Raw genomic sequence first — 50,520 nt, 5'->3', positions numbered from 1 at the left:
GGAAAACTTCTGCATTTCCACTCTCCCTGCCCAGAGGCCTTCTAGGCTAAGCATGGCTGAGCGGAAGCCCAGCCTCAGAGATGCACCCTACTTTTCAGTAGGAAAAGAGTTCCCAGAGGAAAAGGAGAAAAGTCAAGGCCCAGGGCAAATAGCTTCAAAGATACTCAGTGACTTTTTTTTCAGAATGATATGTGGTGATTGGGGGTGAAGATTGGGCTTCAAATCAGCTCAAATGGGGATTATAATTCTGCCATGCAGCAGAAATATATTTCAAATCCCTATTGCTCTCCATTTTTTATCTTTCTCACATTCTACTTGTATTATAGATATTTAGGTGACTTTTGTCTCTTGCATTGTAGCTTTTTGAGGGTGGAATACATGTCTCAATTTATCTTTGTAGCCACAGTCCCTAGCCTGCAGATTAGTTTGAGATAGGTGTCCAAAGGGACTGGGAAATGCTGCTTAGCTGATGGTCCTCAGAATGCAGAGTCCAGGCCTTCTACCCTTCAGTAACTGTCAGGGGCAGTGTACAGCATCATTTATGAGCAAGATCTTAGAGGATGTGGTCCTGAGTTCAAGGTCTGCCACTAGAAGTTTTGCATTTCTGGAAAAGTTATCCAGCTTCTCTATGTCCTAGTATTCTCTGCAATCTGAGACTAGCATGATACCTTAACATGGTACCTACATCACAGAGTTGTTTGTGAAGATTGAATGATATAATATGAACGAAGCAATTATTACCTGGCAGATAGGAGGCAGTTATTACAGAACAGTGGATACTATATTCTTTGTAATCAGCTCCTCTATGGCTGTGATTGGCACATTTTAAAAATCATAAACACCATAATACAAACATCTTGAGCAGACATATTCAATAAATGTATGTTAATCTTACAAGATTATATATTAAATATATGTATATATTAAATATATTATGTATTACAATATAATATAATGTATTATAATATGTTTATGTATAATATATTATACATAATATATTAAATATATTATGTATTACTTTTTTGGATTAAACCGAAGCCTTTTGATTAAACATATTAGAAAGCATAGGTCCCAGCCATTCCAGAGGACCATGCGGAGATAATCACAGACAGGAGAAAAAGTTTCATAAGGAGGTTGGTTAGTGGGGCCATAGTTCACACGGGAGAGGGAGCTAATGGTCATCTGCACCTTATCCAGGTGGTGGCTTCTCTCTCTGGGGTAAAGGGGAAGTAGTTAGGTAGTGAGTAGTAGTGGCTCATTAGGTATGCGTGGATCTGGGGGCTAGTGGGAGGAGCGGAGGACCTGAGGCTAGGGAAATGCTAACAATATTAAAACAAAGTGTATGACAGCAAAAACAAGCCCAAAGAAAAGTATTTAAACTTCTGACATTTTCCTGCCACACCAAAACAGACTGTCTTGCTCACTTGCCAGAGTAAATGCCGCCTCTGGAGACACGTACCCAACAACAGACACCTTTGGTTGTCAGTTAATAATGCTGAGTTACTGTCTGTACTGGCTCTCAACAGTTGGTAAAGACAAGGGAATTTTTGTTGTTGTTGTTGATTGTGGGTCTTACTGTAAGGCCTGAGCACTGTCCCTGAGCTCTTTTGCTCAAGGCTAGCATTCTACTACTTGAGCCACAGCACCACTTCCAATGTTATGGTGGTTAATTGGAGATAAGTGTCTCACAGACTTTTCTGGCTGGGCTGGCATCACACCATGATTCTCAGATCTCAGGTATTCAGGTAAGATTACAGGCATGACACACCAGTGCTTAGTTAGGAACTATTTTTAATATATGGCATGTGACAAGTGCATAAAAAGAGATAACTAAGGGGGAAGGATTGACAAACAGAGAAGATGAAGTGATAGAGAGTGTATATTGGGAAAATTAAAAGGAATGACCAGAACATAACCAAACCAAAATATTTTAAAAATGTATTTGGTGATTAAAATTTGTTGAAAAAAGTTCCAAAATAGTTTAAGTTTTATATTTCATCTTTACAATAAAAAAGAGCCACAACTGAATAAAAGGCAATCAAGTAATTTTTCTGGTAGTCTGAGATATAATTATTCCTAATCTACTTCTCTAAGATAAGCCAAAAAAATGGGTACACTGTCATTTAATTACCTGGTATTCCTACATAGGCCTCTAGCAGAGAAGAAATCCAGAGAAATGTTAAATGTTGAGCAGAGAAATGAAAGAGTTGATGGATTTCTATTTGCATGGCTACCTAGCCATCTACTTATGCTTTCTGTAAGAAAACGGCAACTCAAAATTTTTACTCTTAGATTTCTAAGAAACAATAAGTTCATGAACCATCCATTAGTACTGTTTTGATCTCTCTTTTGGGACATATAAAGTAAGAGATAACTTAATCAGGAGAAGTTATCACCCTGATAGAAAAATCATATGACTTAGAATCTGAAGCTCTGTCTGTGACCTTGAGCATGACATTTGGCTTTGTGTTTCTGCATCTGTAAGAGAACAAACATTTCTATATATCTCATGAACTTATTGGGAGGTAGAAAACATGTGTATTCTCCAAAAGCACCTGGCAGAAATAACGCCTGGCTTTTGTCTGGCAATTCTGATCCAGAAGAATACTAGAGCAACCCTGTCTACCACTTAAAACCTGGAAGTAATGCTTTCAAGGTGATGTGGCCTTTAAGGTGAGGAACTAGAGTGAACAACACCCAAATGACCCAATTGGAATCGATAGATGTGATTATTAGAAAGTCTAACAGACAACTACAAGTCCTCTGAGATCTATCACACACACTTAGTTTATGTCAAGCCAGTCACAATGAGAAAACCCCAGCTGTGCCACTTAAGAGGAAACCAAAAAACAGATTTACCACATGGGTTTAAAGCAAAAGAAGTATAAACTCATGCTATTCATTGGAAAGGATAAATCTGATGTTTATTTTCCCTGCCTTTTTATTTTTGCCTGCAGACAATCTAACAGGTTTTGTTTAACTTTGGGCAAGTTTCAACTCACATAGAATAAACTAATGTCCCAGAGGTAGCCTGGAGGATAAGAGAGGCCTCCTAAGAATTCTCTTCCTTCTAATGCATTCTTATACAGTTCTTCTTTGTGGATGGTCAACATGAAAATAACAGATGTGCATGTTCCTTTAGCAAGCCTAGCAGAACTTCAGTTGTCTGAGAGTGGTTCTCCCCTTGGGGATGGGGAAGATGCCAGATTTGTGTGGGGAGTTCTCAGCTTCAGCTGTTTCCTTAGCTAAGGAAACATGGTATCCATGAGTCTAGAATCCCTTGAAATCTTACAGACTATGGGAATCTGACAAGCTATCAAATCCCACATTCTCTGAAATTTAGTAAATTTCTATTTCTTTTTTTTAAATCAAAATATAATTTGCAAGTTTCTAACTGTTGAACTGCTTATGCAATGGAAACACATTTGTGTTAATAACAACAGAAAGTAGTCAGTTTACTTCATTTGCTCATGATTGGTAAGAAGAACTAATGCCCCCTGTCTTGGCAGGAGCTTATTTGAAACTTCCAGTTGATCCCAGGTGCACTGGGACTCCTGGGCGGGGGGGGGGGGGGGGGGGTGTGGTTCTACTAAACAGTTCATTCAGGAGACCAGTTCTTCTCAAGGATACCCATAATACCATTAGATTATGTTACTAAGCACCTAATTGTTCCAGGTTTTCGTGGATGTTGCTTTTTCAAAAAAGTACAGATGACTATTCCTTTAATTCCACCAGGGGAATTATTACTTTGTTCCTCAGATGCTGGAGAACATTTCAAAGGCTGAGACCAGCTGGGATCATTGTTATTTTTTTTAGTCAATTATTTCCCAATACTGAACCTGCAGTACAAGATGACAATAAAGACTTTCCTTAGCAGTATGGCCAAGAAATACAAGGGCCAAATGTTTGAACGCCCTTGTTCTCATCCAATTGAGTTCAGAGCATCTGCTGCATCCAAAGGTTAGCACAGAAGGCCATGTTGGAAAGGAACCCTCTGTTTGTTGTGTCCCCTGCAAGTCATGAACATAACTCTATTCCTGAAGGAGAGGTGGAGTTATTGAAACCTGGTGCTTTGATAATTCCTGAATGACTTAATCTTACAAACTAAACAGAAATCAATACTGACTTGTTAAAATTCTTGCTGCATGGAACTAACATATTTAATCTGTCTTTGGCAGATTACAAGTCAGTATGTGTCAAATATGTGTAAAATAAATTTTGGTGGCATTTATCATCTGTTAACAGTGATTGGTAAGAACATTGCATAATCAACATTTTATAACAAGTTGGAAAGTTCAGTGATTCAAAGATTTTAAGATCATAAAAGAATCACAGGAAGCAAATCAGCTTTTAGAGGTCAGGACCCATGTCGTCAATCCAGGACATCCATGTCGTCAAAACAGGATGGATATGGTCCATTCTGGGGGAAGAAGACTGCTAATTGTTAGCATTTCCCACACCTTAGGTCCTCAGCTCCTCCCATTAGCCCCCAGATCTACCTCAACACCCTGTCCTAGAACTATTCACACTCACTCACCATTAAGACCTACCTACTTTCCCTTTAGCTCCAGAGAGAAGCTGCTACCTGGATAAGGTGAAGATGTCATATTGTTCCCTCTCCCGTGGGAGATATGGCCCCACTAATAAGCTTCCTTATAAACCTTCTTCTCCTGTCCATGGCTATCTCCATATGGTCCCCTGGGATGGCTGGGACACATCCTTTCACTAAGGAGGTGGGGAGTACTTGAGACCTTCCAGCCTGAGTATCTGTATAAATGCTCCATGCTAGTTCTAACTCTTTCCATTTTTGAACATGGATAGTCCAAAGTAAAGGACTGGGCGCTGAGTCCTCAGCTCCCATTCAGATTTTCTCTAAAATGGGCTGTCATCTGTAGAACCACTTGACTTGCTGGACAATCCTAGATTAGGCTGCAATGGATGGCGTTCTGCTGATCTCTGGATTATGGTTCACTTCACTATGTGTCCCACATGGCTGCTCTTCCAGTTTCATTTCTTCAGCCCTCCTATCTATCTCTCGAAATTCAGACAAATCTGTTAAACTAATGGTCAAATAAGGAAGAGAAGCAAAAATTTATAATCTGAGAGAATGGCTAAGAGGTTTATACATGATTCATGACTAAAGGAAAGAAGAACAAGTGTCCAAGCAGTTATGGCAAGATGGAAAATCTCAGAAAGAAGTGGTTCTAAGGGACAATGTAAGAAGTAGAGACTGTAGCTTCTCCACTACTGCTAATGTTCCATCAGCAGAAACTAGCAGGTACCTCTGAGGTGATGGCACAACAGAACATCACAGGGGTGGAGAACATCTAACCCATGGGTCAGATGAGGTCCATGGAATCATTTGGTACATGACTGCACAGACATGCTTCTCTCTGCCTTGACTGACAATTTTATATGGGCACGAATGATATTATAAATATCCAAATAGCCTGTGGCAAGTAAAAGCCCCTACCCCTACTAGGTATATCTTTAAAAAGCTGAGGTAGTATCTCGGTGGTAGAGCAAATATTCAGCCTCCAGGACTAAAAACAATGTGTTCAGTTCAGTTACTGAACAAGTATTACCTTTCCACAAAATTAACTAGTTTGAAATAAGACAGTCTGAGTATGATCTTATTTAGAAACATGATATAACCTAAGTTCATTTCAATTTAGCAATTGCATATATATATATATAGTTATATATTTCTCCTCTTGTTGTATATAACCAAAGCACCTGAATTCTGAGATAGCCACAGACCCCTCCTATTAAAAGCAGCCCACCAGCCCTGTAGTAAAGGTAAAGGAATATGCTTAGACAGTCATAGATGAAGTGTTCTCCCACGGGGTGACAGCTCTCTTCTTGGCTCCTGTGCCTTTTCTATCACTGACTTCACTTCTGAGCTCTCAAGATTGGATTTGGAGCTGCCCTCAGATTAGTCATCCCTTTAGAAGGCTACTGATTCAGTCAATATCCATGGATCATTGGGAGTGTTCCAGACTTCTAGTTTCCAGTTTGTCATATAAAGAACTTGGAACTTATCACTCCATCCTCCAAACAAGAAAAAGGCTAAACAAACTAAAAGCAAACACTCTTCCTAGATCTGTTGGATGACTGAGGGCAAAGTACATCCCTGAAAACTGGAGAAACAGAAGAAGACAGAATAAGGATTTAGGAAAAGACCCAGTCCCAGATGGAATGCTTTAGGGTAATTAACTAGCTGCTGGAGACTGAGAATAGATAGGGAATTGTGAAAATGGCAGCGGTCACTTTCTCCTTCCTACTTTTTTCTCCCTTGTGGGATTTAATTGAACTGGAAGAGGCAAAGAGAAAAAAATCACCTCATGGCAAGTGTGAGGCTTGGAGGAAACAAAGCCAATACACACACACACACACACACACACACACACACACACAGAGAGAGAGAGAGAGAGAGAGAGAGAGAGACTTTTTTGAAAAGCAGGGAAGAGGAAATAAAAAGGATGAGAGATGATAAGAAAGAAATATTCTTTTTCATGAGTATGAATACAACAGCTGATCTTGTGCAACTAACAATGAACTATTTCCATGCTCCTTTTTTACACTTTTGTCAGCATCAATTAGTTGTCTACCAGAATTTTTGACAGGTCTGCATGTGTATACCATGTACTTTGATTGGACCCTCCTCCTGTGTCACTCTCCCTCAGCCCCTCCGCACTGTACTTCTATACCACCAGTGTCACTGTTCCATTTTCACAAATGCACATGGAGTGCTTTGATCGTATTTACCACCATCCATCCTCTCTATTTGTCCTCTCCACTCCTACCTGTACCCACACCCCAGATAGGACCTGTCTTCAGATCCTGATATCACTATCTTTCATTTATTTTTTCAGTGTATTGCTAACTGTTCAAAGGGATTTCACTGTGCAAATACAGTATTTTAATCAAATTAGTCCCCTCATTTACTCCATGCCCCCTTAAAATAGCTCTCTTAGATTACTGAAAATAAACATAGTGATTTTTAAGTTGAAAGCTTTAAAAAAAAAAGATATGCCAGAGCAGGGTGCCAGTGGCACACAGTTGAAATCCTAGCTACTCAGAAGAGAGAGATCTGAGGATTGTGGTTTGAAGCCAGCCCAGGCAGATCAATTCAAGAGACATTCTTATCTCTAATTAACAAGCAAGAAGCCAGAAGTAGAGGTGTGCTTCAAGTGGTAGAGTGCTAGTGTAAGGGCTAACCTGACAACTTGAGTGACTATATATGTGTTAGTGTTAAAATTATAAGAGTTTCTAAACCCTGGTGATGACTCCATGCTAGACGGCTGCACCCCCACCCGTGAGACTAGTTTGTTGTAGTTTGACATTTACAAATATAGGGAGCCCTTGTTCCCCTCTGTACCTAGGTAGCAACCATGGTAATGGACAGTAAAAAATGATCATAGTCATAGACTATAGAAATAACCATAATAGTAGTAGAAATGCCATGGTAACTGTTGGGTTGGTTTACTTATGATTGAGTACTGGATTGTTTTAGCCCACTCAAGCTTGCTTAGTGGTAATGGGAAAACATGGTAGCAATTGTTAAAATAAAGTTGGTACTAGGTCAGCCTAACTACAGAATTCTGCTTCTGTAAACGGCTTGCTTAACCCGTTTGTGACTTAGCCCCCTGCATCAGTACTAAGGGACCACCTGCTGTCAGTTCCTGGTACCAAGGCCAGTTCCCATGATCAAAACCAAAATAGATAGCTGAAAGGGTAGGTAGCCAATAGAAACAGGGCAAGACTTGCTTGCTTGCTTGCCATCCAAGCAAGTACAAGCCTCGTTGGAAATAGCTTGTCCCTGTTGTAATTGCAATAAAAACCCTGCCTATCTGAGGGTCGCGTCGGTGACAGTGATGGTTGAGAGTCCAGACTCGAGCTTGCCATAAAGAATCTCATGAGTTTGCATCGGAATCAGCTCCGTGGTGGTCTTTGGGGACCCGAAATCTGGGCATAACACTAGTTATGAGCAAAATAGCTAAGCCAAGAGCAGAAGGCTCATAGTTCAAGATATACCAGAACTCGGCTGTAAAACCAGATAGTTAAAATATGGATAAATACTTCCACTTAATATAAAGGGGCAGCTAAAAAGTAATTTTTAAGCTTCTCTGAGTAAAAACATAGATGCCCAGAACCCATCTTTTTCCTTTGGATAAAGCTTTGTGTAAATGCATGTTTAACTTTTAATTACAGTAGGTAAGTCATAGTTTACCCTGGAAGAGTCTTCTGATTTATCTCTTAATAAGTTACATCCAGGGCTGGGGAATATGGCCTAGTCGCAAGAGTGTTTGCCTCCTACACATGAAGCTCTCGGTTTGATTGCCCAGCACCACATATATGGAAAACTGCCAGAAGGGGCGCTGTGGCTCAGGTGGCAGAGTGCTAGCCTTGAGCTGGAAGAAGCCAGGGACAGTGCTCAGGCCCTGAGTCCAAGGCCCAGGACTGGCCAAAAAATAAATAAATAAAAAATAAGTTACATCCATTTAAATGTTTATCATTTCTATTATGGAGTTATAATCTTGTCCAATATAAAAGCTCCTAATTCTTTCTAGGGGTTCTAAAGCAAAATACTTTTTCTCTTTAACTCTTCACACTAGTAGGTAGATTCCTTAGAATCCTACTAGCACCTTAGTACTCACAGATTAAAACTGGGGAAGGGAGTTGACATTGTTTACCACACACCTTTTAAGAATAGTTCCTAATTGTGTTACACTTTCTCTTTATGTATTATTGCATTGTCCTGATACAGTTGAGATATAGAAAAAACTATTTGGAGCTGGGTGCCAGTGGCTCACATCTGTAATCCTAGCTACTCAAGAGGCTGAGATCTGGAGGACTGGATTCAAAGCCAACCCCAGCAGAAAAGTGTGCAAAACTCTAACTGCAAAATAGCCAGCAAAAAGCAGGGACTTGAACTCAGGGGCTCACTGCTGTCCCATGGCTTCTTCAGCATTGAGCTTTACCACTAGAGAAAGACCACAGCTGAAGACCGCTGGAGATGGGTAAAGATGTACTGAAATGCTGTCTTCCCCTTGTTACCATTGTTCTTCACCACTTCTCTTTGGTATATGGGGCAAGTGTCTATACCTAATATGGGATTCCTGGACTTTGAGCCTGACATCAAACAACCCATTTTTCTTTCACAAGAATGTCCAGATCAGGAAAACAGAATGCAAACAAACAAACAAAACTCCTGTAGTGATTAAAATGAGAAATCCTTGGTTCAAATCTCCACCCTGTAAAGGGCCATTTCTGTGATTTTTTCATATTTACAAAATCTCTCAGTGTCTCAATGTCCTCTTCTGTAAAAATAGACATAGTAATAGATTCCATCTCTTGGGGCCATTGTGAGGATGGCATAAGGTAATCTATGACAAACACTTGGAAACAATGGTTAGGCTAGAGCATGGATTGATAATAGTATTTAGTTGATGCAGAGATAGGACCACCATCTATTCAAAGGATGCACAAAAGTAAATATAAGCTCAGTTCTTGTGTTTAAAAACTGGGTAAGGAGGATGTAGCCAGAATCTATTTGAAAAACTGAATTGAAAAATCCAGTAGGTCAAACAGAACCTTGAAAGACAAATGAAGCCATGTCTCATGGTGCTGTAAACACTGGTTTAGGAGTGTAGGTTCCGGAGTCCCTTGTCTCGTCCTCATTTAGAATGCAAAGAAATGGACTTTTCCTTCTTTACCAAATCCTTTGAAGTATACATTTTACTCTAATCTTTAGCAGAGCTTCAGGGCCTTTGTAATTCATCTGCCCCTTTTATTATACCACAGTATTTGTGATCAAACAGACTTTGAGAAGACAGAATCTATCCTGTCAAACAGTAAACAAAGGAACTCTTATAACAGCCCAGTGTTCTCACAGGGTTTCAGGCCTTCAGTGTCCTGAAATGCTCTCAATCTGTAAAAAGGAACTCAACTGTCCTGAATGTAAAACGGGAGAGTACAGGTCATTTTTGGTGCTAGAGGTATTTGTACCTTTGAGAAGTATGAATATGTTAATAAAATATAAATTGTTGGTCATATTGACATCTTAGTAGTAAAGCTTAGGAGACAAGTCAGCAAACTATTTCTGGAAATAATAAGTATTTTAGACTATCGGGTCATTCTTTTTCTATCTCAACGGTTCAATTATTCCATTACAGGGAAAACTGGCCTTGGACAATTTCGGTGAATGGGTGTGACTGTGTTCCTATGACAAGTTATTTAGAATAGGTCTGGGCACAAGGGCTAATTTGTCAAACACTAGCCTGTGGTCATACTTCTCAGACTTTTGTCATGTCCTTAGCCCCTTCATGGTTTCTACAAAATCTATGCACTTATAAAATATTTTTATGAAATTATTAAAGTTTATTTTTCAATAAATGGATTCAACTTAAAACTAATAATAAAAGGAATATTAATTATAGGAAAAAAGCTAGCCTTAAAAGTACCATTCAATTCCAGGCAGCAATGGTTCACTCCTGCAATCCTAGCTACTCAGGAGGCTGAGACCTGTGGATCATGATTCAAAGTCATCCAGGGCAGGAAAGTCTGTGAGATTCTTCTCTCCAATAAAATATTCGAGAAACCTTAAGTGGTGCTGTGGCTCAATTGGTAGAGCACTAGCCTTGAGCACCGAGAGGCTCAGGGACAGAACCCAGGCCCTGAGTTCAAGCCCCAGGACTGGGGAAAAAAAAAAAAAGGATCATTGGAGCTCAAGAGTTTGAAGTTAACCTGGACAGAATAGTAAAGTCCTGTCTTACTGTGAGAATATATATATACATGTATAATTATATATGCATTATTTTAAAATAAACACACGCTGGTAGCAGCTAGCTAGTCTTGATTGACAGCTGTCAGACTTTGCAATGTACATACTTGCCTTAAGTGGGGATTGTCAACTTAATGACCTTCTTTGTTGATAGGCTGGACTGTCATCATGGCAGACTAGCTGCTTTGAACACTTTATAAGCAGGAAACCTCCACTCAAGCTGTGCAGACCACTGTGACTTTGGCTGAAGCTGAAAACATGATTCTTGCTTTAGGAGGTGTTGCTCCATTCATGACTTTTCCAGACAGCTTGCATCCATGCCAGGTAACTTCACTGATAACATGACTAGTCTCAGCAATCACTAGATGGCTCTGAGTCTCAAACTATAAGCCTATGGGTTTCAAAGCTCAGCCAATAAGCCTATAGAGTTCAGGGCTGCCATCACAAGAGAATTACTGTTTGCATTACATTACGCTCTATTATCTCTAAGAAAGACAGTGTAAATTTGAGTGTCACAATGGATATGAGTTCTTTTACTCTATTTGAATAATAGAGCGAATCAACTAGATGGAGAAAAAAATGGTAAATTACTAAACTGACGTAATTAATTGTATTTTTATGAGACTCTGAAGAAGCGTTATATAAAGAGAAGCCCGGAATCTTGAAAGATTTTTAAATACATTAAACATTTTAATCTTTTAAAAATGTTTAATGACTTTCAATAATCTGACAAACTTAATTATCTTTCTATTACATTTGCTAGCATTTACATTTCAATAATGAGTCCAATTTTCTGTTTTCTTTTTATGGAAGTCCAGTTGTTTGTCTTCAAATGTGCATTTAACTTAGGAAAGGAGTTTGACCTTAAGCATTTCTCTTTCATTTCCTGACAGTTATTCACGGAGACATAAAAGCAAAACAAAAAGCAATTTAAGTTGTTATCTCAAGACTGTGGCAAAAATCCAAGATAATGATCCAATCTTGTGGTGGTCTTTCTTGGTTTGAAGATCATTAAACTTTGTCTTGCAGAATAAGTCTGCATTAGCACAAAAGTTTTTAGAGAAACCTTTTATCACAGATGCAATATGTTTACATAAAATATGTCTATATATCTATATCATCTCTAACTCTTTTTCTATCTATAACTTCTATATTTATATATCTGTATATATTATATCTGTATTTTTGTGTGCATGCATATGTATATATGTAACAGAAAAGAAGTTTTCTTGTCTTTTACTACACTTAGTAATATTTAACTATTAGTTGATAGTTAACTATTAACTTGGTTAGATTAACTAGGGGTTGAAAGTATATAGGTATCAGGTAGATGAATTAGAATGCACAAATAAGATAAAATGAAAATACTTAAAGGGATAAAGAATTACAAAGGATAAAGAATTATAAAAGGATAAGGAATTATAGCAACAAATATTTATAGCTAATATTAGTGCCATTTGTGAGATAATACTCACTTCAGCAGCACATATCCTAAATAAAAAGTACAGAAATGATACTGAAGAGTGATGACCTTACCACTAAATGGTGGTGGTCAATGTAAATATCCATATAAGATAATGGTTTACCTTTTAGTTTGTATTTCAGTTCTGAATATGAGAAGTCAAACAGTCAAACTGATAACCCTAACCATGATGTGGGTAATATTAATGAGTTTGGTCTAAACAAATCTTTCTTTAGCAAGACATAAATATATTACCTATACAGGAAAGCTCAGATAAATCAAGCTACATTGACAATAAGAACTTCTTAGGTGAAAGTGTGTGCTTTGAATGCATACGGCATGCAATAAAAAAAAAATTTTAATGAAAAAAACTGGTAAAAAAATGAAACTTCTGTTCTTCAAAAGAAACACTTCAAAAAAGAGAACTACCTCCCAAGCTAAGAGGAAATTCTTTGAGAAACATTAAGATTGGACTAGTCCTATGATAAGTATCTTTCTTCATCTATTCTCTTCTACTCTGTTCTATGTATATATTTTAGAGATAAAGTCTTGCTAATACAGTTCTCAAACTCATAATCCTCCTATTTCTGCATCCTGAGTTTCTTACTTTCCACTTATCATGTTTCAATGATACAAACTAATTCTGAGCAATTTGATGAATGATAACTTCCATTCAGAGTTAGGCTTTTCCTGGTTAATTTCCTATGACTAAAGTTTTCAATAGCAATTATATTCTGTAGTTTGCTTGGGGCATAAAAATAAAACTTCAATAAATCAAATGTTCAAATATTTAGACAGTCAAAGCCCGCAGAACTTATTTTAAGTCTTATTCTTTTCTGGACAGTATGTGAGTGTTTGTAGTCCTACAAAATTCATAACTCCAAAGGTGATGGTATTATCTGGCAAACCTTTTGGGAGATGATCAGATCATGAGAACATAACCTTCATTAGTGCCTCTAAAAGAGAGACCCCAGGGAACTGACCTGCTACTGACTGCTACTTGTACCACTTGAGAACATACCTGGAAGCTGTCTACACAGAAAGATGCCTTTTACTAGAGTCTGATTCATTGGTACATTTACCTTCCACTTCTCAACCTCCAAACACTCTAGGAAATGAATCTTCTCTGTAAAACCTTCCTGGTTTTATGGTATTAGGACAGCACAAGAAAAAGCAGTCACCAGAGATAAATGTACCCGCAAATTATCACCAAAGATAAATGCACTCCCAAGTTCATTACGGTGTGATTTGCAATAGCCAAGACATGGAAACAAAGCACAGGTTTTCATACACATTGTAAATTTACATTGCCTAGTTCCACAATCTATGCTATCCAGTAGCCCTATGGGAAAAAGTTTAAGAATGTAGAGTTAAATATCTACCTTTTTCTCATTTTTTCCCCATTTTCGATAGTTACCTTTATTTGAGTGACTTATAACATCTTAATAGAGATAGAACGAATTTGGAGTGGTATACTCACTCTTCCAGGTATCATGGTGTGATGCATGCTAATGGGATGTTTAATCTTGGGCAGAGTCTATTTGTGACTGGGAAACTTTGTTGTCCTATCCTAAAAGGTATCATTTTATTTTAGGGCAATACTGAAGATTGCATGCTTGCTAGCCAGATGCTCTACCAGTTGAGCCACAGCTCCAGCCCCCTTTTTCCCTGGTTATTATCAAGGCAGAATTTTACTCTATGCCCACTGTGATCACCCAAACTCCACCTTCCAAATATCTACGATTACACGCTTGAGCTGCCTTCCATACCCAGCTCTTTTCATTTTGTTCTTGTTCCATTTATCATCATAATCTTAATTTGCCCTCACATATTTGCACATTTGGATGAGACTTTTAGAAAATTGTTTCCATACATATGAAATTGATTACCTGTCTACCCATCACTACAATCAAGACTCAAAAGACCTTCATTTTGCCCTCTGTGGTTAATTCCTTCTCCTGATTCCCATCTCTCTACGACCACTAACGTGCTTTTTGTCATTAGAGTTATTTCTTTTCTAAAATTTAGCAGCAATGAGGTCACATTTTAGCACATTTTTATATCTCCCTTCCTCAAAGTAGTATGATTCTTTAGATATTTATTCATATGCATATGGATAGTTTAGTCCTTCTTATTGCTGATGAATGTCCCATTGTATTGGTATACAATAATTTATATGAGTTAATGGACACTTATGGACCATTATATATAATGTTATCATAAGCACATGTCTTTACAGGGACACATATTCTTGTTTTCTCCTGAATTAAATACCTCAATGTAGAATGGAAGGATTGTAGAGTAGGTATCTATGTTTGTAAGAAAGGACTGCACAGTTTTCTATAGTGATGATAACACTTTATATCCCTAAATAGGACCAATGGGAGACCAGGTGTTCACTACCCTAACTACCACCATATATTAATTGTTCTATTGAGTATGCAGTAGTATCTTAATTGTGTTTCACATTTGTATATCTTCCATCAAGCATGGTGAAGAATACACATCATAAGTAGAACTTTACTCTTCCAATAAATATTAGGTACATGCTTTTTTTTTTTTTTGGCCAGTCCTGGGCCTTGGACTCAGGGCGTGAGCACTGTCCCTGGCTTCTTCCCGCTCAAGGCTAGCACTCTGCCACTTGAGCCACAGCGCAGCTTCTGGCCGTTTTCTGTATATGTGGTGCTGGGGAATCGAACCTAGGGCCTCGTGTATCCGAGGCAGGCACTCTTGCCACTAGGCTATATCCCCAGCCCAGGTACACGCTTCTTAAGCTCTCTATGCCCAAGTTTTAAGTTGTAGTTAAAAATACTCCCAACATCATGGGATAGTCATGAGACTTAAATGAGATATGTAGGCAAAATGCTTAATATCACATCTGCAGTTTGATACGAGTTCAGCAAAGTTTAGCTATTTGTTGCTATTGTTATATTAGCTCACAAAAGAGATAACAAATTTGTAATCTTTACAAACCTATGAGGAGCATCACAAATGTTGTAGCATAAGGGAAGGGGATGTAATAAGTAACTATTTGGGATCATGTCCATTTCTTCCACACCCACATGCCCCAATGACAAATCCACTGGCAGGAAGCAAGTAGGGTTTCCATAAGGAGAATGGGTAGGGGCACTCAGTTAAAGGTCCATGGACACTAGCACTGTTGAGACAGAAGTAAAAGCTAAAAGAAACAGGGAATCAGGAGATAGTCATTTCAGCATAGATGTTCCAAGGACAAGATGGTTAGGAAGAGCAAAGAGGTAGCAACAGGTAGCCAGTGTGGATAGGTATCTGAGTTGAGGCCTGTGGCTGCCTAAAGAGGCTTCGTTGACAGTTCAAATGAGTGGAAGACAGATCGAACAGAGAGGATAGGAACTGCGAGGTATGGACTCAACTAAGGTAAAGACTGAGTTAGTGCTGGAAAATCAAACCTGTTTTGAAAAACGGGGAACCTGCTGGTTGATGAATATATAAGCTCCACCAAAATGAAAACTCTCAACTCCATCACACCCTCTCAAACTCCCAACTCCATCACGTTAGCAAACATTGTTATGAATAAAATAACCCAATCCACATGGTAGAGAAAAAAAGCCCATGCCATCAGTTCAGATCTCAGTCACTGACAAATACTTTCCCTCCCCAACACTTTCCATTCTAGTTACTACGCATTATTTCCTGAGTAACCTCAAGCGCCATGCCCACCCACTGTAACCACCCCTCTTCAGTCACTCTGCCTAGATCTGCTGCCCACTTATCTTCCTGTTCTCTCACCATGCCATGACTTTTGTAGTCAGTCATAGATTTATCTGCTCTTGGGCTGAAACTTGGATCCCTACTTTTTCCTCTTGTCTTGCCCTATCTCGTTCTTATCTCACCCATTCTTTGAAGGGCACAGGGCTATGCTTCTAGCCTCTGTATGTCTTGGATCATAAGAATGCTTTGAAAAACATCTACAGCACTGCCATGGCTACCTGTACTCATCGGTTTGCATGCTGAATTAAGAATTTGTCAGGCTCTACTGGAGAGTTGCCAATGGAAAGGGAGAGGGCTAATAAACTAAGTGAATGAAACAAATATGATTAGGGTGGTGTGTTTATAAGTATGTGAACAATATAACCCGTTGAAATTGTTTTAAGAAGGGACAGTGGAATAAGGGAGATTGACAGGAGTTAGGTTAATTGAGTTTATTATATACGTATGTAAAAATATCACAAGAAATCTTCCTTTGAACAACTAACGCATGTTAATTAAAGATATTTTTAAAAGAATAGGAAGGATGTTTGGTTTTATGTCAGACCCAGTTCCCTTATCTGTCTTCTCTCGAACTGTGCCTTTCTGATCTTAGACAAATTGGGGATTTTTCAAGCCAACTATAGTGGTACATGACTGTAATCTTCGTATTGAGAAGGCCTTTGCAAGAAGATGGAAGATCCTGTATCAAACGAGATCCTGTATCAAAAGCAAAAAAAAAAAATACCTTTTTCTCCTTTCCTGGAGGCAGATAGATGTTTTATTTCACAATAGATTTTTGAGGCCTCATTAAGGTCTCCGGAAGTGTTTGAAATCCTGCTTGGTTTTCAGGATTTTTGTTAACATGCTGTGTATTTGTTGTCTTCATGCAGCTGGTGACCAGTTTTCCTCTCTGGGCTTTAGAAACAAGTTTCTGGCTGAAGCGAAACTACAGTGTAACCCACTGGCTGTCATTTCACGTGGACCCATGGAGCAAGAAGTCGTTGGTATTGCATTCTGCTTTGGGTTTCAAAGTGCTTCACATTTGATCTTTCCCTGTTCTGATTCCCCCAGTTTTGGGATATCACATGGGAGACTCAACGATTAGTTTATCCAACAGTGAGTTCTGTAGTATAAGAACTAGCTGCAAGAAATTTCCTGCCAGGTTATTTGGCTGAGTGAAATTGTCTGCTACTTTATATTTGCAAACAGGCATTTGAAAGGACAAACGTAGCTCAAAATACATCACACAGTCCAAATTGGGGGCAGGACACTAGGGGAGCAAATGATGCCACCAGGATTTGTCTGTACAATTTTCAACCTAACTAAAGCAAAAGAAGACACTGCACATGTGCAGAGAGCACGAGACACTGCTTTAGAGTCAGAATCAAGTGTCTAGGTCACATACAGAGCAGTGCATGATAGGCAGCCCACTTCTGAAGAATGATGGTGTAGGCAAGAAGTTGAGATTGGCAAGTCCAAAACGCAACCTTTTGACTTCTGCTCCATTTTATCCTTTCCCATGTGACTTCCCAGAAAAAAAAAAAAACAAAGAAATAAATCTTGCCATAACCTTGAGCTTGCTGGATATAATTTTACAGGAAAAGAAAAAAAAAGGAAAATTGAAAATTGTAAACAACAGTTAAATCAGACCAGATCCCATTTTAAGTATTAGCAGAGGAGGCTCCTCGATTGATTGAAACTTGATAAAATGCCTCAAATGGAATGAAAAGGAATACAGCATGATAGAGAACACAGAGAAGCTCCCTTCCAACATTCCACGAGCAGTTTTTTTAAAAATTTTATTTTTTTATTTAAAATTTTTGTTTTAATATTTGGTGTTTCTTTGTGTTTCTCTTCTCTGTGCTTAATTTTTCTGAGCATTCAAGTGAAACCCAGGGAAATCATCACTTTGTCTTAACTCAATTTCAAGTCACTCATTTTCACACTATTTCAAGGGAGACTGTTTTATTGGGTCTGTCAATAGCTCCCTGTGCTTCCAATTCTGTAGCCTAAACCAAGAGAATCTTGTAGCCCCCAGCCCTCTTTCAATCACAGTAACCATCAAACACAGATCCAGAGATGGGATAAGGGATGTATCTCTCTCTCTTTCTCTCTCTCTCTCTCTCTCTCTCTCACACACACACACAAACACACACACACACACACAGACACACACACACACACACAGCAGTTGCAGGGAGCAGGAAGATCCTCTGAGAAGCCGCTCAAGGGAAGAAGCCAAAGTGAGCAGATCACCAGAAAAGCTTTAGTTGGAGGTGACAGAGAAATTGATCCAAGCATGGAGTTTACTTGACACCGTAGAGCATCAGCCATCCGAGGACATTTTAAGTAGAAGGCTGATTTAACTCCTGGGCCTCTTGCTGAAAGCCATGTTATCTTAGCTATGGTAGCGTAACTTGTCTTAGCCTCAGTTTCCTCATCATGGATATAACAGGTTCCACCTCAATCATAACAAATATGAACTATGATGATGCATAAAAACTGGATAGAATCCCTGGTATAAAGGAGAGGCTCCTTACATTTGATGTCTGGACATTACTACCACTATGGTTATTATCACTATTTACCTATAATGAAGGGGACAGGCACAGAACTTAGTAGGTAGTATTTTGAACAAATGCAAGGTAGGCAGCACAAAGTGACACCCAACTTCTCTATCCTTATCAAAATGAAGAAATTAGGGAGAAACGAGATGAAATAAGGTGTCTGGTGCCACAAAGACAAGAGCAACACAGATGAAATTCAAATTGAAGCATTTAACTTTGTCTTGATAACTTAGCAGTTAGTCCATCTGATCTGAGAGTTTCTTAGATTTATCTAATCTCCCCACATTTCCCAGATTCTGACACCTTCCCTTTTAGTTTCTGTCCGGAATATTGTTGCTCTCTTCTCAGACTCATCACCTTCTATCACCCCAAGAGCTACAGATCAAAGATTTATCAACTGAGTCCTTGTAAGCCCTCTGCCAAGACCACCAGAAAAGTGAGTTTTCCTTTCCCTTCCTTGGGTTCACATTGACAGGTGAATGATTTCCATTTTGATCAAAGCTACTGTCTACTCCTTTACATCTGACCTCTTAACTGTGTGTACACAGAAGGCATCAAAGGGACAGCTGGAAATCAGACATGTCACTGTGTTAGTGTGTACCTATGTGAACATTATGGTTAACACACATACTCACAGAGATATACAAAGTCATAGATTTTGTTTGATTTTTCTAATTGACATATATATATAATAAGCTTTATGTTTCTTGTGAGTTTTTCTTGCACAAAGACATTGTAAACTCATCAGTGCTGTCATTTGTCAGAACAGTTATCCACTGGCAGGAGTAAATGAATGCATATCCTGCCATTATGATGGTAAGTATCTATCTTGGTTTTGCTTCAAGACTGGCTCAAGTTAGGAAATCCAAAGAAATGAATAGGAAGAAATATTATCTTTTGACTTTGCTCTCTGTTTTCTGTGAGAGAATACCAAAACCCCAGTGCTCTTTGCATGATCACATTCTTGCCACAGGAAACCAAATATATGAAAGTAGCATCATACATATTGGGTTCCAAAAGCATAATTGCACAGATTTACTCTTTCAAGAAAAGAAGACTAATTTCACATGGTACGTTGAACATAACAACAATGATAAACCACTTAAACCAGTTATTTCCATAACTTGGAGATCATTTTGCTTAGCCTCATCTTATGTGTTCATATATTCATAGCTATTAAGATATTGTGATCATCTGCTAGGCATATCCTAGACATATACTAATTATTACTAATGAGGGAAACTAGTGTATATTTCACAGATAAAAGTCGAACCAATGCAACAGCAATACTTAGAAGACAATATGCAGTATACCAACTGTACAACTGGGGGAAGGGAGTTTGGGAAAGGGAAGGTGGGACAAAAGTGAGGGAGGAGGTAATAAGTTTGATAAGAAATGTACTCCCTGCCTTATGTATGAAATTGTAACCACTCATTGCATCACTTTGACAATAAATAAAATCATTAATTAAAAAAAAAAGAGAAAGGGAGGCCAAAGTTGAAAAGGCAAATTCTATATCAAATCATGATCTGCCATGCCACACCAGCCTGGTTTTAAAACAGTAACAAGGTAACTTGTGAAAGTCATAAGCCATATTTTCTTTTCTTTTTTTTTTTTTTGGCCAGTCCTGGGGCTTGGACTCAGGGCCTGAGCACTGTCCCTGGCTTCTTTTTGCTCAAAGCTAGCACTCTGCCACTTGAGCCATAGCGCCACTTCTGGCCATTTTCTGTATATGTAGTGCTGGGGAATCGAACCCAGGGCCTCATGTATACGAGGCAAGCACTCTTGCCACTAGGCCATATCCCCAGCCCCATAAGCCATATTTTCTAAACTGGGCACAAAGTACTACTGCTATCTGTTGATGTTATTACACAGATGCAAATGAAATTAGTGTCTCTATAAAATGAACTCACTTATCTATTCCATGATAGTTAACTTTAATAAATATTAGTTTGAAATAGTAATGAAGGAGCTGTTCACTTCCTTATGCTCCCAGGGGTTGCCTTGGAAAGTGAATTCCTAGTTAAGCAGTCCTTTATGAAGTTGCAGACCCATCCACATCTTCAGAATGCTGAAATATTCCTTCAGCAAATCAAACTCCTTGAGCACATGGTGAGTGATAGGAATCTGCTTTGTTCTCATAATTCCACGTTGCTCCCCTCTCAGTCCATTCTTTTTATGTATCCAAAGATCCTATATGAAGAACTTGTCCTTCCCCTCTAGAGCTATTCTATGTATCCAAAAATGGAATATGAAGGACTGACCCCCACCCTAGTAACCCAGGTGCATACAGACTCCAGGAAAAACCTCAGGTATATTCAGACTTGCTTTGATATGCAGGCAGGGCAATTCACCTAGGCCCAACCAAAAGCCCCCCAACTTCCTAGACCTAGTGGCGCTTTCATTAACCACTGCTTCCTTTCTCAGACCCCTTATAAGCCTGGTTCCAAATTCACCCCTTCACACAACTTCCAAACCTGTGGGAAGGTCTGTGCACCTTACTGTTCCTCAATAAGCAGTCCTCACCTCTTGATGATCTAGTCCAGCCTCTTCCTTTTCCATTCTCTGCCTATTGATGATTGAATGGAGCCTATTCCTTTTCAATTCTCCATTTTCCCAACAGTCAGCAAATAGAACACCTGTGGTGCTCAGGAGTGCATCTGAGAGTATCTCGGTTTTAGAGGAAGAAGTTTGTTTATGCAGTATGGTCTGGTCTATGGTCCCTTGTGTTCCTGCTTGATTCTTATAGGAAGACATTTACTACCAGAACCTTAGAATCTCTGTATCCTCAACATGTGTTCTCATGAAGTGAGAGCATTTGGAAGTCTCTTTTACAAATATATAACACACAAAGATGCAGAGTGGGGATGGGGAGAGAGAGCACAGATACAGTGAGACAAAGGATGAACTAAATTCAGCAGTGCTACTCAGTAGACACTATGTTGAAAATAAACTATATGGGCTGGGGATGTGGCCTAGTGGAAAGACTGTTTGCCTCGTATACATGAGGCCCTGGGTTCAATTTCCCAGCACCACATACACAGAAAATGGCCAGAAGTGGCGCTGTGGCTCAAGTGGCAGAGTGCTAGCCTTGAGCAAAACGAAGCCAAGGACAGTGCTCAGGCCCTGAGTCCAAGGCCCAGGACTGGCAAAAAAAAAAAAAAAATGTTTACTCTGGCTATTCTGTCTCCTGTCATTGAAGATTTGATCCTTAAGCATTTGCTGTCACACAGAGGATGGTCCTTACAAGTACTTGTCAAACTTAACTTTTCAAACTTAGTAGATTCCAGGCAAGCCTTGATTAGGAGCTGTTACTACTAATTTCCCTGTTGCTTAAATTTGGCCCAAAAGTATCCTACTTGGAAAAACTGCACAGCATGTCACCTCTGCCAACATGAGATCAGACCAACTGAGTCATTTCATTCCAGCAAGGAGATACCTACTGGGACAAAGCTTATCCTGGCAATGAAGAACCATAAAGAAACAGGGAAAAAAACTTGAGATACCAGGGTGTTTTATCAGATTCCAAATGGAGACAACTTGTTCTCAACTTTTCAGATGTAACTAAGGCAAAGAAGTTAAGAGAAAACAGTTTCTAAGCATGGTTACTTGATGCCCATGCCTTAGACAGTTTCTCATATTGATCTAGGAAAAGCCCTAATGCCTCTGGTTCAGGTTTCTTTTTTTTTTTTTTTTTTTTGGCTAGTCCTGGGCCTTGGACTCAGGGCCTGAGCACTGTCCCTGGCTTCTTCCCGCTCAAGGCTAGCACTCTGCCACTTGAGCCACAGCGCCGCTTCTGGCCGTTTTCTGTATATGTGGTGCTGGGGAATCGAACCTAGGGCCTCGTGTATATGAGGCAGGCACTCTTGCCACTAGGCTATATCCCCAGCCCTGGTTCAGGTTTCTTAAACACATTTTCTCCTCTGACACAATGTATACCTAATAAAATATGACATTAAAGTTATTGACCTATGAGAGCAGGCAGGTTCCTCTGAGGGTGACAGTCACTTTTGTCTTTGTAAGTTCTAATGGGTTGACATGGATCTTTCCTTCCATTTGCTTCCTTTTGCTGTAATTGTCTTGTTAAATTTGTTTCCTCTTGCTTAGAGTTCATCAATTTCCAATGATGCTGTGACTAGTACCACAAACTCTTATCTGCCAGGGCCTTGAGTCAGACCTCTGTGAAGATACCCTAAATGCCATTCCCCTACCATTAACCCTTTCCAGCTTGAAGAAATTAGAGTGGTCGTCATCCATTTCCCTAATGGCAGTTCAGATGACTTCTAAGGAAAGAGATGAAAAAGTAAACAAGAACTCAGGGCCCCTGAGTCCCATCTTGACCTAGCAAGCAGAAACCAGATAGAAAAGAGACATTGTTACAAGACATCTTGCTTTTTCCCCTCCATAGCCTCTTCTAGTACAGATAAAAGAAGAGGATTTCTAGAATGGACTCAACTAGAATGCTGTGGGACCTGACCAATAAAGTGTCAACTTCTGAAACACCTCATTATGAAAATGGCAACAAAATAGAGCATATGCCAGGGTAAAATGTCCCCTGGGTTCAGCCACTGAGACACAGAGTGGACACAGAACATCTGAGGCCTTCTAGTAAGATACTTTCCTTTGCACTCACTCTCCTTTGTCCTGGACTTCCGTTTTTGAACTGCCAAGACAAGAACCTGAGAAGACTCCAGTGTCTGAGGCTCACAGTGGAGCTACAGCACTGGCAGGATCTGCCTATGGCTGAGCTGCACCACAGAGCAGGCATGTCTGCTGCTGAGATGCAACACAACGCAGGTGTTGCCTGCTACAGGGTTGCAGCACTAGGGGCATCTTTGCTGGCCCTGGAGCCAGAAGGAACATGACATCAGAAGGAAGACATGCACATGCAACTTTAGCAAGGTTACATACACAAGACACATCTGTATCCATTTAAATTTATTCCCTCCATCATATTTCATAGTTTTCACAAACTATGCAGATGGTGGTCATGTTTTGTTAAATTTCTATATAAGAGTTTCAGTTTTTTTAACTTTATAAACATACTTCAATTGTTTTGCTATTAAAATCTTAAAGTTTAAATTGCTTATTATAAATGTATCAAAAGGAAATTGCCTAAATACTGGCCTTGTATATGTAATATTGCTAAATTCTTTTATTAAATACAGTATGCTATGCTTCGTGAAAGTAGGATTAGTCTTTTTTTTTTTTTTTTTTTTTTTTTTTTTTTTTTTTTTTTGGGCCAGTCCTGGGCCTTGGACTCAGGGCCTGAGCACTGTCCCTGGCTTCTTCCCGCTCAAGGCTAGCACTCTGCCACTTGAGCCACAGCGCCGCTTCTGGCCGTTTTCTGTATATGTGGTGCTGGGGAATCGAACCTAGGGCCTCCTGTATACGAGGCAGGCACTCTTGCCACTAGGCTATATCCCCAGCCCACAGGATTAGTCTTTTGATTTGCATGCCTTTTCTCTTTTCCATTGCTTCTTGTACTAGCTATAATTTTAGTATGATGCTCAATAGAAGCCATGAAAGCAGACATCTTCAACTTTGTAATAACACTAGAGGTAAATTTAGTTTTTCTATGTTAAGTATTAAGTATAATATCTGTAAATGAAGTGTCAGCAGACAAATCTAAATAAAAATTTTAATTGGCTCTGTCATACTAAGTTCCCTTGTTATTCTTGCTTGGTTGTGAATTTATTAAAATATTAATATTGTAATGAAGAGAAGCAAGGATAATGAAGTGAAAAAAATCCCAAGGTATTGCTGGACACTGATGGCTCCTACCTGCAAATCTACCTATTCAGAAAGCTAAGTTCTGGGGGTCACAGTTGAAAACCAGCCCAAGCCAAGTCTGTGAGACTATTCAATTATGCACACACACATACACACACACACACACACACACACACACCAGAAGTAAAGCTGTGTCTCAAGTGGTAGAATGTTAGCCTGGAGAAAAAATGCACAAGGCCCTGAGTTCACCCCCCAGACTGGGACACACAAAATAATATTTTTTCAATGTATATCCTACAAAATTAAGAAAAGTGAGGGAAAGGAAAAGGAGTTGGTTGGGAGGGATGGATGAAAATGCTGAAAGAGGAGACATTGATCAAGATGAATTTTACTCATCAACTACTTTATTGAATGGCAACTCCTTTGTACAACTATTGAAAAACAACAAAAATATTTTTTAAAAAGTTCTTAACTAGACACTAGTGGCTTATGTTTATAATCTTAGCTAGTCAAGAGGTTGAGATCTGAAAATCCTGGTTCAAAACCAGCCCAGGTAAGGAAAGTCTGTGAAAGTCTTATCTCCAATTAATTACCAAAGAAGCCAAAATTGGAGCTGTGGCTCAAGTAGTAGAGAGCTAGCCTTGAACAAAAAAGCTCAACAGCAGGGCTGGGGATATAGCCTAGCGGCAAGAGTGCCTGCCTCGGATACACGAGGCCCTAGGTTCGATTCCCCAGCACCACATATACAGAAAACGGCCAGAAGCGGCGCTGTGGCTCAAGTGGCAGAGTGCTAGCCTTGAGCGGGAAGAAGCCAGGGACAGTGCTCAGGCCCTGAGTCCAAGGCCCAGGACTGGCAAAAAAAAAAAAAAAAAAAAAAAAAAAAAGCTCAACAGCAGTGCCCAAGCCCTGAGTTCAAGTCCCAGGACTAGCATAAAAGTAAAACAAAGCAAAACATATTGCTAATAATAGCATTGTTTTTATTAAAAGATTCCTTTTTCATCTATTGAAATGATAAATCCATTTATAGAGTGAATTGCACAGGTTGATTTCCTATTGATAAAAAGGATTCATGTGTCCAGTTTAAATTCTTTGTATGGTGTATCAACTTTGGACACATCTTGCCAGATCCAATTTGTCAAGACTTCATTAAAGTCTTATCTCTGATGAATATTTGCCTGTAGTTTGGTAAGCTATAGTTTTTTTTTTAATTCACTTAGTGTTTTTATTCTTAGTGAGCTATTATTTGAAATCAGATCTTGGCAGCTTTTCAAGTTATGGGCTTAAGTAACCCACTTGCTTCAGCTTCCCACAAAGGTTTATTAAAGGCATGGATTACCAAGCTTTAAGATTATTTTTATGGTAAAAATTAGAAATATATAGTCTATATATTTTATGCTTTTCAGCAGTAATGGAGTTAGAACTCAGGGCCTTCTGATTCCCAAACAGATGACCTACCCTGGAGCCACGCTGCTTGCATCCATGGTTTTTCTCTCTAGCGTGACTTCTTTCATGACTCAGAAGGTGATGTAGTTGAGTGAAGGCTTTCTCACAAGCTTATAGCTTATAGCGAAGCCATGGGCAGAGAGGCCAGACTGAGCATATCTGCACTTTGCCCACTGACAGCACTCCTGCGGCCTGAGGAAGACCATCTGCCTCCTGAGGTTTTACTCAGAGTAAACCATCCGCTACGAGGGGGCGTGTCGGTGGGCGGGGCCGGGGCGGAGCTGTCTTCCAGAGGCGGCGCAGCGGCAGGAAGCTCCCGAGCTTCCCACGGAGTCAGCGACCCCGGAGAAAGCTCCCGGGACTGGGCCGGCCGAGTGGCAGGACTCAGCGTTCTGATTCCGGCAACTTCCGGGCGGCGGAGCTCTGCCCCTCCTTTCTTTTCTCTAGGTCAGGTCTCCTTCTGGCTGCGCTGGACCTGCGCACGCGGGGGACTTCTGCGTCCGGCCCTCCAGCCTCCCGCAGCGTCCCGCAGCGCCCTGGCGGGCAGCAGCCTAGGTGGTAGCGGCGCGCTTGGTGCTCGGCGCCAGCACCTGCTACTGCCATCTACAGGCTGAGGCGGGGCCCGCGGCGAGGCGGCCGGGGGCATCGGCTGAGCCCCTCTGGATCTGCAGGTAAGGCGGGGGGTGGGGGGTGAGGGGGGGGCCTGCCCGGCAGGTGTATGGCAACTGACACCAAGGCCTCCCTGGCCAGGGCGGGCCCAGTGGCTCCTCTGAGCTCGCAGTGAAATCAGCGGCCCAGCGGGAGGAGGGCGGGGAGCCCCAGTGGAGAGGGCAATCGCCCCCTGAGAGAGTGGGCAGTCCTGAGCCACCTCCTGGCATCAAAAAGATGGCCCCAAAGTCTTCTGCCTGCTTCAGGCGTCAAAGCAGAGGACTGCCAAAGGCCTGCTGATGGCCTCCTGCTTTAAAGCTTGCTGTGGGTCTTTGTGCTGTGGAAGGGATGCCGGGACTGTGGTGGGGACAGCGGGTGGGAGGGGGTGGGCGGGGGCTAGAGCCAAGGATGAAATTCTACTTGTGCCAGCATGGGGGCTGTTCTGCCTGCAGTTTATCCCGCCTGGGGGGGAGGGGGAGGGAGAGAGATGCTGGAAACTGGAACTATTGAGAGAGAGAGAGACAGAGAGAGACAAAGAGACAGAGACAGAGACTGAGAAGAGAGGGAAGGAGGAGGAAGAAGAGGAGGGGGAGGGGGAGGAGGGGGGAGAGGAAGGAGAGGAAGAGGAGGAGGAAGGGGAGGAGGAGGCTGGAAACTGGAACCTTGCCTGTGAGAGACACTGGATATAGGTCTGTTTACAAGGTTGTCTGCTGGATATGGGTCTGTTTAGAAGGTTTAAATCGTCATGGTTGAGTTTGAGGATATCAATTTTTGCTAGGAAAGCATCCAATTCTTCCAGGTTCTCGATTTTGTTGGTGTCAAAGTTTGCAAAATAGTCCCTTATTGTGTTCTGGATTTTGATTGTTTCTGTGGTGATGTTACCTCTTTCATCTCTGATCTTGTTTATTTGGGTAGTGCTGCCTTTGTTTTTTGGTCAGATTTGCTAGGGGTCTGTCTATCTTGTTAATTTTTTCAAAAAATCAACTCTTCATTTTGTTGATTCTTTCGATGGTTTATTTTTACTCTAAGTCATTTAATTCTTATTTGGTTTTAGTTATTTGCTTCCATCTATTGGCTTGGTGTTTGGCTTGTTGTTCTCTTTCTGGGAGCTTAAGGTGATCCCTTAAGTTTTTGAGTTGCTATTTCTCCAGTTTGTTGATGTAGGTACTCAGAGATATAATTTTTCCTCTGAGTACTGCCTTTGCTGTGTTCCAAAGGAGCTGGTACTTTGTGTGCTCATCTGAGTTTAATCCCATAAACATTTGGATCTGTGTTCTAATTTCTTCAATGACCCACTTATGGTTCAGCAACGTGTTGCTTAGTCTCCATGAATTGTGGGATTTTCTGTGGTGACTGTTTGAGTTGAGCTCTAATTTTATTCCATTGTGGTCTGAGAGAATGTAGGGAATGATTTCGATACTTCTGAGTTTGTACATATTTTCTTTGTGCCCTTTGTGTGATCTATTTTGGAGAAAGTTCCATGAGCTGCTGAAAAGAATGTGTATTCTGGTGTTGCTGGATGGAATATTCTGTAGATCTTGGTTAAGTCTAGTTGGTCCATGCAGTTGTTTAGTTCTGAGGTTTCTTTGCTTCGTTTTTGGTGTGTTGATCTGTCCAGATGTGACAGTGGAGTGTTAAAGTCTCCAACTATCAATGTGTTTGGATCTATGAGTGTTTTTAGAGTCAGTAGTGTTTGTTTGATGAAGTTGGGTGCTCCTGTATTTGGGGTGTAGATATTTAGGATGGTTATATCCTCCTGTAGGAGAGATCCTTTTATTAGTATGTAGTAACCTTCTTTGTCTCTTCTTACCTTTTTTAATTTGAAGTCAATTTTATCTGATACGGGGATTGCAACTCCAGCCTGCCTATGGGGGCAGTTTGCCTGGTAGATTTTATTCCAGCCTTTCACTTTTAGAAGATATTTGCTTTTGCTGGATAGATGTGTCTCTTGGAGGCGGGTTCATTTCTCTATCTTTATTGTAATCTTGATTATTTTCCATGTGTAGTATATTTTCCATGTGTAGGACTTTCTGTAAAGCTGGTGTGATGGAAATATATTGTTTCAGTTTTTCCTTACTGTGGAAGACTTTTATTTGACCATTTGACCTTCAGCTATGAATGAGAGTTTAGCTGGGTACAGTATTCTTGGTTGATAGTTTTTTTTGTTTTGTTTTGTTTTGTTTTTAGTGTGTAGTATACCTCATTCCAGGCTCTCCTTGCTTTCATGGTCTCTGCTGAGAAGTCTCGGGTAATTCTGATTCATTTTCCTTTATATGTGATTATTTTCCTCTCCCTCGAAGCTTTAAGGATTCTTTCCTTGGACTGCATTGATCCTGTTTTGATCAAAATGTGTAGGTGGGATGTCCTATTCTGATCTGGTCTGGTCTGTTTGGGGTTCTAAATGCTTCTTGTATCTGGATAGGCCTATCATTCTGGATATTTGGGAAATTCTCAGCTAATATTCTGTTAAATAAGTTGCCTATTCCATTGACTTCTTTCTCTAGGTTTTCCTTGATACCTCTTAGCCTTAAATTGGGCTTCCTGATTGTATCTTGGAGCTCCTGGAGTGATCTGTTTTGCTGATTGGATTGGTTTTGTATAGTTTTTTGTTCTTTCTCCATAGATTGTAGGGAATCTTCAGTTCCTGAGATTCGATCCTCTGCTTTATCTAGTGTGCTCTGTAGGCTAGCTACTTGATTTTTAATCTCCCTTCCTCTTACTGGTCTTTCTTGATGGCTTCCAGGTCTTAAGTCCTGTATGGACTTCTTTACTTCATTAATTTGGTTCTAAGTGCTGTCTCTCAAATCTTTTAGCTGGGTAGCTCTCTTGGACTCTTGAAGTTCATTTATCTTTCTATTTGTGTTGGCCATGAAATCCTCTATTACTTTATGGACGGATTGATGTATTAATCTTTGGTTCGCCTCCTCATGCTCTAGAATAGCTGTCTGAAGAGATTCAAACTTTTCATTTAACATTTTTATCAGTAGAGTTTGTAGAGCATTTTGAGGGTTCTCTTCTAGGTCTTTGATTGATTGCTCTGCTTCCTTCTTGTTTGGAGTGGGAGATGAGATTCCCTTGTTTGCCATCTTTCTTGTGCTTCTTCTGCCCATTTTGGTTGGAAATGCCAATTTACAAGCACCAGTGAGCACCATTTAAGATCCAAAGCAGACCTTACCAAGCACTGTTGTATAAATCTTAGAAGTTCACAGTTATATACAGATATCTTCCCTCTCTTTTTTGTATATAAAAGCAAATTTGGTGTGCCAGAAGAATACAATTTTTTTTTTTTTTTTTGGCCAGTCCTGGGCCTTGGACTCAGGGCCTGGGCACTGTCCCTGGCTTCTTCCCGCTCAAGGCTAGCACTCTGCCACTTGAGCCACAGCGCCGCTTCTGGCCGTTTTCTGTATATGTGGTGCTGGGGAATCGAACCTAGGGCCTCGTGTATCCGAGGCAGGCACTCTTGCCACTAGGCTATATCCGCAGCCCCAGAAGAATACAATTTTAATGTAACAACCAACCCCGAACCCTGTATTCAGTAGTTATTTATTTACCATTATAACCCTATGAGCAATTTTTATTCTCATATTTAGTTCTTTTTGGACTAGTGGGATTTCTCTATGAACCTCTTTGACTCACTCGTATTGAACAAGGATACCCTCTATCCTATAACCAGGGGTCAATGGAGTCTGGAGGTCCTAGAAGTAAATTTAGGAGGGTAAGTTAGGGGTATTGAAGAGAGTAGAGTAAAATGAATGGGGGATGATGATTTTGGTTTAGTTTCAGTGAAATGGAAAGGTGGAGAAGAGTAGAATCGGTAGAAAGAGCGAGGTTAAAATAATAGACAAAATGGAGAGTCAACAGAAAAGAGTAAAGGTATTAGTCAAAGGAAAGTAATTTTAAAGGGGGTGGATCTACTCTGACCCTCCTCCCCTAATAGTTAAATCCTGGGGCTCTGTGGTTAGCACAGCTTGCAGGTAGGACTTAGATGTCCTCTGTAGTTGGGGGAAGCTGAGCAATCTCCAGAACCGTAGCTCCTCCCATCTGCTGTGGTACTGCTGCCTTTAAAGTCTGGCTCTGAATAGGCTTGGACTCAGCCAGGTGGGGTGCCTGGGTCCTGGTTTACCTGGCTGAGAGCTGCTTGCCCTAGGGGAGGTTCCTCCCTCTTGGGCAGGGTGACCTCCTGGGCAGAGCTGGCTGTGGAATTCAGCTGTTTGCTGGTGAGACTTGGGCTTTTGTAATGGAGCTGTTTATCTGTCTCAGGAACTGTTTAATCTCCTGTCTGTTTGCTCCTTCCTGCCAGTAGCTGCTTGCCACTTTGGGTTTGATTTTAGAAATTCCTGCTGCTGGAGAGTCGGCAGCCACCGAGTCAGCGGGGCACCACTGGCTGAGTTTACCTGAGTCTGTGAGTCTCAGCCCGAGGAGAGATACTCCCAGGTGGGCAGAGGGATCGTCTTCTGAGCAGAGCTAGCTCTCACTGTTCAGTTACTCTTGCCCTTTGCAAAGATGGCCCCTGTAATGGAGTCACCCCCCACAAGGGAGGGGATTCCTGGTTCCTGCTAGAGTCCACCACTCAGTCTCCAGCAAAAAAGATGATAAAAGGATGGATTTATTGGGGAAGTAAAAAGCAAACCGACTGGCCAGAGTCGCAGCCCATACTCGAGACCTGGAACTGCGACCACGTGTTGCCTTTCAGGCCTGGTTATATAGGCAAACATCACATAGTCAAACCTGCCACACGCAGGTGGCCAATGGGGTTACCACCCTTACAGAGCGTGCTATGTCATATGCAGGTGGCCAATGGAGTTACAGTCTGTCTCCCAGTATCTGTTTGAACCAACCTATTATTCTAGTTAGAATTGTATTTGGTAGGGCTCCCAGGATGCAGGTGAATACGCCTACTCATGGGAGGGCACAGGTTTAACCTTGAACATTCCTTGAACCTTCCACATCTCAAGAGGTCAAGTGCTTTACACAATCTTATCACAGCAAAGGGGAACTTCCCTGGATAGGGCGGGGAGATCTTAGTGAAGATGGAATTGGCTTCTGCTCTCTTTAACTAATCTTGAATGGAGTCAATCTGATACCCCTCCAACAGCCAATGATGGCGCTGGCCAGATCTGACCTCCCTATTACAGCTCTTTCATCCTTGCTTTCCCCAGGCCTGCTTTATTTCCAGTCTGCTCTGGCCAGGTCTATGCCAGAGGCAAAGATGGCACTTTGCTCTGGTGATGGGGGAAGGGCTGCCTTCTGTGGATGTGAGTGAGAATGTCTTTCATGGGGTATTCACACTTTCTCTGCTATTTTGGCCCATTTCATTGTGTATATGTACTACATTTTCTTGATCCACTCATCTACTGAGGGGCATTGGGTTGGTTTCATATTTTAGTTGCAGTGCTCAGCCTGCTATTGGCATCTGTCTGCCGCCGTCTGGAGGATTTCTTCATGGTCGCCACTGTGTGCTTTAGGTGCGCGGGGTGTGGGGCGCTGTGCCAGCGCTAGTGTGGCGGCAGGACACCACCTGGAGCTCAAATCTGTGTTTTCAGGCCAGCAAAGTCGATATTTCCTTTCTGGCCAGAATCCCTGTACTGTTATAACTTACTTGGGCTGTCTTTCTAGGAGTAAAAGTTTCTCTGGGATGGGAAAACTGCGATGTCGGAGGGAGCTTAGCTAGGGCTCTGCTGCTCCTCAGCTGTCTTCCTGGAAGTCACTTTTGAGACCTTTACAGTTAAGTCTTTGAAAAATGTTTCTTAAATTCATGATTTTTTACTTTTAAAATTATGGGTGGAAGTAGTGTTGTGCCAAGTCGTGAAACCACCACCAAGAAGACCACCGAGACTCAGACATTCCGAAATGCAAAAGCAAGGCAAGGCTTTATTTAAGCGAGCTGCAACTTGGGCCTCGTCCTACCCACCGACACAGCGGAGGTTAGGAGGAAGCCCCGAGCTGTGATTACACAGGGCTTATAAAGGGAAAGAACAAGGTTACAAGAATCAGGTGTTCAAGCAAGCAAGATTAGGACACAGGTACAAATCTGATTGGCTCAGGGTTCGATTCTAAAATGGGGTTCACGTGGTAAAATGGGGCCGGACTTCAAAGTCTGGCACTTCATTTCCCCCTTTTTCTTTTTGGTACCTTGGGAGCCAATCATGGCTCCATTCTGTCCATTTCAATGGCTTGCATGTCTAGGGGATGATATAGAGGTAAGTCATGGGCCAGTAGGGCCCAATGTAGTAACCAAAGGGCCTGTCACCATTTCTTACAAGTATAGTCTCTGTACCTCTGTTTTGCATTCCTCTAGTTTATCCTGCCTCATCTTCCCAAAAACAACTCTGGTCCCTCGGTTTTAAAGGGGTGCTGATGGGTGAAGATCATCCATCTTCTGTAACTCTTCAGGCTGACTCAGGGGCGTTGAACCTTACCTAGCCAGGAACATATAACCTTAACTTTACCTCTCTCTCTTAACTTTAACTCTCTCTCTCCCGTTCCTGTGTAGGAGCAGACCAGACAACCCCGAATATAGAGTGGACTGGACGGGCGCCCGTTAGAAGGGCCTCCCGGTCCAGTCCTTCAGGTTCAGGGTGGTAGTGGGAAGCCTGAGCCCCCTGTGGAGGGCTTGAGGTGTTCCCCAAGTCCTCCAGGACTGCCCATATGAGCGTGTCCACTCCGGCTGGTCCTTCACTACCTACAGGTTCAGATTCAAGTGGCTGGCATCATACTGCAGTCTTGAACATGTTCATACTCACACATGCACACACACATACCTTTTCAAAAGATCTTAAAGTGCGCTGAATAAGCATCGGCCGTACATTTTAAGGCAAAAACTTTTAACAAATGATTTTAGCATTCTCCAGCCTCATTTTCCAGGGCTTGATAGTTTTAGTAAAACATTTTTAGTCTTAGTAAAACATTTTAGCACACCAAATCATTTTCTGCTTAAGAAGGCTGGGTGGGGGTCCCCCTAGAGTTCTTTGTTTGCGGACACTCTCACTGATTGACTGATTGTGGGTTGTCACCTGTACCTCTTTCCAGTGAGCTAAAGTCAAGTCCAGGGGAGTGGAAGGAACATTCCCCATCATCCGTTTGTCAGTCAGGCACAGCACAAGAAAGAAACACACAAAAATAACCACAGGCACAAAGACCAGACAACATTTACAGACAGACTTAGGGAGCCGCGGCTTACAGGTTTGACTGTGTCTGTCCTGCCCCTGTGAGGAGGCAGACCACACAGTCTCACTGTGCCTCTCCTGCCCCTGTGAGGGGGAAGACCACACAGTCTTGAGGCTCTCTCTCTCCCGTTCCTGTGTAGGAGCAGACCAGACAACCCCAAATATAGAGAGGACTTGACGGGCGCCCGTTAGAAGGGCCTCCCGGTCCAGTCCTTCAGGTTCAGGGTGGTAGTGGGAAGCCTGAGCCCCCTGTGGAGGGCTTGAGGTGTTCTCCAAGTCCTCCAGGACTGCCCATATGAGCGTGTCCACTCCGGCTGGTCCTTCACTACCTACAGGTTCAGATTCAAGCGGCTGGCCTAAACAGAAAACAAAACTACAAATCACACAGACACAGACACACAGAATGAACAGCGCTATTTTCTTACCTTCGGAGTCTGGGGTCTCGGGGGTCTCTGGGGCTATTCCGGACGAAACCCCAGATGTTGTGCCAAGTCGCGAAACCACCACCAAAAAGACCACCAAGACTCAGACATTCTGAAATGCAAAAGCAAGGCAAGGCTTTATTTAAGCGAGCTGCATCTCGGGCCTCGTCCTACCCACCGACACAGCGGAGGTTAGGAGGGAGCCTCAAGCTACAATTACACACGGCTTCTAAAGGCAAAAAACAAAGTTACAACAATCAGGTGTTCAAGCAGGCAAGATTAGGACACAGGTACAAATCTGATTGGCTCAGGGTTCGAGGCACCCCAGGGGTGGTCAGAGTTAAGCATTCCCAGTGGTTAGAGTTCTAGACCGACTGGGCCCTAATGGGTCTGCTCACAGGGCCTGCTTATCTCAGGTTCACGTGGTAAAGTGGGGTTCACGTGGTAAAGTGGGGCCTGACTTCAAAGTCTGGCACTTCAGTAATACTGAAGGTACAGGAGCTCAGGGTGCTAGTTGATTATAATGATCCATGTGGTCACTAGTCTTATATGTAATCAGAAAGTATGGGCTTTGTGCTCATTGAGCTAGACCTGCATTCTGAGCTTAGCTGTCATAGATACTGGAACAAGTTCTTTTTTTTTCCATTAATTTATTGTCAGAGTTATGTACAGAGGGGTTATAGTTTCATATGTGGCGCAGTGCGTACATTTCTTATCCAACATGTTACCTCCTCCCTCATTTCCCCCCCACTTCTACCCTCCCTGTTTCCCTCTCCCCCTTGAGTTGTGCAGTTGGTTTATACCAGATAATTTTGTAGGTATTGCTGTTGCCTTGGTTTGTCTTTTTATCCTTTGTCTCTCGATTTTGCTATTCCCTTTCCCTTCCCTAGTTCCAATACACATATATGCAATATCCAGGGCACCAAAATCACAGTGACATCAGAGGTTAAACCACAGGAAAGAAAGACAAAAGAAAAAGGGCATATTTTCAAATGGTATGTTGAAAATCACAACAGTGTTAAACCACTTGTTTCCATAACTCGGAGTTTATTTCACTTAGCATCATTTTATGTGTTCATATGTACGTAGCTATTGAGCTATTGTGCTCTTCTGCTAGGATAGTCCTAGACGTGTAGTAATTATTCCTGATAAGGGAAACCATAAAGTCTGTGTTTCTTTGGGTCTAGCTCACTTCACTTTGTATGATTTTTTTCCATGTCCTTCCATTTCCTTATGAATGTGGCAGTGTCATTCTTTCTGACAGAGGCATAGAATACCACTGTGTATATGAACCACATTTTCTTGATCCACTCATCTACTGAGGGGCATCTGGCTTGGTTCCATATTTTAGCCATTACAAATTGTGCTATGATGAGCATAATTGTGCTGGTGGCTTTAGTGTGATCTTGTAATCTTTTGAGTAGATGCCCAAAAGTGGGGCTTCTTGGTCTTAGGGGAGCTCTATGTTTACCCATACTGCTTCCCAGAGTGGTTGAACAAGTTTACACCCCCACTCACAGTATAGTAGGGTTCCCTTTTGGCCACATCCTCTCCAGCATCTGTTATTATTAGTTTTCTTGATAATGGCCATTCTTATTGGAGTGAGGTGGAATCTCAATGTTGTTTTGATTTGCATTTATTTTATGGCCAGTGATTTTGAGCACTTCTTCATGTGTCTCTTGGCCATTCTGGTTTCCTCTTCAGAGAAGTCTCTTTTTATGTCTTTAGCCCATTTGCTGAGGGGGCAGTTGGTTCTTTGAGAATTTGTTTTGGAGGAATTTAATTTTTTTGAGTTGTACATAGATATGAGGCCTTCCTCTGTTTGTTGTATGGCCAGTAAAGATCTCCCAATCTGTGGACTTTCTATGTATCTTGCAAGCTATAGCCTTTGCCATGCAGAAGCCCTGCAGTTTGATGCAATCCCATTTGTCCAACCTTTGTTTGATTTGTTGTGTTTCTGGGTCTTTGTTAAGAAACTTTCATCCTGTACCAAGGAGCCCAGGTGTTTCTCCTATTCCTTCTTGTAAAGTTTTCAGGGTATCTGATTATTACCTTAAGGTCTTTGATCCATTTGGAATTGATTCTGGTGCAGGGTGGTATATAAGGATCTAGCTTTAGTTTGTTACAGATGTTGAACCAGTTTTGCCAGCACCGTTTGTTGAAGAGGCTGTCTTTCTTCCATCCTATTTTTTTTTAGCTCCTTTATCAAAGATTAAGTAGGCATAGGTCTGTGGGTTAATTTCTGGGTCTTCAGTTCTGTTCCATTGGTCCTCAGACCTGTTCTTGTGCCAATACCAAGCTGTTTTTATTACTATAGCTTTGTAATACAGCTTGAAGTTTGGTACTGAAATTCCTCCAGCACTGTTCTTTCTGCTTAAAATTCTTTTTGCTATTCAGGGTCTTATTTGGAACAAGTTCTTATCTGTATAATTGGAATCATGATAATACTTCATAAAACTGATATGGGGATTAATTCACCAGCTCTTAGTAAGTGCTCAATTAATAGTATATCTTGTCTGGATACTTGATATGTAGCAAAGTACTCTTTTGTGATACTGCTGAACTGGGTAGGATTATTGACAGAAGTTGTCAGAAGTTAAAAGGAATGTCTCAGGAGTAAGAAAACCTTGACTATCTGGAAGTAAGAAAAGATACCGATGATTAAATAAATCTGCTAAAGAATAAGAACAGAAAACCAAGAGTCATGCTTAGTTTTCAGTCCAGTAAGAATACAGATATGACATTTTGATTTTTTTTTCCATTAATAAGCTCTCCTTTAAATTTATCACAGGCTCTGTTACTGTCAAGGTCCCATCTTCTCCTCAAACCTATTTACAGTTATCAGGAAAAGAGGTTGATATGAACCCAGAAGTCAATGTTCAGGAAGTGGCTGAAGATGATAAAGATGATGGTGTAACAATTATTGGTAAGGAGGCTGCATTTTCCCTTGTATGGACTTGCTACTGTTGGTTTATAAGTAGAAATATGGTATAGTTCACTTCGGTCATAGTCCTTTTGTTCTTTTTCATTCTCACATTTAATGTTGACAGTTATCATAGCATGATATAGACAATTAGTTTGAAAAGACCTGCATAGATTATTTTAGAACCCTCCTTCCTGCTATCCTAGATAAAACTGATTTGAAAAATTGTCTGGAATGGCTGCTTTCTAATTCTTGGACTTAACAGGCAACATGTGATGCAAGATTAAAGATAATGTTACATGATTAAATAGAATTTTATTGAACTTATTGGTTTGCTTTTATAGTACAGCAAACTCTCAGTCCAAAAAGATTCATGTATTTTCCATTACATCCAGCTACACAGATTGTTAATACTATTTTTTTCTTATAGATACAATGTTTTAATAAGCACTATAGTAAATGCTGGTGGATTTTCTATTAAATTGTCACAGAATGGCATCAAGAACACTGAAATTACTCTGTAGGAAGATGCTTATTACTTCATAATTATTATGAAGCTCCTTAAACTACTTGTTTTTATTTATTTGTTATGTCTTGCTGGTTCTGACCAACAAACTCTGCATAAAGAAATGCTCATGCAATAATCTATCATATTTACTATCTCAGTATCAAATAATTAATATTCCAACACCACCTGAAGTGAGAAATGGGTTTATTGACAAGTATTGTTAGTCTGAAGATCTCTTCCCCAACCTCTGCTTTTATAGGCTCATTGTGGCCCAGGGCTTTTTAAAGAGATACATTCTAAGAGATAGATAGCAAGCAATCAGAAATATGAAGATAAGTACCTTCAGGGCTTTATACCTGTCTTTTGACAGGATTACTGCAAAAGGTCAAACACTCAGACAGTATCATTCAAACACCAGCCAGATCTGCAGTCAATTACAGTCTCCATAGTGTTCTAGAGTTTCCACAGGGTCCTGTGCTTGGACCCTTATTTTCTAAACCAGGAAGGGCCAAATTAAAAAGAGGTCTTTTGTACTCAGTGTACTCAGTGTAGCAATCAAGGTTACAGTTGGATATTGTACTTCATGCCTAGGATTTCAGCTACATGGGAGACAGAAATAGGAGGCTCACAGTTCAAGCCAAATCCATAATACTAGCCTAAATCTGGCCTGAACAAAAGCAGGCAACCCTATCTTAAACACTAGCTAAAACTAAAAGATTCCGCTGGGGGTGGGAGGAGAGACATGGCTCAAGTAAGTATAAGACCCCAAGTTCAATTCCCAGTGCTATCAAAAAGAAGGGAAAAATAGATACTGATTAGCAGAGTCTTAGAGTTCTGGAGGGCACTCTGCACAGCTGGACCCCTGGTAGCTCTGGGCATTGTCTCTGAGAGGTATATTAAGGGGTTAGTGTGGAGGGTGCTCATATGAAGAGGCAGCAGTCTTTCTTAGAGCAACTCGTATTTTCTTTTCATCTTTAAACTATTTGGTCCCCAAAAGGCCTCAAGCCTTTATTTATCATGTAGATGAAATAATTGAAGCAACTCAGAAAATCAGAGCAGTTTGGTTTCCCCCACCACCATAAGACTTCCACTCTGAAACTTAATTTTAGAAATAATGAGCAGCTTTATATGTGACTTGTTGTTATAAGCAGCTGAGCTCAGCTCATCTGGGCCTTCCTCAGAGAGCCTTTGAGGCAGAGAAGCGGAAAGACTACCCTCTGTGCTATGAGGTTTGCATTTTTTCTGTAGCATGACTTCTACTGGGTAATTTCTACAAGAAGCCAGGCCAGTAAAATTTAGTCCTCTAGGCTCAGGCTTCCCACAGGATTTTTATGTACCACGCTGTAATTTTATTTATTTATTTATTTATTTATTTATTTATTTATTTATTTAGGCCAGTCCTGGGCCTTGAACTCAAGGCCTGAGCACTGTCCCTGGCTTCTTTTTGCTCAAGGCTAGCACTCTACCACTTGAGCTACAGCGCCACCTCTGGCCGTTTTCTATATATGTGGTACTGAGGAATAGAACCCAGGGCTTCATGTATTTGAGGCAAGCACTCTTGCCACTAGGCCATATTCCCAGCCCCTGTAATTTCATTTTATTTGATTTCCTGTTCCATGGTTTCCTTTGCTGTTGCTGTCACTGATAAATAGCTCTCAGCTGTATAATTCTTAGAGTGATTTGTGTGTATAATATGCTGTTCTGAGGTCAAAGGAAAGCCCAGGACTTCTCAGGCTAAGATATTTATTTACCAAAATACTAAAACTTATGCACCACATGTATTCTTTGGTAGTGTGTCCTCTGATTTTATTTTTTTCAGTACTGGGAATAGAACTCAGGACCTTGTACTACAGCACTTTACCATTTGAGCCACACCCTGGTCCTTTTGCTTTCTATTTAGTTTGCTTTGCAGATAAACTCTCATGATTTTCTTGGCAGGCCTCAGATCCTGATCTTCCTATTTTCACCTCCAGAGCAGCTGGGACCATAGATATGAGCCACCATACCCAGCTTGTTTTTTATATAAGGTCTTTTTTCCAAGTTGGCCTTAAAATGCAGTGTTTTCTGAGTAACTGGAATAACAAGTGTGCACACTACATCCAGTTATATTCTCTTAATTTTTATTGAGAACTTTCTCAGTTTTGTATCCATATATGGGACATGTAATAGTCTGGGAATGGTTTAGGTAGCATTTGTAATAAGTTGACTTCACTATTGGGTTTTAGACTTGGTTCATCAACTTAAATATGAAATTTGATTGTGGCATATCAAACCTCCAGCAGAAATGCATGTGGTACAAAGTCTTTCTCAACTTCACAATTTACATATTCAGAGTATTAGAGTTAAGTATTCTGCCAGTCAAAGGACTGGTGTTTGTCCCTATCAATTTAGAAGAGAAACTGGCACAACTGAGTTCACTTAATTTTAGTCCATTTGTAAATATGCAGCATCTAATAATTTATTTGTTATCAAACTAAAACAATGAGTTAGAATTCTCAGCTTATATTTGAACCAAAGAGTTATGTAAATAATACTTGGTGATTTATGTTTTGTGGTTTATAATGGTAAGTTGGTTTATGGGTTGGAGAAAAGGTTGAAATGGGGCAAGCTTATATGAGGCTATTTTTTAAATCTAGAGATAGTGTTTTTTCTAAATGAAAAAAAGTACAGTCTTGATATGGCTTTTAGAAACAATACTATTTTTTGAACACATTGAGACTTTGCTTTTATCTAAGCTTGTAGCACATTCATCAGCTAGGTAAATCTACTCAGGAATCAGTTTTGCTTCTATTCATCCGTAGGCTTTCTCTGTAAAGGCCACTAGTGTTTATATGACATTCTTGAAAAGACAGAGAAAAACAGTGAAGTCCTCCCGGCAAGATGAAGTTAAACAGACTAAGTAACATCCTATCAGAAACAAATGACACCAAATTGAAGGATTTGACTCAGGTCCTCATGCTTGTGCTCTACCATTTGGCCACAGCCCCAGTCCTTTTCTTTTTGTTTTTCAGGTAGAGTCTCATGCTTTTGCTTTTGTAGTCTCATACAGTGATCATCCTCCCAAAGTATTTAGGATTGCCAAAATGTGTCACCAAGCCACCTTTTATTAAAACAAAGCAAAACAATTTTCAACACAATAGACATCAGACAATGAAAGAAAGTGATCACTGAAGAATGAAAAACAAATGAGAAGAGGTCTGCTGATAGTAGCCCTGCAGTTTACCACAACTAATTCAAGTCTCTGCCTTGATGGGAATTACCAGGCTACTATTCAAAGTAAAAGGAACTACTACAGAGCCTGGAAGATTCCTTGAGATGAGTCTATAGAGACAAAGTGCTAGAGACTAGAATGTCATGCTCATACAACTCTAGGAATAATGTCTATTCCACCCACCAGCATGGAAACAAAAGTCCTAACTCATGGGGCTTTGAGTAGAACACTTGAATAGTTGGAAGCAAATTGTCTTAAATTGGTCACTACTCCAGAAGTGGGTAACAGACCATAAAATCTGAGGTGAAATACTTGCCAGGTGCCAGTGGCTCATGCCTATAATCCTAGCTACTCAGGAGGCTGAGATCTGAGAATGGTGGTTCAGAGACAGCCTGGGCAGTAAAGTCCACGAGACTCTTATCTCCAATTAACCACCGGAAGTTGTGCTGTGGCTTCAAGTGGGAGAGTGCTAGCTTTGAGCAAAAGAACTCAGGGATAGCACCCAGGCCCTGAGTTCAAGCCCCATGACTGACAAAAAAAAAAAGAAATACGTAAACTTTCTAAGTAACTTAACCGCATCCTCAATATGCTCAAGATTTATGAGACTACAGAACTATTTAGCACCCAACAAACAAATTCAAAATGTTTAACATCCAGTCAGAGATTAGATAGTCCAAGAAATAACGTGATCCATAATGAAATCAATAATCAATTGAAACCAACACAGAACTCACACAGATGTTAGAATTAGTAGAGAAGTAAATAAAATACTTATAAGTATATCCCATGTATTCCAAAAGTTAAGACATGAGAAATGATTTTAGGAAAAAACCAAAATTGCATTTTTTAAAACTGAAAGCTGAGGGGCTGGGGATATAGCCTAGTGGCAAGAGTGCCTGCCTCGGATACATGAGGCCCTAGGTTCGATTCCCCAGCACCACATATACAGAAAACGGCCAGAAGCGGCGCTGATGGCTCAAGTGGCAGAGTGCTAGCCTTGAGCGGGAAGAAGCCAGGGACAGTGCTCAGGCCCTGAGTCCAAGGCCCAGGACTGGCCAAAAAAAAAAAAAAAAAAAAAAAACTGAAAGCTGAATTACTAGAATTGAAAATGCAATAGATGGGATTAGACATCATCAAAGAAAAGATTCGAAGAAGGGTGTGTACAATAATTTCTTAAGCAAAGCTTACTGATTAGATTCCTGCTCAATACCTAGATTACTGTTAACTTTGTTATTAGTATCCCATGTATTAGAGGAGAAATTTAGTGGATACTATTAAAACTAACTATATTTTGTCTAAGTAAAAGCTTCCTGTGAAAATGCCTTGAGTTGTGATTTTGTTGAAAGTAGTTAATATTGATAAAATGAAGTATTTATACTTTGGAGTGGAAATGGATAGGGCGTTAGAGGTTTTGTTTGTAAAGTGTATGTGTTAAATTAATAAACTTTCAGAGTAATTTTTTCATGTTTGTGCATAAGTGTATGGTTTATTTTTCTAGTCAGCTGCTAAGCTTTGTGAGGGAACCAACTTGTCTTTACATCTTTGACCTTCCCTGAAATACTTAATATGGTGCTTCTAACAGTGCAGGGTTTATGGTATTTCTAATGTGAAGGCGGGAACCCTGCAACCTTGAGGCTCTGAAGTATATAATAATCTAAACTGCAAATAAAGCAGCAGTGGAAGGTTTCTCTGTATTAGATGTATATTAACAAAGATTCTTACAGGGTTAGGAGTGGGAGTGGGGAGGGAAACAGGAAGAAGCTTATTACTTTATAGTCTATTTTTAAACAAGAGAATTAAATTTTGAAAATTACTCTCCAGAGTTCTTTTTGTACTACCTAATGCTGATTATATTAGGTGTGTTTAGGGCTAAGCAGACAGAACTTGGAGAGTATATTGGTTAGATCTGAAATAAGGATTTTGAAAGCAAATGTCAGAATTAAATGTCAGGAAACTCTTTGCCCACTTAGTGGAAGCCACACAGTAATAAAGTAACTATTGTCCCATTTCTTGGATAGGAAAAAGCTTCTCATTTTCACAGGCAGTGGGACATCAATTAGGAACAAGGGTTTAGACCCTCCACAAGACTTTTTGTAGGGAAGATGTATTAATGAGTTAGAGTAGAGTGTTCACAGATCCAAGCCAAAGTGTCAAGATCTTTCAGTAAATTAGTTTTTGACAAGCTAGAGAAAGCTATTTTCAAGCAACCTAAATGGAATTTGATAAACTTTGTTGCTTCTTGAGTATTGTCACTGAGAAAACATCATTTATGTTTTCCTTCTGCCAAAAGTAGTAACACTGTGTTTAGTTTCTTCTGATGCAGAAGGAAATGGGTAGAAGATCTTGTCCATTAGTAAGATTTGCAAGATTGGGAAGTTGATGAGTGATATGTTACAGAAAAGGTTCCAGGTATTAAGAAAGCCTAATTATTATGCTTTGTTTTAAACATTCACTGGTGTTAAACAACACTGCAGTTCTTTCCTGAAGAGTTTGAGTTATTAGAAAAAGAAATTCAGAACCTGGCTCTGGTGGCTCATGCTAAGCTAACTCAGGAGGCTGAGATCTGAGGATCTCAGTTCACAGCCAGCCCAGGCAGGAAAGTCTGAGACTCTTATCTCCAATAAACTACTCAGAAAAAGCTGGAAGTGAATAGTACTGTGGCTTAAGTGCTAGCGTTCTAACCTTGAGCAAATAAGTTCAAGGACAAAGTTCAAGCCCTGAGGTCAAACCCCAGGACTGGCACCAAGAAAAGAAAGAAGAAAGGAATTAAGGGATTTCGTATTAAGGGATTTCGTACTAGGGAAATGCCTTTGGGGTGCTGGGTATCTCAATGTTCTGACCTACCAAGTACAGCACAGGCACAACAAAAGAAGTAAATAAATAAAAATTGACAAGGAGTTGAAGAAAAGGGGGAACTTTCTAACACAGGGATTTATAAAATGCAGCGAGAGAGATTATAACCAGTTTAGTGAAACTAAGGAGAACGGGGGTCTAGATAATACTGAAGATATGGCAAGAGCAGGGAAACCCCTGAGGAAGTCATGAATAAGGCATGCAGCTGGGTTCCAGGAAAGATGGAATGAGCAGAAGCCTAGACAGGATTAAGGCTGGAGCAAAAGGGAAAGAAAGCAAAGAATCAGAAAAGAATCACAAAAAGCAGTTGAGGCAAACCCCAGTGGCTCATCTCTATCATCCTAACTACTCTGCAAGCCAACTCTAGAGGACTTGGGGGACTGAGTTCTGAGAGAGCACATGAGGCAAGGAACCAATGGTGAAGCAACACTGCTCACCTCCTGGCCAAGATGTGAGAGAAAGAGGAGCAGAAGGGGCCAGGCGACACTGCCCCCCTTCAGAGGACCTGAGACCTCCCTTGAGGCTCCACCTCTTAGTTTCTGCTGCCTCCAGAAGTGCAAAGCTGAGAGCTAATCCTTTCACACATGGGCCTTTTGGGGGACATTCCAGGTCCACCCTGTAGCAGAGGGCTAGGAGGGAAAGATTGCCAAGGGAGACAGGAAAGGTTTGGGACTGATGGATGCGATCATTGTCTTCGTGAAGAAATGGTTTCATCGACTTTTACATATATCAAAAATTGTTACATTGTGTACTTCAAATACCTATTTTGTCAATTATACCTCAATAAAGCTGTCTCCAAAAAAATAAAGTAAATGTTAAAACAACAACCAAAAAGAAAAAAGAAGAACAAAACCCAGAAAGGCTTCCTTTCAGAGTTCTTGTAGTAAATGAAAGGAGGGAAACAAGCTCATATAACCTCTTTACAGCTCTTTCCCAAGTCTTTACTATCTTCCTTAAGAGTTTGAGCATTCTAAGCGATTTGAAATATATCGCTAAGATCTATGTGAGTGTATATTGCTCATGTCCAAGTATAATTGTATGCAATTTTGTATTCCAGGCCACATGAATCAAGCAAAGAGATGTGAAAACTGGATTAATGCTACTGCCCCAGAAAGCATTGTACGTTTCAGAAATCAAACCTGGTTTCAGTCCCTGAAACTGCAGAACTAAAGCATTTGAGTTCTTATTTATGTTTGTAAACAATAGCAGACTTGCGATTGTAGAGAGCTTCGAGCAGCTGCGCCCTGAAATGGCGCCGGCTTCCGCCCTCCGCCCTCCTGACGGTGAGTGCTCTCTGTGATAAACACTCCTAATATGGTTAAAGCTTGGACTCTGGCTTGCTTCCACGTACCTGGACCTATCGGTAATCCCCACGTAGCTTACCGGGATTGGCTACCCAGTCAGCACTTATGGCACTTAAGGCCAAGCGGGAAGCCCCCGGGGGAGGAAGAGGAAGATAGAGAGAGAAAGACTGTTTCAAGGTTCTGGAATAAACTGCTTAGAGAAGAATCCGGCGTTGTGTCTTCCTTGCTGGCCGAGGTGGATGCGACATGCGATGATGATGCTGCAAATACCACTGTTCATATGAATGTTGAAAATAAAAACAGCATTGGGAACAAGTACTGGTGAAATGTTTTAGGAGGCCTCTTAAAAGTTTGTATTTAGCTACTGTATTTTCTGTTGTTCTGTAGCAAATTATAGTACTTAGTCGACTTGTTCTTTGGGGATATCTAAGGGATATCCTGCCAAAGGATACCTGGATGCCACACAGTTCTGACCCTTATATTGGGAATATGTTTTCCTTGTAAACATATACAGAGATTTGATGCATTTTCCATAATAACTAAGCACTTGTATATACCCTTGGAATATCAGTTACCATGGCAAAATGAACAAAATGAACATACCCTTTTCTTTCATGATTTCACAGATAAAACATTACTTCTTACTGTAGATCTTTGTAACCTCAGCATACATATTTTTCTTAGCTGCTATTTTCTTTCCTGTTCACTCAGAAGAAACACTTTCTATGGCTTTTCTTTGGCATATCCAAATTGCTAGTATCATTAATCTTGTGCTCTGGGGCCATTATTAAGTGAGATAGATGCCACCTGAACAGGAGTACTCTGGTGACACTAACCAAGATGGCTGCCAGGAGACTAATAGGCAGGTAGCACATACAACATGGATACTCTGGAAAAGGCATGATTCACATCTTGACTGGGACAGGCTGTCATGCTCCTCAGAATGGCACACACAGTTTGAGACTTACCAAATATTTATTTCTGCAATTTATCAACTGTAAGTAAGTAACTGAAACCATAAGAAGCATGACCCCAAATAAGAGGGGACAACAACTGTACCACAAAATTAGCAGCTTAAAATAACACAAGCTCACACTTCCGCAGTTCAGAGCCCAATTTAGCCGAATTTTCTACTGCAGTTATGACAGAATCCAGATGTTGGCCAATCTGAGTTCTTCCAGAGGCACTGCGGAGAAACCTGCTTGCAAATTAATTTAGACTGCAGCCAAAGTCAGTTCCTTATGTTTGTAGACAGACATCCATTCTCTTGCTGTCAGCTCAGTCACACAAATCTAGAGACAAGCCATCTCCATTCTATGCAGTCCCCTCTGTCTTCAGGCCAGCAGTGATATGCTGAGCATTCATTTCTCAGGCACTGAACATCTGACTTCTTTGAACCCTGGAGAAAACTGCTTTTAAAGGGCTCACTTAATAGGTCGGGTCTACCCAGGATAATCTATCTCTGTTTTGCCATGGGAATGGTAATACATCCCCTTTACAGTTCTCACTCAAGAATAGATTATACAAAAATTGATCACAAAGGGCAGCTATCTTAGAATTCTTGCTATTGTAGCTCTCATGTGACGGGTGTTCTACTCAGTTCTTATGGCATCACGGTAAATTTAAATTGTGAATGTTGTATGTGTGAAGCAGTTGCTACTCTTCTTAATTGTATTTTATGTCAATTAAGATTATACCCTTAGAGGAAGTATTCAGTTATTTATTGCCTAATTTATGATTTTCCCTTTTTCAGTGGAATACTATATAGTTATTTTGTAAATTGTTTCAAACTTTGTCTACTTCTGAAGCTTCAATTATACAGTAGAGCTATTTATTGAATATTATTTTATAATGAAGTCAATTCTTAAGTATTTTTAATAAACTTTTCCAAATACTGTGATTTATATAGTCTTCTGTTGTTAATTGCTATGCAGTTCTGTCTTTAACTCCTTATTTGTAAAAGAAACAGTAGCTTGTGGGATGTCTCAATGTCCTCTCATTAAATCTTTATGAAATCAGAATTTACCCAACTGAGAGATACACATATCTGATATGGTTATGATATGGAAGTAAGGAGAGAAGACTAGATCTAAGCAATATAACAGAGGACATTCTTTGGTTTACAAATGTGTCTTAAGTTGTTAAGGTCTAGAAAAGTCTTACTTCCCTTAGATAATTGGTCCTTGATTTCCTTTGTGTCCACATTTGATTTGTTTTTGCTTATACTTAACACCTTTATTAAGATTAAGTGTCTTTATTTCTTTGCTTTTGCTACTTTTGTTAGGATGCAGCCCATACACTTGATATAGTTTGTGGGCTATATCAGCTTTGTGTTAGCTGCATTTGAGGCTGCTGGTCTTTGAGACAAGAAGCCCCAGTCCACTGATTCTCCAATAAAGACTCACAGTTTGACCCTTTAAGCTGTGGCTTCTTTGTTTCTCATGACTGAGTTCTCCTCTAACAGTATGTGTTAAAGTGTTAAGGAGAGGGACCTGTGAGACAATGAGACATTTTATAATTTTTTTTCACCCTCGTGCAATTACATACACATTTTTATGACAAAACAATAAAGCTGATGAAACTAGCCAACCACAGCCAGAAAGGTCAGTCCAGTAATGTTTAAAGTTACTGATGAGTTGCATGCCAGTGATTCATGCCTATAATCTTCGTTACTCAGGAGGCTGTGATGTGAGGATCGTGGTTCAAAGTTAGCCTGCACCGGAAGTCTGTGTGACTCTTATCTCCAGTTAATCAGCAAAAAGCCAGAAGTGGAGCTGTGGCTCAAGTGGGAGCAAAAAGAAAAAAAAGCTTAGAGATGGCATCCACAGATGACCCTCCTCCTCGTTGGCGCTGGGTGGCTTATACCTGTAATCCTTGCTACTAAGAGGCAGAGATCTGAGGATTGCAGAAAGTCCATGCCACTCTTATCTCTAATTAACCACCAGAAAACTGGAAGTGGAGCTGTGGCTCAAAGCAAAAAAAATCTCAGAGACAGCTCCCAGGTCCTGAGTTCAAGCCCCACGAACAATAAGAAAATAAAGAAAGAAAAATGTATGTCTATGTCTTTTATAATAGAGCCTCACGCATCCTTAAAGTTGTGGTTCAAACTTTGACTCCTTTTCCTGTCTAGAAAGAAATCAATTCCTTCTCAAAGGAAAAAAAAAGGCACATCTCAGGGTTGTTTCCTCTAACTATAACCTTAGATTTGATCATCTCATCACAACTATTGGGTTAAAGTTTAGGGATCGCAATTATTGATACAGAATTAATTATATTGATATTGGAAATAAGAACAGCAAATGTGATGCTGCATACTTACATTGAGACCAGGCCCGTGAAATCAAATGAAAAGTTGCCAAGTTCTAGGTTTTTTTGTTTTTATTCTAGAAACTGAAAGTCAGACATTGTTTCGTCTTCACTGCTGTCTGACTCTCACATCAGAGTGGCCCTTGAGTTTTAGGCTGCTATGATGGCTTCTAAGAGGCTTGCCATTGCTGTCATATCCAAACCAACGAGGAGGGTTGCTAGAGCTATATTCCTGCTGCTGAACTTTAGAGGACATTCTTTGAGCTTCCCTCCTGGAATAGCAATGGTTAGAATTAGTGGCAAAGTAATCCCTAATACATGTTTTTTAAGTAGGTAGAATTTGAAAATAGAGAACCACCTGCTAAAGACACACTGACATGCACTGGTCTTAACCCAGAGTCCTCCCATCCCTGTTGGAATCAGAGATGAACTTCAAGGGAGACCCATAAGCTTCGTGAAAGCCCATTAGTTTTGTCAGAGGATGTTCTGACTCTTAAGAATTGTTCATGACTGAACAGTTAAAAGTACTGTCTTGGTCTCTCTTAGGAGGAAGAAAGAGAATATACAGATATCAGAAAGAAGTATATCTAACTTGTAAATGAAGCTGTTTTGAAATCAGAAAGGCTTTCCTGGGAAGTTGGTTTGAATGACAAGACTGTACTAAAAACAAAATGAGTGAGTGGCTTTTTTTGAAATTTAGAATGAATAAGGAGATACTTGCTTAATTACTGAAACTGTACATTACACTGATTATTAATTGTAAAGAAATTGACCCAATTGATGTGGAGCAGTCCTTATAATATACTTGAAGTTATGCTTATGCTACATAGCCATAGGAGTTCAGGTAGGCCAATGAAACTAGGAAAAGCAGTGCTGGTTTTAAATGCAATTTAATTTTAATTAGGCTTTAAAGAAAGATAACCAAAGCACTGTGAATTTGGTGTCTTGGTTTGAGCTGCTGAAATCTTGTTAGGAATATTAATGTAAGATGAGAGAGAGAGACAGAGACAGAGAGAGAGAGCAAAACAAAATATGTCCTTAACTTAGTAACTTCTTTTTTTTGGCCAGTCCTGGGGCTTGGACTCAGGGCCTGAGCACTGTCCCTGGCTTGTTTTTGCTCAAGGCTAACACTCTGCCACTTGAGCCACAGCGCCACTTCTGGCCATTTTTTGTATATGTGGTGCTGGGGAATTAAACCCAGGGCCTCATGAATACGAGGCAGGCACTCTAGCCACTAGGCCATATCCCCAGCCCATAGTAACTTCTTAAACCAAAGGAAAATAACAAAGTTTAAGTGACTTTTTGAATTATTTATAATGTGCTCATATGAAACATGGAAACTTAAATAATAATGTAAATAAAAATAGTTGCTGTATACTAATTTCTAGTTCTGATCCTCTAATCCCTGTGTGCAAACTTGGTAAACAAGTATCCTCTTTTAGAGAAATACTTACTCTCAAGTGTGAAAATGAGGTTAAAAACAAATAAGATGCCACATTCTGTTAATTTTTTAAATCTTCAGTATTTTAACTCTTAAAATGTTAGGATTTTGAAATACAACATTATATAAAAAGAATAAACCTCTATCTTTTGCTTTCTCCATATTCTTATTGATATTTCTTCTTTTAATTCTGTGGGGTTGAGATTACTACAGCTCTTAAAGTTCGTTTTTTGTGGTTGTTGCAAGATTTCTATCCACAGCTTTTACTGAAGCATAATAACAAGTATTGGGAGATTTGAAGAATAAAACATTGGTGTCATCAGTACCAAGTGAGAAAGACGCTGTTCGGGGCATTAGAACTCCTGGCATGCCACCTCTACCTTCCTAACCTGTTAAATCCATGGTTTGTGATGCCTCAAACTCAATGCCTTCCTCTGAAGTTGGTTAGGAAGTAGATCATAGAATTCAGTTCATTCCATACATGGCTTCATAGGATTATTGTTAAGTTTTATTTTGTTTAAGAAGATACTAAGTTATTTAAGGGAATATTATATTCTTTTGTTTCTTTCTGAAATCTTTCATTAAGAGCCCAAGGGAGATTTCAGCAGCTCATACCAAGAGCAAAAGTCCTTCTGCTTCTGGCTTTTGCTGCTCTGCTGGTCCAGAAAGATATTCTTGGGTTCAATACCCGCCTGCTCCATCTGCCTCCCAAATAGCAAAGCTCTGCACGTGTGCACGCGCGCGCACACACACACACACACACACACAGAGCAGCAGTTCACAGTTGTTCATAACTTAATACTGCTGGTATTGACTGTAGTACTATAGTTAGTGACAGTGATCTGGACCTACAGGAAAGGAATTTTTGTTTTTTAAGCATAGAAACCTACATAGCTGTGTTTGCATACATGTACTTTGAAAAGTATTGAGAAACTAAAAAATATATATAGGAATTGAATCTTCTCATCTGAAACATCTCATTTTCTTGCCCCAACTACCTTCCTTCTTCCATCCTCTC

The 50,520-nt window shown here is 40.4% G+C and overlaps 2 long non-coding RNA genes across 2 annotated transcripts; both read left to right on the top strand.

The window, feature by feature from the left end:
• The first annotated feature begins 16,886 nt into the window (after positions 1-16,886).
• Positions 16,887-23,725, top strand: LOC125347090. Its single transcript, XR_007210102.1, has 3 exons — positions 16,887-16,981; positions 18,893-18,980; positions 22,953-23,725. It is a non-coding gene; the product is annotated as an uncharacterized LOC125347090 (long non-coding RNA).
• A 2,392-nt stretch (positions 23,726-26,117) lies between these two features.
• On the top strand, positions 26,118-44,649 carry LOC125347087. The gene is made up of 3 exons (XR_007210099.1): positions 26,118-26,391; positions 36,748-36,882; positions 44,509-44,649. It is a non-coding gene; the product is annotated as an uncharacterized LOC125347087 (long non-coding RNA).
• The last annotated feature ends 5,871 nt before the right edge of the window (positions 44,650-50,520 follow it).

The sequence above is a fragment of the Perognathus longimembris genome, chromosome 2 (genome assembly GCF_023159225.1).
Source record: "Perognathus longimembris pacificus isolate PPM17 chromosome 2, ASM2315922v1, whole genome shotgun sequence".
Taxonomy (NCBI): Eukaryota; Metazoa; Chordata; class Mammalia; order Rodentia; family Heteromyidae; genus Perognathus; species Perognathus longimembris.
The sequence above is the reverse complement of the archived record's forward strand: the minus strand, read 5'-3'. Positions and strand labels throughout refer to the sequence as shown.